Genomic DNA, 72,089 nt, shown 5'->3' with positions numbered 1-72,089 from the left:
AATTCTAAACAAATCTTTTCCCCTCAATGGGCCTCAATTACCAGATATATAAAAAAGAGGTTTGGACTAGAGACAGTTAAAGGTCCTCTGAGGTCTGGTGATTTACAGTAAGGGTTCCTCACCTTCCCACCCCCCCCACCCCCCATGATGATTCACACATTTTTGTTTCTGGTCATTTCATTTCATTTCCTGTTTTTGAAATGCTTCTCCTATCCCCCATTAAATACATGAAGAAATTGTGGCCACTGATCAAGGGGCATCTCAGGGGTAAACTTCTTGGGGCAATCTTCCCTGACCTGGCCTCAGCACCCCAAAGAGATCTCTCACTCCTCTGGGTGCTTCTTCTTGACTCTACAAGATTGTTCACAATGGTGTTAGCATCAACCTTTGTACTCTCTCCCTTAGGACACAACAAGGTGGAATGTGAGACCCCTGAAGAGATGGATTTCATCCCCAGCTCTATTACTTACTCCTCCTTGACCTTGGAGGAAGGTCATGTCCAAAGGCTGTGGGATGATAGGCACAAAGTGGCTTCAATATTTCTATCTGTGTCCTCTATTGACTTTGGACAAGTCAGTCCCCCTCAGTTTCCTCATCTGTGAAATGAATATGGTAATCCTCACACCCTTTACTTCACAGGGTTTTTCTGAAGGAAGAGCTTAAGGATCACTGGCTCATAGAAGTAAAAGTAATCTCAGAAGCCATCTAGTCCAACCCCCTCATTTTACAGATGAAAAAACTGAAGCACAGAGAAGTGATGACCGGCCTGAGGTTACAGAGCTAGCAAATATCAAAGGTTAAAGTTGAACCCAAGCCCTCTGATAATGAAGCCAGTGCTTGATTCTACATTGTCTCCCCTTTTGAAAACCTCAAAGTATTTAAGAAATACATTGCAGTTGTTTCATATCTCTGACTCTGTAAGAGAAGGGTCTGTGCTTTAGTCATCTTGGTATTGCTCCCCCACCCCACTCCTGTCCCTCTGGGTTGCCCAAATCCAAACTAGAAGAACACAGATCTAAAGACCACATCAACAAGAGCTCTCATGTGTCATCACTGTGATCCTGCTCCTCCTAAGTCCCATCTAAGATGGCACATTGTTTAAATCAAGGCAAGGTTCATAATCTTTCTGGTGTCCCATACCCCATTAGAGGTTAGTCAACACCCATGAATCCCATGCCAGAATCATATTTGCAATGACACAAAATGAAATGCAGAGGATTGCAAAGGCAACCTTATATTGAAATATGATTATCAAAATTTTTTTTAAGTTCATGGACCCTGGATGAAGAAGTCTCATTTTAAAGTTGGCATTACATGATAGCCCAGTCAGAGATCCTAAACAGTAAATAGCTTCTAAGATAAATTCTACTCAGGCTGTTCATATCCCACTCAATTACCAAAACCTAGCACAGAAAAAAATACCAGTATTGGACTTAGTGGACCTAGGCTCAAACGTCCATTCTGTTCCTCACAGGCTTTATGTGACCATGAATAAATAAGTCATTTCCCTTGTATGGTTTGAAGTTTCCTCCTCTGTGAAATGAAGGAGTGAGGCTAGGAAACCCTAAGATCCCATCCAGTTCAAAAATTTAGTATCCAAATGAGTAGCCTGGGATCTTCCACAGAACACATGTTCAGTAGATGTTTGTGAAACTCGTGAAGGGCCAAGGGAGTGACTTTTTCATGAAACTCACTCTGGGGTTGACCCTCTTGCTTGACTAGGAGACTAGAAAGGGAGCCTCAAGGGTTAGGGTCCCAGTTGACTAGTGGAAAGGATCAGTCAAACCCTTTTTCTAAACTCATTGTCTCACTTATTCATTATTTTTTTCCATTCAGGTATAGATTTGTATTTCACAAGATTCATAGCCCCCAATATAAATGGGAACTGATGTTTCTTCTACCAATACTGCTTAAAGAGTATACAAATTAAATATCTCAGGTACTTCCTTTTATTGAAAGAAATTACTCTCATCAAAGACCCCAGTGGAAACAAACATTTCTTTTTTTAAAAAATTGTGAATTATTAAAAACCCATAGGAAAAATGATTCCTATCACTGAAAATAAAAGGAATAAAAATCAAGGAGCTGTGAGGTATCATCTCATACTTAGCAAATTCATGGATAATTCTCCATGTTGAAATGGGCACACAGGGGCTTCCATCTTCCCATCAGTGCCCATGGCACCCTGAGATCAATTGAGAGCCCAAGACAAACTGGACTCCAGCTCCATAAGGGGCCCAGCTCAAAAATTGAACTCTGCCTACAGAAAGCTTCTTGAGCACCCCCACAAATGGGAGGAAAAGACTTCCAGCACCCAGGAACCAGGACATTGCCCCTTAGTCACCTGCTTTCTGAGATTGAATACTTTTCCTCTAGGAGGAAATAGCCTGGTTCTGAATAGGGGATTTGGATTCATAAATAAGGAAGAGGGTATCACAGACAGGACAGAGTGGAGAGGATGTTTTACATATCAAATATCATTAGTGCACTTAGTAAATTTATCTTTCTTAATAAAGCTAGTTAAGTCTGCTGACTAAATAATTCTCAGTCTGTCAGCTTCAGAGTGGAAGCACACCAGTGGCCATTCAATTCAAACTAAGAAAAAGTCACTCCCTTGCCCCTTTCAGCTACTCCTAGAACCCTGAGGAGATGGAGCCAGTCTAGCTCCAGGAAGTCTAGTCATCTGTGAGAGTGGGGGTTGGGATAAGGATGCTTTCCGAGTAATCACAGGCTACTGGATGCCAATTGGTTTAATCGAAAATAAATCTTCCTTCCCAATCTTTTAAGGTTTTAGTGGATCTGTGATCCCATCAGTGGGAACCCTCCTCAGTCACAACCCGACATCCCATCTAACCCTGGCTGATTCTTCACATGGCTTGTAGACCAGAACCAGCTGAGGAACATCTGGGTGTACTCAAGTCTGGGAGCAGAGGATTTCCATTACACATTATGCCTTTCTGGACATTGACTCCCCAGCCTCTTCCATGTGGGGTTCCCTCCTTAAGCTAATTTATAATAGAACCACAGAACAGGACAGAATAGAACATTAGTTTAATACCTTTGATTGTGTGACTTAAAAAGAGATACTCTCTTCTAACAAAATTATCAGAACTGAAGTATATTGACACAGTACTTAAAGTGGGATAGGGTAATTGAAGGATTGACTCAATGAAGTCCCATTATATTCTGATATATAATCCCCTGAATATGAAGTCAGATCAAACTGTCCTTTCATGGACAGAGGTCCAGAGAAGGGAGATGATTTGCCCTAGTCAGAGAGACAGAATTCAAACCCACGTCTCTTATATGGTCATCTTTGAGCTAGCCAGCTGAGGTTCTAGGTGACCATATTAATTGACTTCTCAGAAGAGCATGAGATATGGGGAAGAGCTGGTTTGGTTGGGGCGGGGGAGAGAGAGGAAGGGAATCAGTGGTTAGGAAGACAAAGTAGCACACCACATCACTTGTGGTCACAAGCCTCAAACTTGTTTATTCCTGTTGTGGGTTTACAGAGAAAAGAATGTGTAAAGAAGGCCCCCTTAAGAACCCAAACCTCCCCCCATACTCAGAGGCCGGGCCATTCTCCCAACAAAATGTTGAAATCTCACCTAACCCCCCTTCCTCATCCCAACCATGATCTGTCACATATTAACAGAAACCCCTTCACCTTCTGTCTGTCCCTCCCTTCTTAGCAGCTCATATGACCATGCAACCCCTCCCCATTTCCATGGATACTTTGAGGTTTACAAAACATTCTTCCAACAACTCTATGGAGTAGACACAACATAGATTATTGTTCAAATTCTAGAAGTGAGAGGACAGTATGAGGATATGCAGCTACTGAGGGTCAGCCTAGGAACTGCAACCCAAACTGCCTCACTCCAAATCCAATGCTCATTCCATCATGTCACCTATATCTGCCCCACCCAAACTCCAAGTCTGAACTTCAATCAGTCCATCATTTGACCTCTGCTTAAAGACCTCCAAGAAGAGAAAACTTCCTAGCTCCAGGATATCTTTGATGATTGGGAATTCTTTCCTGATATCATGCTTTCTTTGATCTTTCTTCTTCATCCTCTCCCTACTCCAGCTTCTGACCTCAGGGGTACCAAAAGGACAAATCTAACCCCATATCTACATGACAACTCTTCAAACATTTGGAGACAGCCATCATGCCACCCTCTAAGTCTTCTCCAAGATAAAAATCTCTAGATCCTTCAACTGATAAGTCATAACATGGACTCAAGGTCCTTCTCCATCTGGGCTGCTCTTCCCTGGACTTTAATGTCCTTTTTAAACTGTTGACAAGGAATACACACAATATTCCCAATTCCCGGGACAGGTAACAAAGGGACTGTCATCTCCCTAAAGAGCTACAATTCTCATTACATTCCTTTAGCTATTTTTTTTGCTCTCCTATCGAACTACTCATTCCTACTAAGTTTACCACCCACTAATATAGGCCATTTTCGGACAAATGGCTGCCTAAGGACACTCCCCATCTGATATTTGAAAAGTCGATATTTTTAAACTCAAATGACAGTTAAGACTTTACACTTCTATTGGATTTCATCTTCTGAGATTCAAGGCTCTATCAAACCAATAACCTTCTGGATCCTAAGTCTGCTCTCCTGTATGTTGGTCAGCCTTCCCAGCTTAGCTTCATCAGCAAATGTGATTATTATGCCATCTCTGCCTTTGATAAAAGGCCATCCTGGCCATTGATTTTAAAAAAAAACTATTAAATAACAGGGTCAAAAAGAAAAGGAGGGCCTAGTTCAAAGTTTAAAAACCTTGGTCCTTATAACTTTGTGATTTTAAGAGTTAGATTCTTTTTCCAGTTGGTTATTTTTACTTTTAAAGGAGTTGATGTCTTTGATCAGATTTTCATAATTTTCCTGCACGGTTCTCATTTCTTTTTTTTATTTTTCTTTGTCTTTTCTTTGGTTTTTAAATTCTTTTTTTAAGCTCTTCTATGAGGCCTTGGATTTTATTCCAATTCATAGACTCCTTTGAAACTTCCCATATAGATAATTTTTCCTGTCTTCTTCCTCTGAGGTGGCATTTTAAACGTCTTTATCTGCATAGTAGCTTTCTATGGTTAGTTTTTTTTAGCTTTTAGCTTTTTTGCTCATTTTGATTGCTACACCCTGCTCCTGGGGTATAAAGAATATAGACCCAAACATTTTTTGGTAGGGTTGGGGTCTGATCCCTGGCTAATCATTGACCAAGATATTGCCTTTGCAGCCCAGGCATTGTCTTTGCAGACGTTTGTTTTTCTCCTTTATGTCCAGGCTCTGTCTATGTAGTGATTTGTTCCCAAACAGTTCTGTCTTTTGCCCCAGTGTTCCCAGGATTCAGACTTTGTTTGGCGTTGGGACCATTCTTGCTGGCTTGCTATCTAGCTGTCCGGACCTATGCTGTTGTCAAGTTGTCGGGACCTGGACTGCACTGTGGTTAAAAGCCTCCCACTGGCTTTCCCCCTCTCCTACCTAACTGGACTTTACTTCCCCTTTTCCCCCAAAGAGACAAGACCTTCATTAAAGATCCTCCATGATGTCTACAGTTGAAAACATGTTTCAATCTAGGTTTTTTTGGTGGGATCTGTAGTTTTAATGTCAATTAGTGTTGTGTAGAGTAAAAGCTTTGTAATTTTAAACAGGTCACTTCTCTGATGTGATCCTCAGTTTTCTCATCTGTAAAATGGGGCTCAGACTATCAATGCTGAACTGGAAATCTCAGAATGTTAGAACTGGAATGGACTTGAGATCCTCTAGAAGTTCTCAAAATTTGATCTGAGGATCAAATGATGTGGAGAATAGAATGGAACATCCTTTCAAGAGGGTTTGTGAGGTCACAATTATTTTCATAATAATAAGACATTTTAACTTCTAACATACTATATATTATAGATAAAACCTACATGATTAAAAGTTCTGTGAGGGTCTCAATTATTTTTATTAATGCTGAGACCAGAGGGATGGCTAGGTGGTACAGTGGTTAGAGCACCTGGAATAAGAAAGAATAAGAAAGAATTCAAGACAAACCTCTTGATACTACTTCCTATGTGATCCTGGGCAAGTCATTTAACCTTGATTGCCTAAAAAATAAAAGAATGTTGGAACCAGGAGCCAAGATGGATGATGTGAGGTGATCATTCAGCTGAACTCTTCCAAGATTCCCCTCCATACAACTTTAAAATAGCTCCTCAAAAAAATGAATGAGTGACAAAGCCAGCAGAAGGTTAGAGGGAGACATTTTTCTAGGCTAAGACAACTTAGGAGGCCAACAGAAAGATCTGTGGCATAGGAAATGGGAGTTGGCCCAGAGTACATTAACAGCAATTTGGAGAGCTCTCAGCCCAGATACAGTAAGGAAATCAGAAGACTGATTGGAAAACAATTACAGGGGACCTTTTTCCAACACTGAGTACAACTGGTAGTGACTGGAAACATTATTACCCATATGCAGCTTCAGGTCACAGTTCCAGGGTGGAGAGGGGTCCTAGTGCTTGTGGCTAAAGATAAAAAGATCATAGCTCCAGAGCCAAGCAGAGCAATAATACTTTCAGCTACAGAGAACCAGGAGTTCTTCTTGGGTAAAAACCAGATCTCAGACCAGGAGATCACTGTCTATATCTCTCCTGATATCAAACCACCTTGGAAGTACTGAAAACTTGAAGATCTCCAAAACTAGTTCTGAAAATAGCACAAAAAAGCCTGAAGTTTGGAACAATGCTTCCACTCTCCCAGGTGAATAGAGTCCAATTTTAATATAACACTCACAATCAAAAGGTAAGTTGGAAAAAATGGGCAAACAGCATAAAGAAATTGACCATAAAATAATACTATAGAGAGAGGGAAGACCAAGACATAATTTCTCAGAAGAAAACAGGGGTGTGATAATATTTGCATGCAAAGTCTCAAAGAAAAGAAGTTATTGGACCCAAACCCATCAAGATTTCCTGGAAGAATTAAAGAAAGGAATAAGAATTGCAGAAAGAAAACTGGGAAAATGAAAATGATGTAAGAAAATTATGAAAAGAGAATTACAGTAAAAAAAGACCAAAAAAACCCTGAACAAAATAATGCCTTAAAAAACAGAATTGTCTTAATGGCAAAAGAGAAACAAAAATTCCCTGAAGAAAATAACTCCTTAAAAAGTAAAATATGCCAAATGGAAGAGCTCACTGAAAAAAGTAATTCCTTAAAATTAAAATTGGTCAGGTAAAAGTTAATGACTCCATGATACATCAAGAAAAGTTAAAACAAAGTCAAAAGAATAAAAAATAGGGCAAAATGTGGAATATCTCAGTGGAAAAAAACAATTGACCCAGAAAACAGATTGAGGAAAGATATTTTTAAGAATTATTGAACTGCTTTAAAAATTATTGGACTACCTGAAAGCCATGATAAAAAAAGAGCACAGACATCATATACCAAGATATTATTAAGGAAAACTGTACCAATATCTTAGATACAGAAGGTAAAATAGAAATGGATACCTCCCAAAAGAGATCCCAAAATGAAAACTCCTAGGAATATTATAGCAAAATTCCAGAACTCCAAAGTCAAGGATACAGAAAGGAACAATTATGGAGCCACAGTCAGGATCACACAAGATTTAGTGGCTTCCACATTAAAAGAGGGAAGAGCTTGAAACTGGTATTCTGTAAGGCAAAGGAGCTAAGATTACAAGGAAGAATAATCTACCTAACAAAACCAAGTATGATCCTTCAGGTAGGAAAATGGATTTTTAATGAAATAAGGGATTTCCAAGCACTAGTGATGAAAAGATCAGTGCTAAAAAGAAAATTGACATTAAAACATAAAGAGAGAAACATAAAAAGAATAATTTTAAGGGACTCAATAAAGTTAAACTGTTTATATTCCTATATGGGAAGATGATACATGTAACTCTTTTTTTTTAGGTTTTTGCAAGACAAATGGGGTTAAGTGGCTTGCCCAAGGCCACACAGCTAGGGAATTATTAAGTGTCTGAGACCAGATTTCAACCCAGGTACTCCTGACTCCAGGGCCGGTGCTTTATCCACTATGCCACCTAGCTGCCCCTGATACATGTAACTCTTAATAACTTTAAGTGGGGCAATTAGAAGAAATATACATAAACAGAGGGCACAGAGTCAGTCTTGTTGGGATGATCTCTTTTAAAAAGGGGTAGATAAGAAAGAGGGGTGCACAGGAAGAAACAGAAAGGAGAGATAGGATGAGGTAATTTCTCACATAAAAGAGGAGTAAAAAGAAGAATTTTTAAAACAAAGGGAAAAATGAGGGGGGAGAGCAAAGAGGCAATACTTAAACTTCTCTCTAATTGAAATTGGTTCAGAGAGGGAAGAATACGTGTGTGCACACACACACAGAAATACATAATACTTATCTACATACTTAAATTTATGTGCATATGCATAAATACAGACACCCTCAGTTGGGTATAAAAAATCTATCTTAGTCAATAGGGAAATAGAAGGGGGGAGGGATAAGGGATAAGAAATATGAAGGATGAGAATATTAAAAGGGAGGGGGGGATTAAGTGAAGCAATGGTCAGAAGCAAAACAGACTTTGGAAGAGGGACAGGATAAAAAGAGAGAAAGAAAAATGATTTTCAGAAAATATGATGGAAGGAAATACACAGTAATCATAAGCAAATATGAATGGGATAAACTTACCCTTTCAACAGAAACAGCAGAGTGGATTAAAAATCAAAATGCAACAATATGTTGTTTTACAACTTGAAACACTTGAAACAGAAAGACATGCACAGAGCTAAAATAAAGGACTGGAGTAGAATATATTATGCTTCAGTTGTAAAGTAGAAAGAAGTAAAAAAAGACAGAAGAAGAAATGATCTCAGACAAAGCAAAAGCAAAAATAGATCTCATTAAGAAATTTCAAAGAAACTATATTTTACTAAAAGTTACAAAAGACAATGAAGTCGTGTCAAAAATTTTAAGAGTAAATTTCTCTGATAAAAAATCTCATTTTTCAAATATATAGGAAATGAGTCAAATTTATAAAAAGCAGAACCATTCCTCAACTGATAAATGGTCAAGAGATATGAACAGTTTTCAGAAGAAACTATCGATAGTCATAAGAATAAATGCTCCAGATCTCTCTTTATTAGAGAAACACAAATTATAACAACTCTGAGATACCACCTCACACCTATCAGAAATGACAAATACTGGAAAGGATGAAGGAAAATTAGTGCATTAATAAACTTCTGGTGGACTTGTGGACTGATCCAGTCATCCTGGAGAACAACTTGGAACTATGCCCAAAGAATCATAAAACTTTTAATATTCTAGCACTAAATATCCAAGCACTAAAAAGTCTATACCCAAAGAGATCAAAGAAAAAGAAAAAAAGACACATGTATAGAACTATTTCTAGCTACTCTTTTTGTGCTGGCCAAAATTGGAAATTGAACGGATGTTCATAAAGTGGGGAATGACTGAATAGTTGGGGTATGTAATTGTAACAGCATACTATAGTGCTGTAAGAAATGATGAGGGGGGGCGGTTTTAGGGGAAAAAATGGCAATACCTATATGAATTGTTGCAAAATAAAGTAAGAAGAACCAAGAAATCATTGTGCATAGTAACAGTAATATTGTAATGATGATCAACTCTGAATGATTTGACTTCTCAGATTAATAAAATGATCCAAGACAATTCCAAAGGATTCATGATGGAATAATGCATTCCATCTCTAGAGAAAGCTGCTGAACTTTGGGTGCAAATTAAAAATATATTTTTCTTGCATTTTGTGATATGACTAATATGGAAATGTTTACATGATTTCTCATGTATAATTGATACCATTTTGCTTGCCTTCTTCAGGAAGAAAGGGAGAGAATTTGGAACTCAAATTTTTTTTTTACCAAATATTTTATTTATTTGAAGTTTTACAATTTTTCCCCTAACCCCACTTCCCTCCCCCCACCCACCCCCACAGAAAGCAATTTGTCAGTCTTTACATTGTTTCCATGGTATACATTGATCCAAATTGAGTGTGATGAGAGAGAAATCATATCCTCAAAGAAGAAACATAAAGTATAAGAGATAACAAGATCAGACAGTAAGATAGCAGTTTTTTTTCTAAATTCAAGGGAATAGTCCTTGAACTTTGTTCAAGCTCCAGAGTTCTTTATCTGGATACAGAAGGTATTCTCCATTGTAGACAGCCCCAAATTGTCCCCGACTGTTGCCCTGATGAAATAAGTATGTCCATCAAGATTAATCATCACCCCATGTTGCTGTTAGGGTGTACAGTGTTTTTCTGGTTCTGCTCATCTCACTCAGCATCAGTTCATTCAAATCCCTCTAGGCTTCCCTGAATTCCTGTCCCTCCTGATTTCTAATAGAACAATAGTTGGAACTCAAATTTTTAAAAGAAAATAATGCTAAAAAATAGTAATTTTAAAAAATACTGATATCAAAAAAATTTGAGAACCATTGCTTTAGTCTAAACACTCATTCTACAGATGAGGAAAGGGAAGGTCACAGAGGTTAAGTTAATAGTTATGAGGGCTAGAATTCAAGTCCAAGTCTCCCAGTTTCAAGGTCAACTCTTATTCCATCTATTGCCACTAGAACAAAAATGGCTATTATCATTTTATTTGTCACTGCTTCCCCTTCCCCAAAGTTGTAGTAAAATGGAGATAATTTACTACAATTCCTGGGTAGTCATGATGCTCCTGTCTCTATCCCTTCCTCAGAACTAAGATGACATCATTCCCTAAGTAGAGTCAGATGCCAGTGGCATCCACATTAGAGGAAACTGCACTTTAAAAAAATGGAAGCAGCTGATAATTCTTAGTTTATTTTCTCTTGGACTATCCAAACAGGAGATAGGTTGTAAAAGAAGAAAGGCGAGAGGAAAGGGAGAACCAACCACAGACCCTAGGGGAGGAGAAGAATGAGAAATGATGGGTCTGGTTACCTGGGTGACAGAGTATGTGGTAAGCCTCTCTACAGGGATGGGAAGGGTGACGTCACTGAAGGACCATTAGAAAAGGCCCTGTCAGAGAGAGGTGGTGACCCTGCAGGTCAGGATCAGCAGCTGGTTCAGGTAAGGCCACCAGGAGACAGAAGCCTAAGGTATGAAGGGGATGGGATGTGGGAACTGGTCCTTGAGCTTCATGGTGTCCCATTGAGATCCAACTCCTACTAAAAAGGCAAAGTATCAGATCTAGAGATCCAGCTCTGCTTTTTACTGACCATCTGGGGCACCTTGGGCAAGTCTTTCACTTCCCTGGGTTTCAGATGAAAACATCTGTAAAAGGAGAGGACTGAACTGGATATTCTCTGGAATTCTCATATCAGTTCTGGAGCCTGTGATCCTTGGGGCAACCCAAAAAGACTCCCAAGGGGCTGACCTCCAGCTCCCTCCATAGAGTGACTTTAAGAGCTCAGTCACCACCCTCACCATAACTTCCACAAATCCCTTCCCTTCAGAATCAGCACTATATTAATTCCCCTATCCAATTGCCCGGCAAAAGAGACTCCTTTTTCTATTTATAAAATGAAAACAATTGCCCTCAGCCTCCTAGGGCTGAGAGAAAGGAGATTTTGTGAAATAAATTTCCAAACCTGAAGAAATGAGAATGATCTGGATTCATTCTTTCTAATGGAGTTACTACCATGGCAGCTGCCACCACTAACATGGAAGCATCCTCATGGTTTCTATCACCCAGCAGAGCCCCGAGGGGATGACTCCAGGATAAATCAGGAGAAAAGTCAGGTGCCCAGTGGGGTAAGACAGGTGAAGATACCAGGGACAGCCCAGACATAGGAGGGCTATGGGCACCCTAAGGGAAGGCATGTGCTCATAGACAAACCTCACTTATCTCATATTCCTGCCCTCCTTGAACTCTATGGATCTTGCTCTGGGATCAAATATGAAGTCTGGCACCCAGGTTTCCTCACAATCTGTGTCCTTCCTACCTGCCCCATCTTCTCATTCTTATCCCCTCTGTGTGTATTGTTATCCAGCTCCACTTACAGACACTCCATCTCTCCTCCCCTAGTTTGTCCCACATACCTGGGATTCTCTTCCTACTCAAGCTCTAATTCTTTAATTCCCTTTTGTGGGAGATCCTGCCAGTTCTGTTGTCTGGTCTCTGTCATGACCTTCCACAAACTCTGGAAATATCCACACATTGTCTTCCCTATTCAATTGTAAGCTTCTTGAGGCCAGGGACAGTGATAGTTCATTTTTGGTATGGGGGGGGGCGGTATTTTGGTTTGCCTTTCCTAGTATTCCTAAGCTCAGAACAATTCCTGATTACATAAAACAATAGGTGTTGATCCACTGACTTCATCTCTAAATGGTACCAACTCATTCTCTAAGGCTAGAGATTTAGAGCAAGTCTGTCCAAAATATAGCCCACCAGCCGATGCGGCCCGCAGTACAAGTTTATGTAGCCCACCTGTGGCTTCAATTTTCAGAGCAAAAAAATAAAACAATAATTTACATGGAATATATATTAGATGTTTTTAATACTATCACTAATAGACAATTTCACTGATGTTAATTTTCTTTGGTGGTTTTAAGCAATATTAGGGATGGAACATATCACCCAGAATTTTCAGTCAATCCATAGGATGCATTTCATCTGTATGATGCAAACTAGTTGGTATGCATCTACCCTTATGCTGTTCTGTTGTCATTTTGTTGTTTTGTGTGTTTTTGTGCCTGTCCTATTGATGATGCAAGTTTCCCCCACTTTCTAAGAAGTTAAAAGTCCCGTGGACTTTTCATAGCTCTTGCCAAACCTAACTAAGGTAAGACTACAAATGAACAATTATAATAGCGTACTGTATTTCTTGTTCTGGGTGCGACCCTCCAATAATTATTTCATTTTAATGCAGCCCTAAGATAACCTAAGGTTGGACAGCCCTGGTTTAGAGCATCCTTAAGTTCTCTAAAATTGTATTACAGGATATTTGCTGATGGGTCTAGTTAAGGGGAGTTTACTCACTAGGCCAGTAATAGAAAGGATTTTCTTACCAGTCCCTACACTTAGAAAACCACAGACTCAGTGCCCCCAAAAAATACTTATCATAAGATATGTTTCAATGTTGTGATCTGTGCTTGAACCTTATACTCCTGATAAACTCTTTGAGAACAGGAAATTGTGTCTTGACTAAACCTTCTTAGAATCATAAGCTTTAGAGATGAAAGCAACCTTTGAGATCATCTGGGCCAATCTCATCATTTATAGAAAAGGAAAGAAAGTAAGGCCTAGTGGCCCTTAGTGATTTGGCTAAGATCATTCAGGTCAGCATCAGACCCCCTTCACTTGAACCCAGAAAAGTAATCAGCATATATTAACTACCTATATTTTGCTGAATTAATGAACTGGGTCATAAATTTCCTTGAGGATGGCCCCACATGTGACATCCATGAATTGCTGCTGTCTTACTCAAATGGATGTGTTAGCCCAGATGCCCTTTGTGGCTCCTTCCTGCTCTGAGATTCTAGAATTCTCTAAATAGGCTTTTATCCAGTCCTGGATTCTCAAGTTGAGGCATTTCCTTATCTGTCACTTCCATAAGCCTCTGCCCCATCCCTGAGCCATGCCTAGGGTGGGACAAGTACGACTTCATATTAAAGTGTTAACCGAATTTTTACTGAGCCAGTCTCTAACCTCTGTGTGACAGAGCTGGCAGAGAAAAAGTGCCAATAAATAGGTAGTGGCTTACTAATTCCTTTTGTTGCAAGGAACTGATTTGCAAATTGTGAGATTTCTCCTGGTAGGAGTTCCCCCTTTCTGTTGTGCAGTCAGATAAGATAGAGAGATATAGATATGTGATCATCATGGGAAATAGATAGATAGATAGATAGATAGATAGATAGATAGATAGATAGATAGATAGATAGATAGATGATCATCAGGGGAAAGGGAGAAGGTTAGTGGATCATAGAACAATCATTTGGGGGGGGGGTATTAAGTAATCTTCCCAGGACAAGCCCAATTTACAGGACAATACAACAATCATACCAGCTGTGTCCATTCAAGCACAACCCAGGTGTCCTTAAGTCCTGTGGGAATGGCTAAGTTGATTGTATCGTCTTGGAGATATCTCATTATTTTTCTTTATACCTTCTTTATATCTCATTATTCTTCTTTATACCCATTCCCTTCACCCAATGCAGGCAAAAGAATGCAGACCTTGTCAGGATTAAAACAATTGATTCTGGCTGCTTTGTTTTCATGGCTTCCCAGAACCAGAGTCTGCCTGTGAAAAGGATCTCTGAAATTAAATTATTTTCAATATTAAATTCATTATTCTTACCAAATTTCTCCATATGAACATAATAATTCTCTTCCCAAGAGCATTACAATTTAGAGTTTGAAAACTAACATGCTCACCTTGAATAGCTGGAAGTCTCTATAGGAACTAATTCCACACATAAACACTTCCCTCAATTTGTCTTAGTTATTTCTTATGTTATTTTCACTTCATGAATTGCAAAATGGACCAGATGGCTCAATTCATGCTTTTGGCCCAGCTAGTTTATGTTTTGAACTACTTGTCTTGGCTGCCAAAAAAGACTATTTAAGATTATTCCCTTTCCAAACCATTAGTTCCCCTCATAAGCTCAGGTCCCTTCCCAGAACAAAGTCCCTTCTCATAGAATCATGAAAACTCAGCATTGAATCTTGAAGATTTCCACTCACTTCACCAAACAATCCATTGAGGGACAACCCCAACTGCTAGAAATCTAACCCTTCCTTATTATGGAGCTGAATTAGATTTCATCTTTCCTTCTGTTGGGACCAAGCAGAACAAGTCACAGAATCATGGAATAATCAATGATAAAGACTTTCGAGTCCATCTAGAGTCCATCTAGGTCTTTTGTCAGAGAAGGGAAACTGAGACTGACTAAGAAAGGACATAAGAGGGGCAGCTAGGTGGTACAGTAGATAGAGCTCTGGAATCAGAAAGATCTTAGTTCAAATCTAGCCTCAGATAATATTTGCAGTGTGACCTGGAGCAATTCACTAAATCCCATAGCCTGGTCAAAAACTACAAAAAGAAAAAAAAATAGAAAGGTCATAAGAAGGGCCAGAATTAGAATCTGAACCCAAATCTTTTGATTCCAAATCTGGGGTTCTTTCTAATCACTCTTCTACATGAATACCTCCCACATATAGAATTAAGCTCCATGTTCTAATGCCCTAGGCTCAAGACCATGGCCCCAACACTCCATCTGCTTTAAAGAATGAGAGACAAAAAGAATAAGAGTCAAAGCTGAGTCCTCAGGCTGCTGTTAGTTCTGTTGAGCTATGAGAATGAGATAGGGGTTTTTTGGGGGGGGGAGGAACAGAGACAAAAAAACTGATGGTCAAACATCATAGTCATACATGGGCATCTTTACTGGTCTCTAGTTTCAGACTTTTGTACCCATTGCAAACATAAAGTTACAAGATCATGATGTTAATCATCATCATCACCAGTGCTGGCATCTAGAAGTTTCCCCTTCATTTCCAAATATGTCCCTCCCCCAATCCCTTACCCTGGAAGACATTCCCTATAACAAATAACAAAAAAATAGTAGGGACAAAAAGCAAGTCAATTAAACTAAGCAGCATATCCTCAGCCAAGTTTGACAGTAGAGGCACTGTGCCACACCTATAATGTCCCTCCTCGGTAAAGAAGGGAGGGAGGGAGTTTTTGCATGTCTTCTTTGGGACCAAGGTTGGTCATTACAATCACACAGGTCCATTTATAAGACTAATGCTTAAACAAACATGCCAGATGTTCCCACTGAAGTGGGTGCTCCCTGGAGGGTGTTTTGGAGTCAGTTGTTAAATTTTCAGTGTGAGCATTTAGACCTTGGAAATCCACAAACAGTACAATCAGGGCATGGCTCATTGGATTTTTTTATTATTATTTTTGTTTAGATTTAAGAAAGTGATGGAGAAAAAGTTAATAATGCAGCAAACACTTTTTTTTTGGTCCAGAGAGCTGATTTATAAACACTTACATGTCTGTTGCTATCTCTCAGTGAGATAGATCCTAAACTGTCCATAGACTTTTGTCCTGGGCTCCTCTGGTCCATGTCCTCCCATAAATTCTCCACAGGAGAATCACTCAACATGCTGGGGTGGGGGGAAGTTCTCCAATTCTCTTGATATTTTGGGTACCATCAAGGCTGTCCATTTTTACTCCTCACTCTCATTAGAAATAATCAGGGCTCCCATTTCTCTACCATTCAAGGGAAAGTTGAGTGGCACCATAGTGCATAGATCACTAGGAGACCAGAGTTCAAATCTGACCTCAGACACTTCTAGCTGTATGATCCTGGACAAGTTACTTAGCTCTGATTGTCTCAGTTTTCTCATCTGTACAATAAGCTGGAGAAGGAAATGACGTAGTAGTCCTCTACCCTTGCCAGGAAAACCACAAATAAAGTCACAAAGAGTCAGAAAAAAAATTGAAAAATAACAAAGCAACAACAAGAAAGCTTACAAAGTACCTTCCTTACCCAGTGAGGTAGGTTGTGCCATTCTTTGGATAAGGAAACCACCAGGAAATCAATTTGTCCTAGTTAGCAACACAGCCAACTGAATGTTATCGGGCCAAATATCTATTCTACCAGAAATGACACTGCTCAAAAGCCTTTTGTGGGATTTTCTTCTGAATTCCTACTGTTCCAGATCTTTAAAATTACATCACTTACAGCAGAGGTAGACCAGATTAAAGTATTTGGGAAATCGTTTATGAAATCAATAGAACGTAGCCCCCAGTTCCTATTTAAATCGGACAGCTGTGACTTGGAGGTATAAAACCTGTCCCTATCCCCTTCTAGCTCTCACCAGCTACAAAATGACTTTGTTTCCAGATAGTATATCTACCTTCAAAATCTCTCAATCTCTCAGTAAAACTTTTTTTAAAGCATCTATCTTTGGCTGGCCATTACGGGAGGTGATAGGGAATCAAAGACAATGAGGCTCGAAATTATATATTGCATAGTTTGAGGGAATTTCCTTACTCATGAATTCCCTCCATAATGAAATCACAGCTCAGTCGCCATCCCTATCCTATTACTTTTATTGGTTATTATATGATACAATATGAAGGCAGTTCCCAAAGAGAGTCTCTCAAAATGTTTTGAGTAATGGAAGGAGAAAAGACTCAACTGAATTTGAAAGTTCTACTGTGGGTGTTCAAAAAGAGAGAGCTTTCTTACTTCATATTGTTGTTCAGTCATTTCAGTCATGTCTGACTCTTTGGGACACCATTTGGAGTTTTCACGGCAAAGACACTGGAGGGCTTTGCCATTTACTTCTCCAATTCATTTTCAGCTGAGGAACCAGAGACAAACAGAATTAAGTCACTTGGCCAGGTTCACCCAGCCAGTAAGTATCTCAGATTAGATTTGACTCAGAAAAAATGAGTCTTCCTGACTTCAGGCCCAGTGCCCCATCCATGGTCCACCTAACTGCCCTACAGTCTCACTTCATTCTCAGATCTCATTCTTGGAGGTCATTTGATGTGGAGAAGTCAGATCATCTGTATTCCAAATTCAAGTTTTTTTACCCAAATTGGTGTTCTCAGGTTCTTGCAGCTCTGACATATGTACCCCTGTCTCTGAAATTCTAGTTTTGAAGGAATCTCCCAGGACTGATAGTTTTTGTTCCTTGATCTAAGAACCATTCCATTTTTGACATTCTATATTCTCCCAGTTCTGATGGGCATTTTGTATTCTTAAAGGTCCCTCCCACCTCTGATACACTAAGTTTTATGTTCTAGAGTTCCATGATCTAAGAACCATTCCATCTTTGACATTCTCTCCAGCTATGACACTGAATGTTCTCTTCTAGAGTCCCATAATCAAAAACCCATTAAATCTTTGATATTGTATATTTTCAAAGATCTCTCCAACTCTGACTCTTTAAGTTTTATGTTCTAGAGTCCCATGATCTAAGTATCATCCCATCTTTGGCATTCTGTATTCACAAAGTCTCTCCAGCTCTGACATTATACTTTATGTTCTAAAGTCCCTCCTATCTCTAAAAGTTCTAAGGGCCTTCTGAGCTCTAATTTTCTCTTCTGAGGTACCTTCCCTCTCTATCGATGCTCAATGTTCTATAGAAACTTCTAGCTAAACATTCTTTATTATGTGTCCTAAGATAGACATTCTATGCATAAGAATGACATGGATTTGCCATCTTCCTACAGCAGGTTCCCTTGCAATTGGCCAAATAATTCATTCCTTCAAATGAAAGCTCTGATAATGAGCTAACTGTCCTCAGTCAGCAGACAGAAGAACCTGTCTGACTATACCCATTCCTCAGTGGCTCTGAGCTTCTTCACAGCCTCCTTCCTCTCTCTGCAGGCAAGATGATGTGGCCCTCCTCCGCCTCCCTTCTCATCTTCTTCATCTTTCACATGGTCCTCCAGTTGTCCAGGCCCACAGCTGCCCACTGCCAAACAGCCACTCAGGAGGAATGTCACCACCAAAAGGGCTTTGTGCCCGGCTGGGATCTGGCAGGGGAGGGCATGGATGTCACCACTCTCCGCCGGACAGGCTACTTCCCTGTGGATACCCACAAATTTCAGCATCCAGATGGCACCTGTACCCTGTGCTACAATGATCTACAGGAGGGCCAGCTCCAACGCCTTCCCTTGGCCATCACTGATTGGCACACTCAGGGTACCATGTGTGAGAGAAACATAGTCAAGACAGAAGCTTCCTCTGTTGTAGAAGTGGCCACTGAGATGTCCAAGAAGATCCAGAATGACTGGAAGCAGGGCCTGAAAATCCGGCCCAAGCCTGGAATCAATATCAAAATGTCTGTGGCTGCGTCCCACTCTAAGGAAGTCGATTTTGCAGCTGGAAAGGCCAAACAGGACAAGTACAGTTTTACCATCGACACGGTGCAGTGTGGTCACTACAGGTAGGAGGAGGGGAAGGTGGGGTGGGCTACACAGAGGCCAGACCATAGGATAGAAGGAACAAAGACCATTGGGCACAGGGGAAAGAGTGTCATCTGAATGAGAGTTGACAGCTGCCTCTTATACAGATAACCATTGGATGCTAGGAAGGGAGAAAGGAAGGAAGGAAGGAAGGAAGGAAGGAAGGAAGGAAGGAAGGAAGGAAGGAAGGAAGGAAGGAAGGAAGGAAGGAAGGAAGGAAGGAAGGAAGGAAGGAAGGAAGGAGGGAAGGAGGGAGGGAGGGAGGGAGGGAGAAGGAAGATTTAGGAAACACCGTGTACCAAGCAGTGTTAAGCCAGGCATTTATTAAGTGCCTACTCTATGCCAGACTGTGACAGTCTAAGTAAAGGTAAAGGCCATCCCAATCTCTAGGAGCTCACAGTCTACTGGGGGAGACAAAATATAAGCAGTTCTGCACAAACAAGCCAAATACTAGAACTGTCCAGGTACAAGATATAGAGATGTCACTCCAGTAAAATTGGCAGCTTTTGACAACAGATTAGATGTGGAAGGTAAGGGAGAGGGAGGAGCAGGCTTGGATGATGACTTGGGAGGAGGATGATGGTGTCTTGACAGTAATAAGGTCATTCAGAAGTGGGGATGGTGGGGGGGGGGGAGTTCTGTTCTGAATATGTAGAGTTTAAGAAGCCAATGGACTGACCATTTTGAGATAAGCAGTTAGAAGTCTGAGTCTAGAGTTGAGGGCAGAGATTAGGGCTTGCTACATAGATCTGGATATGGAAACCATAGAGCTGCCAAGCAAAGGGTAACAAATCCCAAAACGAAGGCATTCCTTGCTTTCAAAGGGCAGACATTCTACCCACTGAGCCAGGGGGACATAAAACTACAGAGAAGAGAATGAGAATAGAAGGAATATTTGGATTTCAGAAGTTACAAGGCCTCAAAGTGGAGCCAGAATTGGATAGAAGGGCATAAATTTTCTAGAAACACTGACTGAGGTGACTAGATTCCAGTTTCTGTAAATGAAAGGGGGCTGGGAATGGGGAGAATTAAAACAACAGGAGCTACTGCCACAGGCTGTCAGCAGATTATAAAGTCTGGGGAGGGAAGAGAATTGGGCCTGAACTGGAGACCATGATGTGGCAGTGAACAAAGAACTACTCATTGGGACCTTCAGGGCACAAGGTGGAAGTTCCAGGCAAGAAGATTATTCTTTTGGTCATCATAACAACCCCAGGAAGTAAGTGCTATCATTAAACCCATTTTACAGCGCTGGAGAAGGAGTATGAAAGGAGTGAAATCATTTGTCTAGGGCCACACAGAGAAAGTATAAGATTTGACTCAGACAAATGAGTCTTTCTGACTCCAGGCCCAGCGCTCCATCCATGGGCCACCCAGCTGCCCTGCAGTCTTACTTCATTCTCAGATCTCATTCTTGGAGGTCATTTGATGTGGGGAAGTCAGATCATCTATATTCCAAATTCAAGTTTTTTTACCCAAATTGGTGTTCTCAGTTTCCTGTGGTTTTAATTTTCCTGAATTCAGTGCTCTATCTACTCTACCACCTACTATAAGCAGGGACTCATTCTTGACTAAGAGGCAGAAGCAAGTGATAATGATAATAATCAAAATCAGGAAGAGAATACATAAAAGTATTTAGAAAAATGGAAGTGATAATCCCACTGTCCTCTGTCCTGGTCAGACCACATCTAGTGCTGTTCTAGGTAGCACATCTTAGAGAAGATGTTAACAAACTGAAGCATACCCAGAAAAAGACAACCAGGATAGGAGACAGTTGAAGGACACTAAGTGGTGCCATATTGGATGGGAGTCAGGAAAACCCCAATTCATCTCTGACCCCAGACATGTTACACTTTCAATCTATACGATCCTGAGCAAGTCACTTTAAATGCACAAAAAAGAAAGAAGAAGGAAGATGGTGAAGAAGGAAGAAGAAGAAGAAAGAAGAATAGAAAGAAAGAGAAAGAAAGAAGAGAGAGAGAGAGAGAGAGAGAGAGAGAGAGAGAGAAAAGAGAGAAATTTTCTTTTTTTTATCAGGAGATTTTTCATTGTCACCATCATCAAGTATTTGCAGATTCATATGAAAATCATAAAAAAAGAGAAAATAGGTTTGTTCAACTTTAAGCCACATGAAAAACCTTGAAAAGTAGAGTCAGACAAGTAATAGGAAAGTGGTGTCATCTCAATATACAACCAAAACAAAAACAAAACCCTCCTAACAACTAGAACTACTCAAAAGTGGGGTAAGTTACATGAAGAAATCATGAGTTCCCCAACACTTAACATGACCCAACAGGAGCCAAATGACCATTTGGGGGCAGAGTTGTAAGGAGGCTTAGAGATGATCTAGTACAGTCTCATTCTTTAATAAATGAGGAAAGGGAGGCTCAGAGGGAAAGAAATAACTTTCCCGATGTCTGCTCTAAATCCAGTGCTATTTGGTCCATATCAGAGGAGAATAAAGATCGTGGGAATAGAAGACACCTAAGCATGGAACTAGTAGAAAGACATCTGAAGCTGGAATTGAAGACCCAAGTTTGAATCTTGACTTTTTCAATTATCACATAATTAAACATTTCTCCACTCTGCATCTCAATTTCCTCATCTTTAAAAAAGGAACCAAAATTATATTTGATGACTATTAAGATCCCTTTTTGGTTCTAGATCTATAAGATTATATTTAAACAATCCACAGCTCATGTCTATCTCTAAGAGTCTATGATGGCTTTCCTTTTCACTCACAGATTTCATCTAGTACGGCGACCCCCCTTGACTCAAGAGTTCCTTCAAGCTCTCAAGTCTCTGCCCCACAAATTCAACACCTCCACTAGTGCTGACTATTATCAGTTCATCAACAATTATGGCACCCACTTTCTCAAGTCAGTGGAGTTGGGGGGTCGGGCCACAGATATTACTGCCCTTCGTACATGTGAGTTGGCTCTAGATGGGCTCAAGTCCAATGAGGTGAGTGCCTGCCTCCAAGTGGAGGCAGCCGTGACTGTGGGTGTTGCTGTTCCCACATCAGAAATCAAGAAATGTGAGGAAGATAAGAAGAAACACAACATCAAGGTCTCCTTCCACAACACCTACAGTGAGCGCAAAGTGGAGGTAGAGGGAGGGGTCTTGAAAGGGGGATCATCTGAACTGCTTTTCTCAGATCAAGATGGGTCTACAAAGTTCTCAGAATGGACAAAATCACTTTCTAGTAAGCCTGGACTGGTGTCCTATGCCCTGGAGCCCCTACATTTTCTACTGGAATCTAAGAATCCCTGGAGAGAGGAATTAAAACAGGCTGTGAGCCATTATGTGAACAGCAGAGCCCGGTGGCAGGATTGTAACAAACCCTGCCCACCAGGGCAGAAGAAAAACTCCAGAGACCTATGCCAATGTGTGTGCCAGGCATCCATCTTCACCAATGGTGACTGCTGTCCCAGGGAGAGGGGACTGGCCCATCTGGAGGTGAGCAGCTTCAGTGCCATCCAACTGCGGGGAGATATCTTCACCCCAACTGATGCCTATATCAAGGCCTTCTTTGGAAACAAGGAGCTGAGGACACCTGTGATATGGAACAGCAACAATCCTAAGTGGGACACAAAGATGGACTTTGGGACTGTACAGCTGGTGATGGATGCACCCTTGAGAGTACAGGTATGGGATAAAGACCTCTTTAATGATGAGTTTCTGGGCTCTTGTGACTATCAGCCAATGGTAGGAGGACAGTGGGAGCAATGCCACTTCCAACGTGGTGCCCTAAAGTTCCATTACCAAGTGACATGTGGCCCCCAACTCACAGGGGTCAACTGTCTGGAGTATGCCCCTCGTGGAGCTCTTGGGGAACCAGTTGGAAACCGAAGTGGAGCTGTGTGGTAAAAGTCCCCAAAAGAGGGGTAAATATGGGGAGGATTGTTTTCAAATCTTAGTAGACTAAAAAGTTGTGCGGTACAATGGGAGAAGCAGTGAATTTGTAGTGAGAAGAGATTTGTGTTCAAATATCACTTCTTTTCCTTACTACTTGAGTTATTTTGAACAAATCACTTAACTTCGCTGTGCTTCAGTTTCTTCATTTTTAAAAATTAGTGAGTAGGACCAGATGATTCCAAAAGTCCAGACTTACGTTCAGTATTCTGCTTAGTTGGTAATCATGATCATCTATTTTAACATCAAACTGTCCTCCAATGAGTTCTCATCCAATCCTGATACTGGTAGGATAGGAATGGACTCTTCCTTTGAGAGGTGTGGGCAATCCCCCTTGGAAAGAGCTGTTATCCCATTCTAGGGATGAGTAAGCCTATGCATATTTGGGTTACTGAAAAAGTGTAAATTGAACTGAATGTCTTTTGAAGACAGAGGAACCTGACAAACTGACAAAAGTCAATCAAAATGATGAAAATCCAATGCTTATTCAGAGCCATGCCTAGGAATTTTTGTTCCCAGAACAAGAACCAAAAAGCATGACCTCATTTTATTGGGGGAATAGGGGCACTGCATTCCCGTGGAGCAGAGTGGGGATCGGGGAGAGCAGGGGCTCATCTCAGACCACCATCTTGTCATTTCCTATCCTGGTGAATTATTCTTGCTAACTAGCTTCTAAGCTCTAGGTATAGATGATATTATCTATTTAGCTCACTGCTTTCTTGACCATCAATTGCCATCCTCAAAGACAGGGACTGTTTTTTATTTATCTCTGCATACCTATCCCCTAAAACAATGTCTCACACATAGTAGGTGCTTCAAAATGCCTTTTGAGCCAATCGAATAACTTTTGTCATGGTTTGTCAGATTTCTCTGCCTTCAAGAGACATTCATTCAATCAATTTTTCCAGTACTTCCTATATAAATCAAAACAGTACCTGTTCTAAAGGAGCATCTACATTGGGAGGTCCTAAATGCAATCCCCCTGCCTCCAATCCTAACCATCTGAAGTGATTCCATAACAAAGATTACCAGCACCAGGGATGGTCTCCTAGACCATCTAATCCAAAGAATACCTGAAGAAGAATGTCCCCTACAACATTCCTGAAAATTGAGCATTCAAATTAAAGACCTCTAATAAGGCAGCCATGAGAATCTAAACAAGAGTAAACTAGCTTCATATTTTAATATGAAAAGGTGATCCTTGTGTCCCTTCTAGACCTGCTAATCATCAGAGGTCATAAAGCAAGTCCAGCTAGTCAGAAAGACTAGGGAAGGTTCTGCTATGGATCCATGAACTTAAAAGAAGACTGTAAGGGGAGAGAAAAGAAAAAGATTAGGGGAATCCCACTGTCATTTAAACTGACTAAAAGAGAAAAGGTTGATAGGTTGTCCTTTTGTTAAACCATTCCTGATTCCTTGGTACAAATCCCACTTAGACCATATGTATAATCTTTGTGCTACATTGCTGTCATCTCCTGTCATCCATGTTCATTAAAGAAATTGATCCATAATTTTCTTTCTCTCTTTTTCTTCTTTTTTGGTTTGGGTATCAGTCCCATACTTGTCTCATAAAAGGAGTTTATTAGAACCCCTTCTTTTGCTATTATTCTAAATAATATAATAATAGTATCAGTTGATCTTTAAATGTTTGGGACAATTCACTTGTAAATCCATCTAGTTCTGATTCTTTTTTTTTAATACTTTTTTTTTGCAAGGCAAATGGGGTTAAGTGGCTTGCCCAAGGCCACACAGCTAGGTAATTATTAAGTGTCTGAGACCGGATTTGAACCCAGGTACTCCTGACTCCAGAGCCAGTGCTTTATCCACTGCACCACCTAGCCGCCCCCGATTCTTTTTTTTTTTTGAGAAAGCTCATTTATGTCCAATTCAATTTCTTTTTTGTTAAAAATAGATTCATTTAGTTTATTTCTTCTATCAATTTAGGTAACATATTTTAGTAAACATTCTTCCATTTAATTTCAATTGTTACATTTATTGGCATATAATTGAGCAAAATACCTCCCAAATTTGCTTTGATTTCATCTTCCTTAGTGACATAGTCACTGTTTTCATTTTTTGATACCACTAACTTGGTTTCTTTCTTTTTTAAAGCATACTAACTAATAGTTTGTCTACTTTGATGATTTTTTTCATAAAAGCTAGTTTCATTTATTAACTCAATGGTTTTCATATATTCAGTTGTATTAATCTCACCTTTAATTTTTAGGATTTCTAATTTGTTGTTTAAATGGGGAATTTTAATTTGTTCTTTTTCTAGTGTTTTTTAATTGTGTAATCAATTCATTGATGTGCTCTTTTTCTGTTTTATTGATGTAAGCACTGTTAACATTTAGAATTAAATTGTCTCTGATTACATTTTTTCTGCATTATGTGGGTTTTGATAGTTTCATTATTATCATTCTTTTTAATAAAACTATTTGTCCTTCTATAATTTGTTCTTTAACCTCATTCTTTAAGATTAAGTCATTTGGTCTCCAATTAATTTTTAATCTATATCCAGGGTTCCTTATTAAATATCATTTGATTGCATTATCATCTGAAAAGGATACATTTAACACTTCTCCTTTGCTGCATTTAACTATAAAGTTTTTATGTTCTACTAGATGGTCAGTTTTTGTAGAGATACAATGTACTGTTGAGAAAAAGACATTCCTTTTTCTTCTTATTCAATTCTCTTCAGATATCTATTCTCTCTACCTTATCTAAAATTCTATCCATCTTAATTTCTTTTTTTTATTAGTTTTATCTAATCCTGAAAGGAGAAAGTTGAAACCCCTCACTATTATAGTTTTGCCAGCCTAGAAAGACTTTAGATACCTACTCAGCATTAGGGAGAGGATAAGATGGGGAATCTAATGTCATCCAAGGACAAACCTAAAAGTAGGAAGGCTGATGTCTAGAAGACAAGGTGATTCAGCCATAGGCAGTCATGGAAATGGCCCCTACTCATGTAGAGAATAGTGAGGTAGTGCCCAGCTCAATGAAAAGTTAGAAAGACTTAGATTCAAGTGAGGCCCCTGCCCCACTCTAGATGCTCAACCCTGTTATCTCCCAAGTGCCCCCGGGGCAAAGAAGACTAAGTTACAGGCAAATTTCTGACCTATATCTGTGGAGTTAATTTCCTCTCCCCGCACCCTCTGAAATCACAGATTCAAGACAAAGAAATGGAAATAACAATGACAATAAGTCATAATAACAGCAACTATCATTCCTATAGTGATTATTACTCATGAGGCGCCACACTAAGCACTTCACAATTATCTCATTTGAGCCTTAGTACAACACTGGGAGGTCAACTGAGGCAAACAGCAAAGGTTAAGTAACTTCCTCAAGATCATACAGCTAGAAAGTAAGTATCTGAGGCTGCTGTAATGATAATAATAGCAACCACACACACACACACACACACACACACACACACAAAATCACGGAACTTTCTAGTTCACAAAGTATCTTCCAGACACAATTTAACTTTTAGTCTCATCACAACCCTGGAAAGTATGAGCTAAGAGTAATGAAAACAATAGAGAAGCAGTCAGAACATTTTAGATTCAAATTGAATCTCTGACATATCCTTCCTGGGTAGCCTTAAAGAAGTCACTTAATCCCAGCTCTGCCCCGATTGGGGGGAATTTCCTATACCAGGGAGATCATAGATCTTGTCCAAAAATAACCCAAAAAAATTCATCCCTGTGAGACAATTATTATTACTTTTTATTATCACTATTTTACAGATACTTTCCTCTACATTTGTTTCTTACAACTCTGGGAAGTAGTGACTATTATTATGCCTCTTTTACAGATGACAGAAACTGAGGCTCAGAGAGGAGAAGAGACTTGCCCAGTTTTACACAGCTAGCCAATGTTAGTCCAACCCAGGACTTTTCAATCTAAACCTCTCATCCCCCTGCCATGAGTTCTTGTTTCCTTAAAAACACAAAGAAATGTGCGCGCACACACACACACACACACACACACACACACACACACACACACACGCATATCCCTCCCTGTTGTTTCTTTCAAACTTCTGGGAAGTGGTGGCAACTGGGCACTGGTCCAACTTTTTCAGGGGCTCCCTCTCTCATCAGACACCCCAATGGGACTCTGAGTCACCACCTAGGGGGTCACACATACTCCCTCTACTGAGGTTAGACCAGATGATCATTGTGGTGTCTTTGAAGTTCTTAAAGCAAATGGTTCCCCCATCTTATACATCTGAGCATTTGTGGCCACAATAACAAACCACTGGTCTCCCTGCCTCTCATCTTTCCCCTTTCCAATTCATCCTCCTCTAAGATGCTCAATGAATATTCCTAAAATGGAACTCTGCCAAAACTTCCATGCTCAAGAAGCTCCCTCTTGCCCCCCAAAATATCAGTTCCTCTGTTTGACGTTTAAATCCCTTTCTAGCCTTGTACCCAGCAACCCTTCCAGGCTGCCTACACACTGAGCTCCTTCACAAACTCCAGATTCCATCCCTATCTGCTGCTTCTTACATATACAATCTATTTCCCCACCCACTTTGGAATCCCTAGATCCATTGGTCCCCTACAGTCCATGATCCTATAACCCTCCATCTTGATTGGGTTCAAACCTCTCCTCCCAAATGTTCTCCCCCATGATCTCACAGGAATTAGAACTTGGAAGAGCCAGAGATAGGAGGAACCGCAGAGGGTGTCTCATCCAATCCACTCATTTAATCGAGGAGAAAGGGAAGTGATGTCTCCTTTCTCTTGTCAAGTAGTAACTGAATGTGAGCTTTGCCTTTCTGGAAACAATCACCCTGGTTCCCCAATCACCCTGGAATGCGGGTGATTGTCTCTGGAGACTGAAGTCTACCCGTCAGGTAGGCCTCACTCCCTGAGCCAAGTCCATTCAATGACAGGGGAAGGGGGACGGGCCCTCAGGGTCCTGTCCTGATTACAGAACTTGGATGTTTTGTGTGGACATCTGTCTACTAATAGCAACTCAGAGCCAGCCCTTATCTTCAAAGCTGTTCTGGCACCACCCATCAAGACTGTTGGGACCAGAGAAGTCAGGTGAAGTCTGAATTAAAGGAGATAAAGGTTCTATAGTGGAGGCCTGCTCCAGTCCTGGCAGTTTCCTTGCCCAGTCAAGAGTGGAGAGGGATCTACAAAGCTCTAGCTCTGTCCCTTCCAGGCAATACTCACATTGAGAAGCACCTGTGTCTTACCATCTTTCCTGCATGTAAACTTTCTTGTATTCCAATTAGAATGTGAGCCTTTGACCCACATAGGTGGGTCAAGGTGTCACAAGACATAGAGTTGGCATGTAGTTAAGAGAAAGACTCAAGTTCAAATCTGGTCTCAGATGCTTATTAGTTGTGTGAACCTGGCAAGTTATTTAATCGCTGTCTGCCTCAGTTTCCTCATCTATAAATTGGGAATCCTCATAGCATCTACCTTTTAACATTGTTGTGAGGATCAAATGCGACAATATTTGCAAAGCACTCTGCAAGCTTCCAATTGCTATATAAATGTTAGCTGCTACAATTATTTTTTAATGTTTTATTTATTTATTTTCCCAATTGCATGCAATGGTAGTTTTCAACAATCATATGTTTTGCAAGTTTTACATATTTTTTTCATATTTTACATTTTTTTTACATATTTACATTTTTTGCAAGTTTTACATAGTTTTCCCTCCCTCTTCCCCTGACAGAAAGCAGTCTACTAAAGGCTACACATAACCATACTAAATATAGATCCACATTAATCATATGTGAAAGAATCAAATCAAAACAAAAAAATATTAGAGAGAAAAAATAATATTTAAGACAACTTTTAAAAATTGAAGATAGTAAGCTTTGGTCTGTATTTAAACTCCACAGTTCCTTCTCTGAATATGGATGGCATTTTCCATCACAAGTTTTTTAAAATTGTTTTTGATTATTGTACTGCTGAAATGAACAAGTCCATCAGGGTTGATCATCACTCCATGCTGTTGTTAATGTGTACAATGTTTTTCTGGCTCTGCTCAATTCACTCAGCATCAGTTCATGCAAGTCTTTCCAGGCTATTCTGAGTCTCTCATGATTTTCTTATAGAACAATAGAATTCTATCACATTCATATATCACAATTTGTTCAGTCATTACCCAGTTGATGGGCATCCCCTCAATTTCCAGTTCTTTGCCATAATCAAAAGAGATGCTATAAATATTTTTGTACATGTGGATCTTTTCCACTTTTTTGTGATCTCTTTGAGATACAAACTTAGTAGTGGTATTACTGAATCAAAGGGTATGCACAGATTTATTGCCCTTGGATTCTAAATTGTTCTCCAAAGTGGATGGCTCCTTTTTAATTATATTGGACAATCAGATAAGTGTGAGATGGTATCTGAGTTGTTTTAACTTGCATTTTCTGATCAAAAATGATTTAGAGTATTTTTTCATATGACTATAAATAGCTTCAATTTCTTCATTTAAGAATTGCCTTCTCATATCCTTTTGACATTTATCAATTGGGGGGACTTGTATTCTTATAAATTTGATTCAATTCTCTATATACTTAAGAATTGAGTCCTCTCTCAGAAACAATAATTGTAAAAATTGTCTCCCAACTTACTGGCTTCCTTTTAATCTTGGTTGCATTGATTTTATTTGTGCAAAATCTTTTCAATGTAATGTAATCAAAATTATCCATTTTGTATTTTATAATGTTCTGTATCTCTTCCTTGATCATTAACTGATAATAAACTAATAGGTAAATTATTCTTTGTTCTCTTAATTGGCTTATGATTGACTTTATGTCTAACTTCTGCATTTATTTCAACCTTATCTTGGTATGGGTGTACAATGCTGGTGTATGCCTAGTTTCTAGTTTCTACCAAGTTTCCAAATCAGTTTTTAATCAAAGAATGAATTCTTATTCCAGAAGTTGGAATCTTTAGGTTTATCAAGCCACAGATTACTATGTTCTTTAGCAATATAGTCCACTGATCCACCACTCTATTTCTTAGCCAGTACCAAACAGTTTTGATGACTCATGCTTTATATTTTAATTTTAGATCTGGTGTAACTAGGCAACTTTCATTTGCATTTTTCATTCATTTTCTTGATATTATTGACCTTTTGTTCCTCCATTTGAATTTAACTACATTTTTCCTAGTTCAATAAGGTAATTTTTTGGAAGTTTGATTGATATGACATTGAATAAATAACTTAGGTAGAATTTTCATTTTTATTATATTAGCTCAGCCTACCCATGAGCAATTAACATTTGCTAAGTTATTTAGATCTGATTTTATTTGTGTGAAAATAGTTTTATAGTTGCTTTCAGCTGTTATTATTTGTAAGAACAGGGAATGTCTCACTTTCCTTTTTGTTTCCTGAGAGCTTAGGAGAGGTCTAAGAGTAGGGTCTTTTCGTAAGTACTTCTCCATTCATACATTCATTTATACCTGGGACTGAGGGGAATTTTCTCCCCATTCCCCATCTTGCTAAGAACAGTTTGCTTTAGGATCTGGATTGCAAAGCAGGAAAGATTTGGATAAAGGGAATAAAGGTAGGGAGAGGAAACAGAAAAAAAAAAGACAGAAATTAGGCCTTGGTTGTAGTTCTTTCGGTTTGAGTTGAGATCACCTATATTATCAGTCCTTCTTGAAAGCATATATTAAGATTTTCGAAGGATTTTTAACCTACCTTTAACTCATTTGGTCTTTATAATAAACCTAAGGGTAGACTTTATTATTACATCCATTTTGCAGATGAAACATTGAGGCTGGGAAGTTGATAATGATGATGATATTTGTCCTTCATTCTTGAAGACCATGACATGAACTGGATTTGAATGAGGTGGTGCTGTGCTAAGTCACTTTCTCTTCCAGAGCCACCTGGGTTCAGTGGCCAATTATGAATGAGGTTGCCTGGAGATGGCCCTGGATGTAAGGCAATCAGGGTTAAATGACCTGCTAGTAAGTAGTAAATGTCTGTGGCTGGATTCAAACTCCCATCCTTCTGACTCCAAGGCCAGTGTTCTATCCACTGCACCACCTAGCTAAAGTTAAAAGGCTAAGAGGAGCTTTGAGTACTGATTCCAAGATCTTTCTTGACTTCCCCTCCCTGACCTAGCCTGTTCATGACTTTCTGGATACAAAACCAGGCCTCAGTTGCTCTCTCCTTCTGGTACTTCTGTCAGTGCCTAGGTCCTCCTTGCCCTAGACGGGTCGATATAGATCTATGATCCTGGACTATCACCACCACCCCCTTTTCTTATTGTTGAGTCCTTTGAGAAGGCTCCTTCTGATAGAGGGTCCAGGACTGATAGATCTTCATTGCCCTCCCTAATCTGGTCCTGACTTTCTAGATTTCAAAATTTTCCCCCATCTCAGAGTCCCAACTTTTCTGCTCCCTTGTGTGTGTGTGTGTGTGTTTGATATGATACTGAATAAATAACTTAGGTAGAATTTTCATTTTTATTATATTGTGAGTGTGTGTGTATGTATGTATGTATGTTTGCAAGCTCCTTGAGGTCAGGGTCTGTCTTTCTTTTTGCTTGCACACAGTTCATGCTTAATAATTGTTTACTTCCCTTCTTCCAAAACCAATGTTTTACCCAAAGTTGCTGCCCCCAATCCCATGCAGAATGAGATGGCTCCCTCTCCTCCACAGAACAGGCCTCAGAACCCTGGGAATGTTCCCCTTTTCCCTCCACTGAAGCCTTATCTTCCCCAGTCTTCCAACATTCCTGTGGCTTCAGACATTCTTCTAAGGCATATTGGTGAAGCCATGATGGTCCTACCCCTCTGGATGCTCTCCAGTTTATTAACATTCTTCCTAAAATGGGAAGTTCATGACTGAACCCAAGTATCCAGTTGTGGTCTGACCCCCAGAACACTGGGCCCATCACCTCCTCCTCATTCCTGGCCTCTCTTCAAGGCAAGCCATGATGACAGCAACTTCTGCTTAGCCAGGTCACACTGGTGGATCACAGTGAGATAAAGCAGTTCACGTCAAATCTCTAAGCTAAGTCAGATAAGCTGATGTCCAGCTCTACTTCTCCACCTCCTCCTTTTGAAGCCAGAGAGTATTAATGAATGAACAAACAAAATCTTGATTAAGTGCCTTCTATTGCCTGGGCAGATCATGAGAATACAAAAGGTCAAATAATCCCTGTTCTCAAGAAGCTCGTGCTCTAAGGAAGAAGGTTTCTGTTACGAGTCAGATGGAAAATTCCCATGGTCCTTAGGAATGAGAGCAAAACCAAACACAAAATAAATTTAAAAAGACGAATCTTTGTGGCCGGGAGTCACTATTATCAAAATAATCTTAATGAGAAATGGTAAAAATGATGTATTCTCTGAGTTCAATTCAGTTCAAGACAGTAGTTCTGAACCCTATGTCCTCATGGGGAGGGTGAATTTTCTTTAAGATATAATCAAAATAAAATAAAATTTTATAATTTACAACATAAAATAGAAAATGTGACTTGGGACTTCCAGGATGGGGCCAAGATGGCAGCATGAAGCTAGCTTTTCCCCACACAACATTTAAATGCAGCCTCTGCACAGACATTAAAGCTACATATTCCACCAAAAAAAGACAAAAATCAAAGTTTTCAATTTTAGACATCGTGGAGGAGCTCTAGTGAAGGTCTGTCTCTTTGGGGGAAAGGGGAAATAAAGTCCAACTAGGCAGGAGTAGGGAAAGCCAGCAGGAGGCTTTTAGACACAGTGCAGATCCCGACAGCTTAACAACAGCACAGGTCCCAACAGCTAAATAGCAAGCCAATAGGGATTGTCCATCTCAAAGAAAGTCTGAACCCTGGGAACATTGGGGAAAAATAAAAGACTAGGTTGGAAACAAACCACTGCATAGGCAGAGCCTGGACATAAAAGTAGAAAAGAAACCTCTACAATGGAAATGCCTGGATTGCATAGGCAACATATTGTCCAATAACAAGCCAGGGATCAGACTCCAATCACAGCATAAAAACTTGGGTCTATAATCCCTATACCCCAGGAGCAGAGTTCAAACAATTAAGATGAACAAAAAACTAAAAGAGCACTCACTATAGAAAGCTAATATACATATAAAGATGATAACAATGCCTACTCAGAAAAAGAAAGCAGTGAAAAATTACCTACAGGGAAAGTCTCAAAAGACTCTATGAATTGAACTCAAATCCAAAAGTACAAAGAAGAGCTTAAAAAGGAATTTAAAAACCAAAGAAGAGAGGAAAAAGAAAAAGGGAAAAAAATAAATGAGAATCATGCAAGAAAATTGTGAAAAACTGACCAAAGAAATTAACTCCTTTAAAAGTAAAAATAATTATCTGGGAAATAAATATAACTCTTCAAAAATGAAACCAACCAATTGGAAAAGGAATGCAACTCATCTAAAACTCAAATTGAAAAACTGGAAAAGAAATGCAGCTCAGCAAAGAGTAAAATTAACCAACTGGAAAAGGAAACACAAAAACTAAATGAAGAAAATAAAATAAATTAGAACCGGACAAATATTTGGTTGGTTGGTTGGTTGTTTGGTTGGTTGGTTCTTGTTCTTCATTATGGAAGAAGACCAAAATGACATCACCATGTTTGAGACAAATTAGTGTGCCCAACTGTGACTCGGAATTCTCTACCACAGGCCGGGCACAAATAGTCTATCTGAACACCTGGGCTGGGGACTCTAAACTTATGGATGTCACATTTCCTTTGATCTGCTTCCACTCTACCTTCCTCATAGAAGGCAGCAACCTTACTGATGAGGGCATGCCATGCCCGTGTCTTCCATGCCATACAATTAATTCTAAAGGTCTTTAATGAGACCTTCAGGGTGTCTCAGTATCTCATCTTCTGATCCTCTTGTGAGCACTTGCCCTGTGTGAGTTCTCTATAAAATATTTTTTGGCAAGTTTTCATAGAGCTAGAATGCCAATGTGTCCAGCCCATCATAGTTATACTCTCTGAAGTAATGTTGGAATGCTAGACAGTTTAGTTCAAGAAAGGACCTCAGTGTCTGGTATCATCCAGGGATTTTCAGAATCTTCCTAAGACAATTTAATTGGAAGTGATTCAATTTCCTGACCTGGAGTTGGTAGACTGTCCAGGTTTCACAAGCAGACAGCCATGAAGTCAGCATAATGGCTCTGTAGACCTTCAGGTTGGTACTTAGTCTAACACCTCTTCTCTCGCACTCTTTCTTTCAGAGTCTCCCAAATACTGAGCTAGCTCTGGCAATGTGTATGTCTACATCATTATCAATGTGCACCTCCCTGGAAAGAACATTTCCAAGGTAAGTGAATTTGTCCACAGTAATCAAAACTTCTCCATTTGCTGTAATTGATGATTCTATATGTAGATGGTGTGGTGCTGACTGATGGAGCACTTGTGTTAGATCTTGTTAGATCAAAGTTAGCACAAGTAGCAAAGAATCAATCTATCCTCTGTTGCATCTCAGCTTCAGAGGCTGCTTTGATGCACCATCACCTGCAAACAGAAGATCTTACACCAACACTCCCTCCACTTTGGTCTTGGTTTGTAGCCTTTTCAGGTTAAAGAATTTGCCTTCTGTGCAGTAACTGACCTTGACGCCATGTTCATCCTCAGTTAAGGCATTTGATAACATGAAAACATCATGCTAAAAAGTTTGGGAGCAAGGACACAGCCTTGTTTCACTCCATTGGTGACTGGGAAAGCTTTAGAGTATCATCTACTACCCAGAACCCGGGCATGCACTTCATCCTGGAACTGACATACAGCACTGATGAACTTCTTGGGGAACCAAATTTTGATATAATTTTCCATAAACCCTCACAACTGACAGTATCAAAGGCCTTGGTCAGCTCTACAAAGCTGAATATAGAATTTTCCCTGGAATCAGGCAGCAATCACCACATCGATTGTTTGACCCTTTCTGAAGTCACACTGGCTCTCAGGGAGGTAACACCTTACAGGTGAAGGATAAATCTATGGGAAAGGACTCTGGCAAGGATCTTACCAGCAATGACTAAAAGAGAAATACACCTGTGATTGCCATAGTACACTCTATTCCCTTTACTTTTATAAAGATGGACAATGGAGGCAAACTTGAATTCTTGAGGGATAATCCCTTCATGCCATACAATCCAGAAAATTTCAATCAGTTTTTGGATGAACAATAGACCCCCCACCTTGTAGATCTCAGCTGGAATAATATCAGCACCAGGTGTTTTGCCACTTGAAAGGGGTCAAATGGCATTCAAAAATCTCTTCTTCAGTTAGAACTTCAGCTAGGAATTGACTTCAATTTGTGGTAAATGGTTAGTGGCTTCTACATTGATTGATTGATGATGGATGGTCTGTTAAGAATACTAAAGAAGTGTTCAGCCCATCTCCCTAGGATCATGTCCCTATCTTTAATCAATGTGGATTCATCAGTACTAAAAAGTTGAGATGTTCCATATGTCTTTGGCCTGTAAATAGCCTTCAGGACATCATAAAAGCATTTTAGTTTGTTACTCTATGCATAAAATTGAATTTCAACTGCCTTGCTACTGAGCCAAGAGTACTGCATCTCTCTAAGCTTTGCTTGCACTTCACTTTTGATAGAATTAAATGCTGCCTTCTAAGAAACTGATAAACCCTATGGAGTTCTCATTTTTCATTTAGCATCATTTTCATCAAAGCAGTCTTGGTTTATTGTTTGCTGCAAATGTTCTGGCCCAGGTGAACAAATGCAGTGCTGAACACCAGATCTCTGAAAGCTTCCCAATCCTTTTATGCTCCTCAACTATGTGTTGACTCAGTTTCCCCTCCACATTAGCAACAAACTGTTCCCACTCAGAGAGACACTTTAATCTCTTGACATTGATTCTTCTAGTAGTCATTTTGACTTGGGGAAGCTCCTTTGGTTGAATGTGAATATTTAATTTAGAGACCATGAGTCTGTGATCAGTCCAACACTCTGTACCACACATTGCCTTTGTCACTCACATCCTGTCTGTCTCTCCTCCTTACAATCACATAGTCTAATAGATGCCAATGTTTGCTACGAGGGTGCATCCAGGAAGTTTTATTGCATTTAGGTAAATTGAAGACAGTATTTGTGATGAGATATGCAAGACTTCAGTAGAAGGTGACCATTGCTGTTGGCTGTTTCCAACTCCATTCCTCCCAAGGACTCCCTGCCATGTCTGCTAATCTGAGCCTACTCTAGCATTAAAGTCACCTGGAATTATAAGCTTTTCCTCTTTGAGTTCATTGATGATAAGGGTCTCCAGGTCTTCATAAAATTTTCTTTAACTTCATCAGTGTTTGTCATGATGTGAAAGATGATGGGGGCATGGTATTTTCCTGGAAGTGGCAATCTCATTGTCATGATCCTGTTGTTCACTCCTTTTGGTAGGTATTCAAGAATTTTGACTAGATTAGTTTTGATTGCAAATCCCCCCCCCAACTTCATGGCATTCTCCTTCACTGTGGTCATTCCAGAGAAACATGTATCCAGGCTTTTTTCATTCAGGACTGCTATTTGGATATGATAGCTGCCAAGTTCTCTTACACCAAGAGCTGTTCACCTTTCAGGTCTATTGGATCTTGTGTTGTCTAAGAGTGTGCACATGCTCCAAGCACTGATGGTGAGTGGAATCTTCTCTGAAGAAGTTTTTGTAGATTTTTTTGTGTCTCAACCACACTGTGGAATCCCCACCTGCCACAGTAATCAGGTCAGCATTGGGTAAGCAGACAATTTTTAGGGCACCTTTTCTAGCCCCTTCCTCACAACAGGAGATGAGCAGTGTAATCCTTAAAAGGGTTGCTCAATCACCCAAGGGGTTGCCAAATCTCACTGCTGCTTTCAGTAGGGAAATGACCCTATGGCCTGAGTCACTTGTGTGCAGGGTGGTGGCTACGGCTCTGAGTATATCCAAACCTGTTGCTTCATTACTTCCCTGTTCACATAGGACTTTGAGGAATGGTTTTGAGTGATGTCTTTTGTTGTATGTGTAAATTGGATTTAAGTGAAGTAGAGTTGCATGATGTCATTCACCTCATTCTCTCTTCCAAAGTCATCATGATCTAGCATAGCAAGATAGAGTCAAGAGAACTGATGACGGCTGTAGATGCAGTTGATGGCCTTGGCATCTTTGATATCTAACCAAGTTCTAAAAGTTCCACAGCAACTGCTGGCTTTATTAGTTGTTGGAACAAATTATTCTCCTTCACCCATTCCACCAGTAGAAGACTTCACATGCTTGGGATAGAGACTCTTCACTACTCACCAATGAGTTTGAGACTTCTTCAGTTACCCTCAACCTGATTTAGCCCACCTGCTGAAATGATTTGCCAGGATGTGGCCACTGTGCATGCTACAGCTTCTTGGAACCACAGGTGAGAGTTCAGTGGCTCAGGTGGATGGACATCAAAGGTGGAAAGCAGCCCTGAAAAAGACACGGAAGCCCTCACACCAAGGGACTATTCTTCCATGAATGCACCCTATACCCCAGAATTGGACAAAAAGAAACCAATGAATCTATGAGACTACAAGATTCCATCAAACAAAATAAAAAAGCTGAAAAAATTGAAGAAAACATAAAATACGTTTTAGGAAAAACAAATGATCTGGAAAATAGATCTAGGAGAAATAATTTACAAATTATTGGACTAGTAGAAAGCCAAGATAAAAAAGAACCTGGAAAATATCTTTCAGGAAATTATCAAGGAAAACTGTTCAAATTTGCTAGAGTAAGAAGACAAAATAGTCACTGAAAGAATACACAGAATTCCTCCAGAAAGAGACCCCAGGATAAAAACTCCAAGGGCTATCAAATCAAATTCCAGAATTCTCAAAAAAAAAAGAAAAAAGAAAATAGCAAGCAGCAAAAAAAAAAAACAATTTAAATACAAAGGATACAGAATCAGACTTAAAAAGGACTTATCAGCTTCAACCTCAAAAGACCAGAGAACCTGGAATACCATATTTTGAAGGGGAAAGGACCTTAGATTACACCAAGAATTTACTACCCCCCTAAATTTTGGCCAGAGTCATCTTTGCTTTTTTGGAGGTTGGGGGGAAGGAGTTCCCGGAAATACTGTCTTCACGCTGCCATCTCGGCTCCACCTCCATCTATGTGTTCTAAAGTCCCTTCTGGCTCTCTTCTATCTGAAGGAAGTCATTGAATGTTGTCAACTATGCACTTGGCTGGCCATGGTCCAGCTGCCAGTCACAATAATGGACCCTTGGGATGCCTGGGCCATTGACAACCTCCCTAAGAAGCATGAGAAGCCATTTCAAGTCTGAATCCCTATTTCTAGGGTAGTTCTGAGCTGGAGCACCTGTTAATATGACTCTTAACTGATTTTCAGGAGAACTGTGACTAATAGTAAACACTTGTCAAGCCATACAATAAGGGGGCTGTGCAAGGCCTGGCACACTGACAGGTGTGTCCTCAGCTATTTATGGTGCCAAACAGGTGCACCAAATAGGCATCTCTGCCTGTTTTTTTTCCCCACATACTCAGAAGATGTTTACATTTCAAAGAATCTCAGAACTTAGAATGCTAGAGTTAGAGAGAATCTTAGAATGCAGATGTCAGAGCTGAAAAGAGCACTTGAATATAGAATGCTATAACTGGAGAGAACCTTAGAACATAGAATATTATAGCAAGAAGAAATCTTAGAACATATATAAAATGTCAGAACTGGAGAAATCTCAGACATGAAATATAAGGGCTATAAAGGACCTTAAAATATAGAATACAGAACACTAAAGCTGAAATAGAGAAAAAGAAAGCCAGAAGGGACTTTAGAACACATAGACAGGGGGTGGGGGGTGGAGCCGAGATGGCAGCGTGAAGGCAGCATTTCCGGGAATTCCTTCCCCCCAGCCTCCAAAAAAGCAAAGATGACTCTAGCCAAAATTTAGAGGGGCAGAACCCACAGAAAGACTGAGTGATACATTTTCCCAGTCCAAGATAACATAGAAGTTATACAGGAAAGATGTGTTTCACCAGGACTGGGGGGTTGGAAAAAAAAAGCCATGACTGCAGCACAGCCCAGCACAGTACAGCCCAGAGACCACCGGCAACAGCTTGAAGGGGCAGTAAGAGAACTCTGCTGCACCTGGGTGAGCATGGAGTGAGGAGCATGGCCACAGAATGTGCAGTGAGAATCTGAAGAAAACAGTAAGGGAAGTCTGCAAAGATTTCTTTGCTCTCTCTCTCTTGGGGTAGGACTCTGCTGTTTGCCTACACTCAGATATTTGTTTGGGCTTCCATAATAAATAACCAAGCTGGATGCCTCCTCATAGCCCCAGGGCAGAGGGAAGTCCACGGGCCATCTACATATCAAAGCTATAAAGCATAAGACCTTGAAGGAATAAAGGTCACAGTGGGGTGCCCCCCCAAAAAAACAACCCCAAAGCCTTGGAATGCTGTAAATTAGTCTTGGGCTGTGGAAATGAGTAAACAACAGAAAAAAAACGAATCTGACCATAGAGAATTATTTTAGTCCCATGGAAGATCAAAACACATACTCAGATGATGACAAAATCGAAGCTTCCATATCCAAAACCTCCAAGAGAAATAGAAAATGGGCTCAGACTATGGATGAACTCAGAAAAGACTTTGAAAAGCAATTAAGGGAGGTGGAGGAAAAATTGGGAGGAGAAATGAGAGCGATGCAGAAAAATCATGAAAACCAAATCAAAAGCTTGGTGAAAGACATACAAAAAATACTGAAGACAATAAAATGTTAAAAATCAGTTGAGGCCTAATGGACAAAGTAAAACAAAAGGCAAATGAGGAGAAGAAGGCCTTAAAAAAGCAAAATTGGCCAGCTAGAAAAGGAGATAAAAAAGCTCTCTGAAGAAAATAACTCCTTCAAATTCAGAATGGAACTAAAGGAAGCTGATGACTTTGTAAGAAATCAGGAAGAAATAAAACTCTTCCAAAAAAGCCAAAAATTAGAAGAAAATGTGAAATATCTCATTGGAAAAACAACCAACCTCAAAAACAGATCCAGAAGAAATAATTTAAAAATTATTGGGCTATCTGATAGCCGCAACCAGGAGAAGAGCCTAGCCTTCATTTTTCAAGAAATAATACAGCAAAATTGCCCTGAGATTCTAGAAGCTGAGGGTAAACTAGAAATCGAGAGAATTCACTGGTCACCCCCTGAGATCCCAAAAGAAAAACTTCCAGGAATATTATAGCCAAATTCCAAAACTCCCAAATCAAAGATAAAATTCTAAAAGCTGCCAGAAACAAATAACTCAACTACTGAGGCTCTATAGTCAGGATTACACAGGATCTGGCAGCATCTACATTAAGGGCTCAAAGGGATTGGAATATGATATTCTGGAAGTTGAAAGATCTTGGTTTACAACCAAGAATCAACTACTCAACAAAACTGAACATCCTCTTTCAGGGGAAAAGATGGCCTCTCAAATGAAACAGGGGACTTTCAAACTTTCCTATTGAGACAACCAGAGCTGAACAGAAAGTTTGATCTCCAAGTACAGGACTCTGGTGAACCATAAAGAGAGTGGAAGAGAGGGACTAACTATGAGGAACTTGATGATGTTGAACTGTTTGTATTCCTGCACAGAAAGAAGATATTGATAACTCATGAAATTTCTCATTTATAAGAGCTGTTAGAAGAAGCATATATAGACTGGACATAGGAAGGAGCAGAATATAATGGTATGATGTGGTAAATGGATGGAGTCAATGGATGATGAGGGAAAGTACTGGGAGGAAGGGAAATGAGATGAAGAAGAAGCTGAGAGATTTCACATAAGAGTCAAGAAAAAGCTTTTTCAATGGAGTAGAGGAGTAGGGAAGGCAAGGGGCAATGAGTGAGCCTTCTTCATTCTCATCAGAAATGGCTCAGAGAAGAAATGACATGCACATTTAATAGGATGAGGAAATCCATCTTGCCCTGGAGAAGGATGGGAAGAAAGGGACGAGGGGCGGCTAGGTGGTGTAGTGGATAGAGCACTGGCCTTGGAGTCAGGAGTACCTGAGTTCAAATCTGGCCTCAGACACTTAATAATTACCTATCTGTGTGGCCTTGGGAAAGCCACTTAACCCCACTTGCCTTGCAAAAACCAAAAAAAAAAAAGGAGGAAAGGGATGGGATGAGGGGGAATGGGGGGAGGGAAGGGGGGAATAAGTGATAGAAGAGAGGGAAGATCAAGGAGAAGGTATTCAGATGCAACACACCTTTGGACAGGGCCAGGATGAAAGGAGAGAGAGAGAGAATAGAATAAATGAGAGTGGGGAGGAATAGAGTGGAGGTACAGCTAGTAATAGCAACTGTGGGAAAAATATTGAAGCAACTTCTCTGGTGGATTTATGATAAAGAAAGCAAATCTCACTCCAGAGACAGAGCCATTGAAATCTGAACACAAAATGAAGTACAATTTTTTTCTCTCTCTATTCTTGAGGTTTCTCATCTTCTTGGGGGGCGGGGGAAGAGGTTTATGTTTATTCTTATGTTTACTCATATAACACATTTAATTTAATGTATGGCATGGAAACAATGTAGAGACTTTCAAACAGATTTCTGTGGTGGGGAGGAGGGAAGGGGGGGATTGTAGAATTCAGAGCCTTGTATAGAATTTGAAAACAAATAAAATATTAAAATGAAAAAAAAGAGAAATGAAAACAAGACAAAACAAACAAAAGCTACACTCTGTTACTCCTTTTTGAGGCGTGAAGTCGTTCTCCATTTAGAGAAATTAGAGGGTAGCTACTTATTGGATGATGAAAAACTGACTATAGTCCTAATGATTCTTTAACTAGAGCACACAGGAGTCTGGATGCGGCTTAAAGCATACTATTTCTACTTTTTAGATTCTTTTATTTTTATTTTTTCTTTCTCCTAGTTTTCTCCCTTTTGCTGATTCTTCTGTTACACATTAATTAATGTGGAAATATGTTTAACATAATTGTATATAATAACCCCTATAGATTACTTGTTTTGGAGATGGGGGAGAGAGGGAAAAAAATGTGGAACTCAGAACCTTACAAAAATAAATGTTGAAAACTAAAAATAATACCAAGGCACGCTTTCTAGAGGAGGTATTTTTAACCTGGAGTATGGGAATGATTAAAAAATGATAACTGCATTTAAATATAATTGATTTTTCTTATGATTCTATGCATTTTATTGTTTCCATTTGAAAACATTATTCTGAAGCAGACTTCATCAGACTGCCAGAAATATCTGTAACACTAAAAAAAGGTTAAAAATGCCTGTTCCAGAGAGTCAGTTGAAGCAGAAAATCAGCTCTGAGGAGTATGACCTCTAGAGTCAAGAAGAGAATTTGTTATGGAATAACCCAGTTTTTGAGGAGGAATCACTTATCTTGTTTCATGGGAAATCACTTGACTTATAGGAAAGTAAATGATACTTTGCTCAATGGGCATGTCTAGCAGAGATGCTACCTCCAGAAAGGATAGCATGAGGACACAAAGTGGGCAGAGAGGGTTTTGGGGGGTATAGCATCAACAACATGAGTCACTTTAGCCAAATGCCTCTGCTAAGTGCCTGCTTCTCTGTTAATCACCTTCCACTGATGCTGTGTGTATCTGTGGAGGAGTTTATACAAAGTTTTCAGAGGAAATGTTTTGTAGTTACTGCTTTCACAATGCCATCTCTGTAAGTATCTTTGTTTTGAGTTGTGGTCTTTGAATGATTATTAAAAATAGCAAGTACCAAAAAAAAGAACACATAGACTATTATTAATGTGAGAAAGGACCTTGGAGACCACCTAGTCCAGGGTTCTTATCCTGGCTTCTGTGTATCCACATCAGGGGGTCTTGCAAACACATATTGGAAAGACAGTTTGATAATTGTCCCTCAATTCAATTGGCTTCTTTTTATAGTTCCAAGAGTTTTATGTTGTACATTTAAAAACTCGATTCTGTAAAGGGACCCATGGCTCCAACAGGCTCCCAAAGGGGTCCAGGACATGTACAAAAGGCCCTTTGGCTAGTCCAACCCCTTATTTCTCCTTTTACATCTTGAATCCATCACATCTCTCTCATCAGTTGGGTAACGTACTTCATCACCTTCATCACCGCTCTTCAGAATGTGTGCTCACTCCCTCCCTTAATAGCTAGGGAAACAGAATCAGTCAATTGAAGGGCCTTGTCCAGGGTCAGGCCACTGGGTAAGAAGCCTGACTGAGAGTTAAACCCATGTCCTCTGATTTAAACCTCATGCTCATTCTACTCTAAAGAAAAAAATCCTAGAATCACTCAATAAATAGAAAGAGACCCTTTCCCTCACTTCACTCAAATTCTCCAATTGACTTTCATCAAGTCCAGATCCTCACTTCCATTACCAGAAGGGCTAGAGATAGAAGTAAGATTGGCATGGAATGCATCTGTGAGGATTCCTAAACTCTCTAGCCCACTCCCAGAGAGTTTGTCAGAGACAAGAATCACCCCAGAGCCCATGGGATTGTGGGGAACTGGGTAGTTGTCTTAAATTATGCCAAGGACTCTCTATTCAGCCATTCCTGCCTCTCCATCCCCAAAACCACTACCAACCATTAACTTCTACCCAGGAGAACAGAGAAAGTCAGTATCTACTATGAGAAGGGAAGATGTAAAACAGAACTAACACCTCTGATCTGAAGGGTTCAAAGAATTTGTTTTTGTTGTTGTTTCAGTCTTTTCTGACCCTTTATTATCCCATTTGAATTTTCTTGGCAAAGATACTGGAGTAGTTCACCATTCTTTCTCCAAGCCATTTTACAGATGAGGAAACAAAAGTTGAACAGTTAATGACATGCCCAGCATCACACAACTAAAAAATGTCTGAGGTCATACTTGAATTCAAGTCCTCCTGACACTAGGTGGGGTTCTATCCACTCCTTCGCCCAACTGCCTTATTTTCATAAAATATGGCAGAGCTGGGATTTGAACCCAATTTTTATGACTCAAATCTAGGGCTACATCAGTAAACATAGGTGAGACTGGAGCTGTTTGCACTGGCTCAGAAAGTTAAAGTCTTGCTTTCTCTTACTCTGATCTCATGGGCTGACTCAACATTAGTTGTTTCATAAGGACAGGGTCCCTTTGTGCTTTTATTTCAATCTTTTGAGTTTCCCTGTCATCAAAATTGGTGAGAAGATATTCAGAACACCCTAGATATTGAACTGAGAAGGACCTTGGAGAGTCATTATTCCAGGTCACTCACTTTGCAGATGTGGAAACTGGGGTACAAAAGATAAAAGGACTTCATGGCTAGTTACAAATCTCAAGGGTCTTATCATTACCTCTTCATAGAATACAATTGATCTTTCTGCTCTTCCTAGGTTTAAGTCTGACCATGCTAAGTTTCCTTGGGCTGATTCCTCCCTCTCTCATAACCAGTCAGCCACCAAATCCTACTGATTCTTCCATTGCATTATCTCCTGGTATTAGTTTCTTCCTATCATTTTTTACAGCCATTGCACCCTTTTTTCAGTTCTTGTGTCCTCATGCCAGTGTGCTAACCCTGTTTGAGGGAGAAGGAGGTATCATCATCAGTTGGTTGCTGAATTTGAGACAAATTTGTTCCCTCGGGCCTCCACTGCCAGATATGTAAAATGGAGGCTTGAACTAGATAGGATTAAAGGTCCTCTGAGGTCTGGTGATTTACAGTAAAGGTTCTTCACCTTCCCTCCACCACCACCCCAATAATTCACACTTTTTTGTTTCTGGCATTTCATTTTCTATTTTTGAAATGCTCTTCCTATCCCCCAATCTTTATATGGAGAAATTCTGACCACTGATCAAGGGGCATCTCAGGGGTATCTTTCTTGGGGCAACCTTCCCTGACATGTTCTCAACCCCTGAAGAGATCTCTCTCCCTCTTCTGGGCTTCTCTCCTTGACCATACAAGTCTCTTTACAACGATGTTGCCATCAACCTCTGTACTCTCTCCCTTGGGACACAACAAGGTGGAATGTGAGACTCCTGAAGGGATGGTTTCATCCCCAGCTCTATCACTTACTGCTATTTGACCTTGGAGGAAGGTCATGTTCAAAGGCTGTGGGATGATGGGCATAAAGTAGCTTCAAATATTCATATTGGTGTCCCATTTAATTTTGGACAAGTCATTTCCCCTCAGCTTTCTCATCTCTGAAATGGATATGATAATCCTCATACCCTTTACTTCACGGGGTTTTTCTTAAGGAAGAGCTTAAGGATCACTGGATCATACAAGCAAAATCTTATTTTACAGATGTAAAAATTGAGGCACAGAGAGAGATGACCTCCCCAAGGTTACAGAACTAGCAAATATCAAAGGTTAAATTTGAACCCGAGTCCTCTGACAATGAAGCCAGTGCTTGATTCTACATTGTCTTCCCTTTTGAAAACCTCAAAGTATTTAAGAAATACATTGCAGTTGTTTCATATCTCTAACTCTGTAAAAGAAGGGTCTGGGCTTTAGTCATCTTGGTATTGCTCCTGCCCCACCGCTGTCCCTCCGGGTTACCAAAATCCAAACTAGAAGAACACAGATCTACAGACCACATCAGCAAGAGCTCTCACGTGTCATCACTGCGATCCCATTCCTCCTAAGTCCCAATCTAAGGTGGTGCATTGTTTAAAACAAGGCAGGGTTCATAACATTTCTGGTGTCCCATACCTCATTAGCAGTTGGCCAACACCCATGAATCCCATGTCAGAATCATACTTTCAATGACACAAATGAAATTCATAGAATTGCAAAGGAAACCGATTATATTGAAATATGATTATCAAAAATGTTAAGTACATGGACCATGGGTGAAGAAGCTAGCTTTTAAAGATGGCATTTTATGATAACCCAATCAGAGATCTTAAACAATAAATAATTTCTAAGACAAATTCTACTCAGGCTATTCACATCCCACTCAATTGGCAAAACCTACCTTGGAAAAGTTATCAGAATTTCAAAAGAGATATTATCTTCTAATAAAGTTATCAGGACTAAAGTATATTGACACAGTACTTGAAGTGGGGTAGGGTTATTGATGGATTAATTTAATCAAGCCCCATCATATACCTTAAACTCGAATGTCTGTTCAGTTTCTCACAGGCTTTGTGTGACCATGAATAAGTCATTCCCCTTATATGGGGTTGTTTCCTCCTCTGTGAAATGAGGGGGTGAGGCTAGATGGCCCTAAAGTTCCATCCAGTTCTAAAATTTAATATCCAAATGAGTAGCCTGGGTCTACCACAGAACACATGTTCAGTAGGTGTTTGTGAAACTCATGAATAATTTTTGTCTCCCAGTCTGGGGTTGACCCTCTTGCTTGTCCATGAGACTAGAAAGGGAGCCTCAAGGATGAGGGTGAGGGTTGACCAGTGGAAAGGATCAGTCAGACTGTTTTTCTAGTCTCCCTTCTTCACTGTCTTTTTTTCCATTAGGTATAGGCTTGTATTCACAAGACTCATAGCTCTAATATAAATGGGAGCTGATGTCACCTCTACCAATACTGCTTAAGGAGGATGAAAATTCATCTCAAGTACTTCATTTTATTGAAAGAAATTATTGTCATCAAAGACCCCAGTGGAAATGTGGGCAAAGGATGGAAACAAGCATTTCTTTTAAAAAATTGTAAATTATTAACAACCCACAAAAAAAAGTTTCCAATCACTAAAAATAAAAGAAATAATAATCAAAAAGCTGCGGGGCATCATCTCATATTTAGCCATTTCAGGGAGAATTCTCCATATTGAAATGGGCACACAGAGGCTTCCATCTTCCCATCAGTGCTCATGGCACCCTGAGATCAACTGAGAGCCCAAGACAAAATGAACTCCCAGCTCTGTAAGGGGCCCAGCAAAAAAATTAAACTCTGCCTAAAGAAAGCTTCTTGAGAACCCCACAAATGGGAGGAAAAGACTTCCAGCACCCAGGAACCAGGACATTGCCCCTTAGTCACCTGCTTTCTGAGATTGAATACTTTTCCTCTAGGAGGGAATAGCCTGGTTTTGAATAGGGGATTTGGATTTATAAGGAAGAGGGTATCACAGACAGGACAGGGTGGACAGGATGTTTTATGGATTAAATATCATTAGTGCACTATCTTAGTAAATGTATTTTTTAATAAAGCTAATTAAGGCTGGCTGACTAAATAATTCTCAGTTGCTCATCTTCAGAGGGGAAGCACACCAGTGACCATTCAATTCAAACTATAAGAAAAAGTCACTCCCTTGCCCCTTTCAGCTACTCCTAGAACCCTGAGGAGATGGAGCCAGTCTAGCTCCAGGAAGTCTAGTCATCTGTGAGAGTGGGGGTTGGGATAAGGATGCTTTCTGAGTAGCCATAGGCTAGTGGACACCAATTGGTTTAATTGAAAACAAATATTCCTTTCAGGTGACTCCCAATCATTTAGGGTATTAGTGGATTTATGATCCCATTAGTGGGAACCCTCCTCAGTCACAACCAGCCATCCCATCTAACCCTGGCTGATTCTCCACATAGTTTGTAGAGCAGAACCAGCTGGAGAACATCTGGGTGTGCTCCAAATCTAGGAGCAGGGGGTTTCCATTACACATCATGCCTTTCTGAACATTGGCTCTGCAGCCTCTTGCATGTAGAGGATTACATTAGGTCCCCTCCTTAAGCCAATTTAGAATAGAACCACAAAAACAGGACAGAATAGAATATTAGTTCAATCTCTTGACTGTGAGTTTCAAAAGAGATATTATCTTCTAATAAAGTTATCAGGACTAAAGTATATTGACACAGTACTTGAAGTGGGGCAGGGTTATTGATGGATTAATTTAATCAAGCCCCATTATATCCCGTTATATAATCCTATGAATATGAAGCCAAATCAATCTGTCCTTTCACTGACCCAGGTCCAGAGAAGGAAGGTGATTTGCCCCAAGTTACAATGCTAGTCAGAGATGCAAGATTCAAACCCATGTCTCTTGAATGCTTATCTTTGAGTTGGTCAACTGAGGTTCAAGGTGAACCCCATAATTGGCTTCTAGGAAGAGCATAAGGCATGGGAGAGGGCTGGTTTATTTGGGATGGGGGGAGAGAGAATCAGTGGTTAGGAGGACAAAATAGTCCACCACATCACTTGTTGTTTATTCCTTCTGTGGATTCACAGAGAATAGAATACATGAAGAAGATCCCCTTAAGAACCCAAACCCCACCCCACTTGGAACCAGGCCCATTCTCCCAGGGAGATGATAAAGGTAAATTATTCTTCACACATGTCATTCACCTAACCCCTTCCTCACCCCAACCATGATCTCAGGAGAATATTAACAAACACCCCTTCACCATCTATCCTTCCCTTCCTAAGTAGTCCATATGACCACTCAACTCATTTATAAAACATTCTTTCAACAACTCTATGAAGTAAACACAACATAACAAAAATTATTATTTAAATTCTGGAGATGAGAAGACAGCCTGACAATATGCAGCTAGTGAGGGTCAGTCCATGAATTCTAACCCAAACTGCCTCACTCTAAAACCAATGCTCATTCTGTTATGTCACCTTTATCTTCTCCACCCAAACTCCAAGCCTGCACCTCAATCAATCCATCATTTGATCTCTGCTTGAAGACTTCTAAGGAAAGAAAACTTCCTAGATCCTGAGGTAACCCCTTCTCTACTTCAGGACATCTTTGATGATCCCTTTCAAGGGGGTTTGTGAGGTCAAAATTATGTTCATCATAATAAGACTTTTTAAATTTCTAATACAACAAATATTATAGATATAATCTATATGAACAAAAGTTCTATGAGGGTCTCAATTATTTTTAAGAATTATGGGACCAGAGGGACAGTAGGTGGTACAATGGATAGAGGACCAGTCCTGGAATAAGGACCTAAATTCATTTATTTTTATTTTTGTACAAATGATTTTTTTATACATTACTAAAATTTTCTTGTTTAAGAGTAAACATACTACCCCTCCCCCCAAAAAATATAGACCCTCATGAGCAATAAAGGAAAGAGAAAAAATAAAATAATAATGATGATGATGATGATGATGATGATGATGATGATGGCAGTCAGGTGGCACAGTGGATGGACCACTGGCCCTGGATCCAGGAGCACTTGGGTCCAAATCCAGCTTCAGACATCTAACAATTACCCAGCTGTGCAACCCCAGGCAAGTCACCCAACCCCATTTGCCCTGCAAACCCCACCCCAAAATAATAATAATAATAATAATAATAAATTGCTTCAGCTCTGTCATGGGTGGATCACATTCTTTATGATAAGTCCATCACAAAAGCTACTTCCATATTTTTCCACCATTGCCATTGCTGATCGTAAGTCCCTCCATTCGTACCTCCCCACTACCATATACTGTATTTTCTCTCTCCTTTCACTCTGTCCCTCTTCTTAAATGTGCTGTAGGGTAGCTGACAGCAGACAGATCACTGGCCCTGAGGCCAAGAGGCCCCAAGCCCCATACCACCCCTTAGGCCCAGCAACCACCTGGACCCGTGATCCTGGACAGGTCATCCAATCCCAGCCCCTTGCAAGAAGTAAAAAAGAAAATGTGTTATATCTGACTACTCTCCCCCATGGTCCACCCTCTCCTCCATCACTCACATCCCCCCTTCCCTCATCCCCCTTCTTTCCTTCTTACTCTAGATGTCTATACCCCATTGGTACACATGTTGTTTCCTCTCCTAGCCACCTCTGATCTGAGCAAAGGTCCCCTCATTCCCCCTTGCCTCCCCCACTTCCATATCATTGCAATAAAAAAAATCTTATTATATGAAATATCTTAGCCTATTCTACCTCTCCTTTCTCTTACTCCCACTACATTTTCCTTTTAGCTATTGACTCCATTTTTACAATATATTATATCTTCAAATTCAGCTCTCTCCTGTGCTTCATCTATAAAAGCTCCTTCTACCTGCTCTATTTAATGAGAAGTTTCTCATGAGTATTATCAGTATCATTTTTCTATGCAGCAATACATGCAGTTCATCATCATTAAGTCCCTCATATTTTCCCCTTCTCCTCCAATCTACATGCTTCACCTGAGTCCTGTATTTGAAGATCAAAGTTTCTGTTCAGCTCTGGCTATTCCAACAGGAACATTTGAAATTCCCCTGTTTCATTGAAAGTCCATCTTTTTCCCTGGAAGAGGACATTCAGTTTTGCTGGGTAGCTGATTCTTGGTTGCATTCTGAGTTCTTTTGCCTTCCGGAATATTATATACCAAGCCCTATGAACCCTTAATGTAGTTACTGCTAAGTCCTGTGTGATCCTGACTGCAGCTCCACGATATTTGAATTGTGTCCTTCTGGCTGCTTGTAATATTTTCTTAGGAGTTCTAGAACTTGGGTACAATATTCCTGAGGGGTGGTTTTTTTTGGATCTCTTTCCAGGTGAGATCAGTAGATTCTCTCCATTTCTATTTTGCCCTCTGCTTCTAGGATATCATGGCAATTTTCCTGTAAGAATTCTTTAAAAATGATGTCAAGGTTCTTTTCCTGATCATGACTTTCAGGTATCCCAATAATTTTTAAATTATCTTTCCTGAATCCGTTTTACAGATCAGTTGTTTTTTCAATGAGATGTTTCACATTTTCTTCTAATTTTTCATTCTTTTGGTTTTGAAGTATTGTGTTTTGATTTCTCATAGAGTCAGTAATTACAAAGGACCTAAATTCAAACCAAGCCCCAGCCCCTTAATACTATTAGTTGTGTGATCCTGACCAAGTTAGTCAATCTTGATTGCCTAAAACAAAAAATATTGGAACCAGGAACCAAGATGAAAGATTAGAGACAGCCACCCAGCTGGAATCTCCCAAGATTCCCCTCCAAACAACTTTAAAATAACTCTCCAAAAAAAGTTGAAGTGGCAGAGCCAGCAAAAGGTTAGAGTGAGACATTTTGCTAGACTAAGACAACTTAAAAGGTCAACAGAAAAGATCTGTGGCACAGGGAGTAGGAGTTAGCCCAAAGTCATATTTACAGTAGTTTGGAGAACTCTCAGCCCAGATATAGTAAGGGAATCAGAAAACTGGTCAGAGAACAATTACAGGGGACCTTTTACCAACACTGGATATAGCTGATACTGATTCAAAATATCATTGCCCATATGCAGCTCCAGGTCACAGTTCCAGGATAGGGAGGGACCCTAGTGCTTGTAGCTGAAAAAAAAAGTCATGGTTCCAGAGCCAAGCAAAGATTAATACTTTCAGCTATAGAGAACAAGGAGTCCTTCTTGGGTAAAGACCAGAGCGTAGTTCAGGAGATCAATGCCTACATATCTCCTGAGATCAAACCACCTTGGAAGCATTGAAAACTTGAAGACCTCCAGAACTAGTTCTGAAAATAGCAGCAAAAAGTCTGAAGGTTGAAACAATGCTTCTACTCTCCCAGGTGAACATTCAAATATAATATAACATTCAAAATCAAAAGGTAGATTGGAAAATGGGCAAACAGCAGCAACAACATAAAGAACTTGACCATAAAATGCTACCAAGGGGGCAGGGAGAACCAAGACATAATAAACTCAGAAAAAACAATAATGTGATAACATTCACAAGCAAAGTCTCAAAGAAAAGAGATTACTGGGCCCAAGTTCAATATACATTCCTGGAAGAATTAGAGAAAGGAATAAAATTACAGAGAGAAAACTGGGAAAAGAAATGAAAGTGATATAAGAAAATTATGAAAAGAGAATTAATGGCAAAAAACATCAAAAATACTGAAGAAAACAATCCTAACGGTAAAAGAGGAACAAAAATTCACTGAAGAAAAGAACCTCCTAAAAAGAAGAATATGCCAAATGGAAAAAGAAGTATAAAAGCTTACTGGAGAAAAAATACTTAAAAATTAGAATTAGTCCAATAAAAGTTAATGATTCCATAATACATAAAGAAAAGATAAAACAAAGTCAAAAGAATAAAAAAATAGAGGTAAATGCGAAATACCTCATTGAAAAAACAACTGACCTAGAAAACAGATTGAGAAAAGATAATTTAAGAATTATTGAACTACCTTAAGAATTAATAAAAGCCATATTCAAAAAAGAAGAGAGCATAGATATCATATTCCAAGAAATTATCAATGAAAACTGAGCCAATATCTTAGCTACAGAAAGTAAAATAGAAATTGAATGAATACACCAAACACCTCATGAAAGAGATCCCAAAATGAAAACTCCTAGGAATATTATAGACAAATTCCAGAACTCAGAAGTCAAGGAATCAGAAAAAAGAATTGTGGATCCACAATCAGAATCACACAAAATTTAATGGATTCCACATTAAAGGAGGGGAGGGCTTGAAAACTGATATTCTGTAAGTCAAAGGAGCCAAGATTACAAGCAAAAATAACTTATCCAACAAAACTGAGTATGATCCTTCAGGAGCAAATGGATATTTAATGAAATAGGGGACTTCCAAGCAATACTAATGAAAAGATCAATGCTAAAAAAGAAAATTGGACAATCAAACACAAGACTCAAGAAAAACATAAAAAGAATAATCATAAGGATCTCAATAAAGTTAAACTGTTTACATTCCTATATGGGAGGATGATAGATGTAACTTTACTCTTAGTAGGGCAATTAGAAGGTGTCTACATAAACAGAAGCCAGATACAAGACAACCACGATGGGATGATCTCATTTAAAAAGGGGTGGATTAAGAAAGAGGAGTGCACAAGAAGAAAGGGAAAAGGATAAGTCTTAAAAAACAGTAATTAAAAAAAGAAATGCTGAGATCAAAAAAGTTTGAAAATCATTGCTTTAGTCTAAACATTCATTTTACAGATGAGGAAAGAGAAGATCATAGAGGTTAGGCTAATAATTCTGAGAGATGGGATTCCAGTCCAAGTCTCTCAGGGTCAAGGCCAACTCTCATTCCATCTACTGTCCCTGGACAAAAAGTGGCAATTATCATGTCATTTGTCACTGCTTGTGCATTCTCCTTCCCAAAGATGCAGTAAAATTCCTGTGTAGTCATGGTTCCCCTGTCTCTCTACCCTCCTCAGAACTGAGGTCATCACCTATTAGAATCAAATACCAGTGAACTCCACAGTAGAGGAAACTGCACTAGCGAAAATGGAAACAGTTAATAATTTTGGTTCATTTTCTCTCATGCTATATAGGCAGACCCAGATGACAAGGTTTTGGACAGGAGGTGGGGTTGTGAAAAAAAGAAAGATGGGGAGGTAAGAGAAGACCAATCATAGCGCTTGGGGAGGAGAAGAATGAGAAATGATGGGTCTGGTTACCTGGGTGACAGAGTATGTGGTAAGCCTCTCTACCGGGTGAGGTGGGAAGGGTGATGTCACTGAAGCACCATTTGAAGAGGCCCTGTCAGAGAGAGAGAGGGGGAGACTGCAGTTAGGATCAGCAGCTGTTCAGGTAAGGCTACTGGAAGCAGAAGCCTGAGGTATGGGGGTGGGGGGGTGGGAACTGGTCCCTGAGGCTCATGGTGTCCCATTGGAGACCCAACTCCTGCTGAGAAAGCAAAGTATCAGATCTAGAGCTCCAGTTCCACTTTCTACTTACCAATTGGGGCATTTGGGGCAAGTTTCTTTATTTCCCTGGGTTTCAGATGAAAATATCTGTAAAAGGAGAGGATTGTACTGGCTAATCTCTCAGGTCCCTTCAGAATCTGGAATTCTCATGTCAGTTCTGGAGCCTGTGATCCTTGGGGCAACCCAACAAGACTCCCAAGGGACTGACCCCCAGTTCCCTCCATAGAGTGACTTTAAGAGGTCAGTCGCCACCCCACACCAAACCCCATCTCCATAACTTCCACAAATCCCTTCCCTATTATATTAGCCAGACATGGGAATGGCAAGTCCATCACCATGGTGTAGGATACCTCTGGGCTTAGACTCTAAGATCCCTTTTAGAATATAAGTTACTGCTATAGTTAATTCTTGTTATTGTAGCAAGCAGTGTTTGAACTCAGAAACTTGAAATCACACTTGAAATTAGAAGCACTGGGTTCAAACTCTAGAGGTTACTAGTTGTTTGCTCCTGTGTAGTAATAGCAGTAGGAGTAGGTAGTAATGGTAATAGGTAATAGTAGTGGTGGTAGTAGTGGTAGTGGTAGTAGTGGTAGTAGTGGTAGTAGTGGTAGTAGTGGTAGTGGTAGTGGTGGTAGTAGTTGTAGTGGTAGTAGTAGTAATGGCAATAGTGGTAATAGGAGTGATAAGAGTATGGGTAGGAGTAGTGGTGGTAGTGGTAGTGGAAGTAGTGGTGATAGCAGTAGTAGTAGCAGCAGCAGCAGCAGCTGCTGCCACACCTGTAACAGCAGCAACCACAAAATGCAGCAGCTTCCATAGCAATAATCAATAATATTTATATAGTGCTTTAGGGTTTACAAAGATCTTTTACATGTTTTCTCATTGATCCTCATGAAAATCCTGTGAGGTAGCTATTATTAGATCTATTATTATTATTATATTGAGACTGAGAGAAGTTAAGTGATTTGTCCAGGGCCACACAGCCTGGTAAGTATCTAAGGCAGGATTTAAATTCAGTTCTTCCTGACCTCTAAATCAGCACTCTATTAACTACCCTATCCAGTTGCCTGGGACAAGTCTCCTTTTTCTAATTATAAAATGAAAATTATTGTCCTCGGTCTCATAGGACTTATGGAGGAAGAAGATACTATAAAACCTGCAGAAATGGGAGTGATCTGGATTCACTATTTCTAATGAGCTTAGTACCATGGAAGTCACCATGGCCTTGGCATTCTTGTGGTTTCTATTTCCCAGGAGAGTTCCAAGGGGTCAGCTCCAGGATACATCTGGAGAAAAGTCAGGTGCCGGTGGGGAAGGCCAGTGGGGAAGGCAGGGGAGGACGCTAGGGCCAGCCCAGACATATGAGAGCTGTGGGCACCTAAGGGAAGATGGCATATACTCATAGACAACCCTAACATCTCATATTCCCACCCTCCTTGAATTCTCTGAATTTGCCTCTAGGCTCTTTTCTTTGGTGGGCACCCAGGCTTTCTGACAACCTGCCACCTTCCTAGTTTCCCCATCTTCTTATACTTAGTCCCTCGGTGGGTACTATGATCTAGCTCCTCTTACCAACACTCCTCCTGGCTTCTCCCAGCCTGTCCCACAAACCTGGAAATCTCTCCCTCCTCATCTCTGATTCCTAAATTGATTTTTGTAGATCTTGCCCAGTGCCCCAGCTTTGACTTGGCCTTGCACAAATTCTCTAAATAGCTTGTTCCTGTGCTGCTACCTGAATGGTGTCTTTCCCATTCAAGTGGAAGCTTCCTGAAAGCCGTGACTGTGATAGCTCATTTTGGGATTACGGGTGGGGGTTGTTCTTGTTATTTATGTTTACCTTTCCTTGTATCCCTAAGCTTAAAACAATTCCTGGTTTAAAAAAAAAATGCTGATCGGTTTACTATATATCTCAGGGGTACCAGGCCATTCACTAAGACTAAAGATTTACAGCATTCATGGCCTTCTCTAAGATTGTATATTCTCTGATGAGGATTCCCTTACCAGTGCCCTCCAAAATACTTATAAAATATGTTTTGATGTTGTGATCTGTGCTTGAATCTTGTTCCTCTTTTGAACTATAAACTGAGAACAGGAAATTGTGTCTTGACTAAACCTTCTTAGGATCATCAGCTTTAGAGATGAAAGGGACCTTTGAGATCATCTGAGCCAATCTCATAATTTATAGAAAAGGAAAGAAATTAAAGCCTGGTAGCCCTTAGTGATTTGGCTAAGATCATTCAGGTAACATGGAGCACAGTCAGAATCAGACGCCCTTCGTTTGGACCCAGAAAAGAAGTCAGCATACATTAACTACCTATAGTTTGCTGAATTAATGAATTTCCTTGAGGATGGCCCCCATGTGACATCCATGAATTGCTGCTGTCTTACTCAAATGGATGTGTTAGCCCAGATGCCCTCTGCAGCCTCTTCCTGCTCTGAGATTCTAGAATTCTCTAAATAAGCTTCTATCCAGTCTGGGATTCTCAAGTTGAGGCATTTCCTTATCTGTCACTTCCACAAGCCTCTGCCCCATCCCTGAGTCATGCCTAGGGTGGGACAAGTATGACTTTGTATTAAAGTGTTAACCGAATTTTTACTGAGCCAGTCTCTAACCTCCACGTGACAGAGTTGGCAGAGAAAAAGGTGCCAATAAACAAGTAGTGGTTTATTCATTCCTTTTGTTGCAAGGAACTGATGGGCAAATTGTGAGATTTCTCCTGGTAGGAGTTCCCCCTTTCTGTTGTGCAGTCAGATATGATAGAGAGATAGAGAGATAGATAGAAAGGTAGATAGATAGATAAATGTTTGGATGTACAGATGTATGGATGTATGGATGGATGGATGGATGGATGGATGGATGGATGGATGGATGGATAGACAGATATAGATATAGATAGATATAGATAAGATATATATATACATATATATATATGATCATCATGGGAAAGGGAGAGGGTAAGTGGATCACAGAACAATCATTTGGGGGGGACTTAAGTGATCTTCCCAGGACAAGCCCAACTTACAGGACAATACAACATTCATATCAGCTGTGTCCATTCAAGTACAACCCAGGTGTCCTTAAGTCCTGTGGGAATGGCTAAGTGGATAGTCTTGGAGGTATCTCATTATTCTGCTTAGGTACAGTATAGTTTATACTCATTCCCTTCACTTAATGGAGGCAAAAGAATGCAGGCCTTGTCTGGATCAAAACAATTGACTCTGGCTGCTTTGTTTTCATGGCTTCCCAGGACCAGAGTCTGCCTGTGAAAAGGATCTCTGAAATTAAATTATTTTAAATATTAAATTCATTATTCCTCCCATATTGCTCCAAATGAACATAATAATTCTCTTCCCAAGAGCATCAAAATTTAAAGAGGTTGCAAACTTCAACATGCTCACCCTGAACAGCTGGAAGTCTCTATAGGAACTAATTCCTCACATACACACTTCCTTCAATTTGTCTTAGTTATTTATTATATTATTTTCACTTCATAATTACAAATCAGGCCAGATGACACAATCCATGCTGTTTGGTCCACAGCGAGGGTATGTTTTGATCTACTTGGCCTTGCTGCCAAAATGACTATTTAAGATTATTCCCAGAGACAACTGGATGGTGCAGTGGATAGAGCACTGGCCCCTGGAGTCAGGAGGACCTGAGTTCACATTAGCCTCAGACTGAGCTGTGTGACCTTGGGCACATCACTTAACCCCATTGCCTTGCTAAAAAAAGACAAAGATTATTCTCTTTCCAAAGCATTAGTTCCCCTCATAAGCTCAGGTCCCTTCCCAGAACAAAGTCCCTTTTCATAGCATCAAAGAAACTCATATTGAATCTTGGAGATTTCTACTCACTCCACCAGACAATCTGATCCATTCAGGGACAACTCCAGCTGTTAGAAATTGAATGCTTCCTTATATGGAGCTGAAATATATTTCATCATTCCTTTTATGCATGCCTGCTGGAACCAAGAAGAATAAGTCACAGAATCATGGAATAACCAATGATAAAGACCTTAGAGTCCTCCAAGGTCAATCTTACATTTGACAGAGGAAGGAAACTGAGGCTGAGAAAAGTCACAAGAAGAGCAGTTAGGTGATGCAGTGCATACAGCACTGGCCCTGATTCCTCAGACACTTGATGCTTGTTGTGTAACCTTGAGCAAAAGCCTTGCCAAAAACAGCAATAACAAAAAAAGAAAAATAAAGTCATAAGAAGGGACAGAATTAGAATCTGAACCCAAATCTTTTGACTCCAAATTTTTTTAGAAAGATTTTATTTATTTTGAATTTTACAAATTTTTTCCCAATCTTGCTTCCCTACCCCCCACAGAAGGCAGTCTGTTAGTCTTTACATTGTTTCCATGATATACATTGATCCAAATTGAATGTAATGAGAGAGAACTCATATCCTTAAGGAAGAAACATAAAGTATAAGAGATAGCAAAATTACATAATAAGATAACAGTTTTTTTCTAAGTTAAAGGTAATAGTCCTTGGTCTTTGTTCAAACCCCAGTTCTTTCTCTGGATACAGATGGTATTCTCCATCACAGACAGCCCCAGAGTGTCCCTTGTTGCACTGATGGAATGAGCGAGTCCATCAAGGTTGATCATCACCCCCATGTTGCTGTTAGGGTGTACAATGTTCTTCTGGTTCTGCTCATCTCCCTCAGCAACAGTTCATACAAATCCCTCCAGGCTTCCCTGAATTCCCGTCCCCCCTGGTTTCTAATAGAACAATAGTGTTCCATAACATACATACACCACAGTTTGTTAAAGCCATCCCCCAATTGAAGGACATTTACTTAATTTCAATTCTTTGCCACCACAAAGAGGGCTGCTATGAATATTTTTGTTTTTATCCCTTTTCTAATCTCTTCAGGGTATAGACCCGGTAGTGGTATTGCTGGATCAAAAGGTATGCACATTTTTGTTGCCCTTTGGGTATAATTCCAAAATGCTCTCCAGAAAGGCTGGATGAGTTCACAGCTCCAACAACAATGTGTTAGTGTCCCAGATTTACCACATCCCTTCCAACATTGATCATTGTCCTTTCTGGTCATATTAGTCAGTCTGTGAGGTGTGAGATGGTATCTCAGAGATGTTTTAATTTGCATTTCTCTAATCAGTAATGATTTAGAGCAATTTTTCGCTGGGCTTCTTTCTAATCACTCTTCCACATGGCAACCTCCCCATGTATAGAACTCATGCTCCTTGTTTTAATCTTCAAGGGCCAAAGCCATGACCCCAGCACTCCATCTGCTTTAAAGAAAGAGAGGTCAAAGCCATCAGATTGAATCACCAGGTTGCTGTCAGTTCTGTTGAGCTATGAGAATGAGACCAGATTGGGCCTGGGGGGGGGGGGGGGAAGAGAGGGTTGGTGTTGAGTTGGGGAAACAGGGACAAAAACCACTGATGACCAAATGTCATCTACATACAGGGGCATCAGTACTAGTCTCTAGTTTCAGACTTTTGTACCCATTGCAAACACAAAGTTACAAGATCATCATCATCACCAGTGTTGGCATCTTCATTTCCAAATATATCCCTCCCCCCAATCCCTTACCCTGGAAATCATTCCCTATAACAAATAACAAAAATCAGGTCAGTTAAACTAAGCAGTGCATCCTCAACCAAGTTTGACAGTAGAGGCATGTACCCATAATGGCCCTCCTCTGTTAAGAGGGGAGGGAGGAAGCTTTCTCATGTCTTCTTTCGGACCAAGGTTGGTCATTACAATCACACAGAGGTCCATTTATAAGACTAATGCTTAAAGAAACATGCCAGGTGTTCCCACTGAGGTAGGTGGTCCCTAAAGGGTGTGTTGGAACCAGTTCAAATGAGCTGCTTCCCAGAGCCAAGTGTTAAATTTTCAGAGTGAGCCTTTAGACCTTGGAAATCCAAAAACAGTACAATCAGGGCACGGCTCATTGGTTTTTATTGTTATTTTTATTTAGACTTAAGAAAGTGATGGAGAAAAAGTTAATAATACAGCGAACACTTTTTTTTTGGTCCAAAGAGCTGATTGATAAGCATTTGCCAGCATGCATCTGATGCTATCTCTCAGTGACATTGATCCTAAACTGTTCAATAGGCTTTTATTCTGAGTCCTTCTGGTCCATGTCCTCCCATAAATTCTCCACAGGTAATCCACCCAACATACTGGGAGAATTCTCTAGTTCTCTTGATATTTTGGGTACCAGCAAGGCTGCCCATTTTTAACTCCTCACTCTCATTAGAAATTATCAAGGCTCCCATTTCTCTAGCAACCAAGGTAGGCAGTGCCATTCTTTAGGTAAGGAAACCAACAGGAACTTGATTTGTTCTAGTTACCAACACAACCAACTGAATGTTATCAGGCCAAATATCTATTGTACCAGAGATGTCACTGCTCAGAAAGCTTTGTGGGATTTTCTTCTGAACCACTACAGTCCCGGCTATTTAAGGTTATGTCACTTAAAGAAGAGGTGGAGCAGATTAATGTATATTTAGGAAATGTTTTACAAAATCAATAGAACATAGATAATGTTAACATGCCATTTTCTAAGTCCGCACACAGCCCTTATGTGTGGTTTAGTAACTCCAATTCCTTTTTAAATTGGACACCAGTGACTCAGAGTCATAAAAGCTGTACCCATCCCCTTCCAGTTCTATCACCAGTTACAAAATGACTTTGTTTCCAAATAGCAAATCTACCCTCAAAAGATGTCCATCATAGGGGCAGCTAGGTGGTGCAGTGGATAGAGCACCAGCCTGGAGTCAAGAGGACCTGAGTTCAAATCCAGCCTCAGACACTTAATAATTGCCTTGGGCAAGTCACTTAACTCCATTGCCTTAAATAAAAAAAAAATTTAAGTATTTGTAAAAGATGTCCACTGTGTGGTCTTGGGGAAATCTCCTAACCTCTCAGCAAAGCATTATGACAGGCTCCATGGGAAGTAACTGGGATCCAAAGACAATGAGGTTCTAAATTACATAGAAGGGATCAATTTGCATATGTGTAGAGAGAATTTCCTTACTCATGAATGCCCTCCATAATGAAATCATAGGCTCAGTCTATCTCCCTGTGTTATCATATGATACAATATGAAGGCTGTTCCCAAAGAGAGACTTTTAAAGTGTTTTGAGTAATGGAAGGAGAAAAGACTCAACTGAATTTAAAGGTTCTAGTGTGGGTGTTTAAAAAAGTTTCCTTACTTCATGGTATTGTTCTGTCACTTCAATCATGTCTGACTCTTTGTGACCCATTTGGAATTTTCTTGGCAAAGATACTGGAATGGTTTGTTACTTTCTTCTCTAATTCATTTTCAAATGAAGAAGAAGAGGTAGAGTTAAGTGACTAGGTCAGGATCATACAGTCAATAAGAATATAGGGTCAGATTTGACTCAGAAAGATGAGTCTTCCAGACTCCAGGCCCAGTGCTCCATCCATGGGCCACCCAGCTGCCCTGCAGCCTTACTTCATTCTCAGATCTCATTCTTGGAGACTGTTTGATGTGGGGAAGTCAGATCATCTGTATTCCAAATTCAAGCTCATTTTACTACCTCTTTGCCCAATTTGGGGTTCTCAGGTTCTTGAGACTCTGACATGCTGTGGTCTATTTTCTAATATCCCCCTTTATTGACATCTTACGTTCCATGATCTAAGAACCATCCTATCTTTGACATTCTTTTTTTTTTAGATTTTTTTGTTTTGTTTTTATCTTTGACATTCTTTATTCTCAAAGTCTCTCTAGCTCTGCTTTATATTCTAAAGTCCCTCCTATCTCTACAAGTCCATGTTCTAAGGGCCTCTGAGTTTCAATTTTCTCTTTTGAGGTCCCTCTCCTCTGACTTTCTATGTCTAATGTTCTATAGAAACTTCTAGCCTGAACATCTTTTAAGATCTCTCTCAGTTTGAGGGCGGCTAGGTGGCGTAGTGGATAAAGCACCGGCCTTGGAGTCAGGAGTACCTGGGTTCAAATCTGGTCTCAGACACTTAATAATTACCTAGCTGTGTGACCTTGGGCAAGACACTTAACCCCATTTGCCTTGCAAAAAAACCCCAAAAAATAAAAATAAAAAATAAAAAGATCTCTCTCAGTTTGGACATTCCTTACATAGGAATGACATGGAATTGCCATCTTCCTACAGCAGGTTCCCTCGTAATTGGCCAAATAATTTATCTCTCCAGATGGAACCTTTGACAATAATAAATAAACTAGCTGTCCTCAGACAGCAGACAGGAGAGCCTGTCACCTACTCCCATACCTTACTGGGCTCCGAGCTTCTTCATCATCTCCTTCCTCTCTCTGCAGGCAAGATGACCTCCTCCTCCTCCCTCTTTGTCTTCTTCTTCATTCACATGATCCTTCAGTTGCCCAGGCCCACAGCTGCCCGCTGCCGAACAGCCAACCGAGCAGAATGTCGCCGCCATCAGGACTTTGTACCCGGCTGGGATCTAGCAGGGGAGGGCATAGATGTTACCACCCTCCGCCAGACGGGCTATTTCCCTGTGGACACCCAGAAATTTGAGCGTCCGGATGGCACCTGTACCCTGTGCCGAAATGATCTACAAGAAGGCCAGTACCAGCGTCTTCCCTTGGCCATCACTGACTGGCGCACTAAAGGTACCAATTGTGAGAGAAATGTATTCAAAACTGAGGCCAACTCCATAATGGAAGTGGCCGCTGAGACGTCCAAGAAGATCCAGAATGACTGGAAGCAGGGCCTGGAGGTTCAGCCCAAGCCTGGCATTGATATCAGAATGTCTGTGGCTGCGTCTCACTCTAAAGCAGCTGATTTTGCAGCTGGAAAGACCCACCAGGACGAGTACAGTTTCACCATCGACACGGCGCAGTGTAGTCGTTACAGGTAGGAGAGGAAGGTGGAGTGGGCTACACAGAGGCCAGGACACAGGAAAGAAGGAACAAAGACCATTGGGCACAGGGGCAAAAAGTGTCATCTGAATGAGAGTTGACAGAAATCACTTATACAGCTAGTCCCTGGATGCTTGAAAAGAGAAAGGAAGGAAAGGAGAAAGGGACAGAGGAAGGAAGGAAGGAAGGAAGGAAGGAAGGAAGGAAGGAAGGAAGGAAGGAAGGAAGGAAGGAAGGAAGGAAGGAAGGAGTGGAAGGAAGGGAGGGAGGAGGGAAGGAAGGGAGGAAGGGAGGGAGGGAGAGAGAGAGAGAGAGAGAGAGAGAGAGAGAGAGAGAGAGAGAGAGAGAGAGAGAGAGAGAGAGAGAAAGAAGGAAAGAAAGAAAGAAAGAAAGAAAGAAAGAAAGAAAGAAAGAAAGAAAGAAAGAAAGAAAGAAAGAAAGAAAGAAAAATTTTCTTTTTAATCTGGAGAGTATTTCTCATGGCCACCATCTTCAAATATTTGAAAACTGATAAGAAAATCATGAGAAAAGAGAAAATAGGTTTGTTCTATTTAGACCCACAAGAAAATCCAAGAAAAATAAAGAGGCAGACAAGTTATAGGATAGAGATATTATCTTAATATACAACCAAACCAAAAGCAAAACCCTCCTAACAGCTGGAGATGTTCAAAAGTGAAATAAGTTACATGGATAAACTGTGACTTCCCCAATACTAGAGATGGCCCAGCAGGTGAATGAATGTTGAAAAATGTTCCTAATATGTCATTGGAAAAAAATAAAATAAAATATCAATTGGAGAAAAAAAAATAAAAGACCATTTGGGGGAATCCTAGGGTCACAAGGTGATTCAGAGCTGAAAGGAGGCTTAGAGATGATCTAATCCAGTCTCATCCCTTAATAAATGAGAAAGGAGAGGTTCAGAAGGGGAAAAATAACATTGCCAATGACTCACAGGTATCAAAATAGCCTAGTTGGAATTTGAACCCAGGAATGTTTGCTCCAAGTGCTGAGCTAGTTGACCCACCAGAGGAGACTATAGAGAATGGGAATAGAAGATCCCTAAGCATGGATTGGTAGTAGGATAGATCTGAACCTGGAATGGAAGTCACAAGTCTGGATCCTGGTTTTATCAGTTATTACAAAATTAAACAATTTCTCTACTCCACATCTCAATTTCCTCATCTATAAAAGAGGAAAGCAAAAATAGATATGATGATAAATGAGGCCCCTTCTTGGGACCTATAAGATTATGTTAAACAATCCACTCATCTCTCTCTCTGAGAATCTATGATGGTTTTCTTTCCACTCACAGATTTCATCTAGTACAGCGACCCCCCTTGACTCAAGAGTTCCTTCAAGCTCTCAAGTCTCTGCCCCACAAATTCAACACCTCCACTATTACTGACTACTATCGGTTCATCACCAATTATGGCACCCACTTTCTCAAGTCAGTGGAGTTGGGGGGTCGGACCACAGACATTACTGCCCTTCGTACATGTAAGTTGGCTCTAGATGGGCTCAAATCCAATGAGGTGAGTGCCTGCCTCCAAGTGGAGGCAGCCGTGAGTGTGGGTGCTGCTGTTGCCACATCAGAACTCAAGAAATGTGAGGAAGATAAGAAGAAACACAACATCAAGGTCTCCTTCCACAACACCTACAGTGAGCGCAAAGTGGAGGTGGAGGGAGGGGACTTGAACGGGGGCTCATTGGAACTGCTTTTCTCAGATCAAGATGGGTCTACAAAGTTCTCAGAATGGACAAAATCACTTTCTAGTAAGCCTGGACTGGTGTCCTATAACCTGGAATCCCTGCATTTTCTACTGAGATCTAAGAATCCCTGGAGGGAGGAGTTAAGACGTGCTGTGAGCCACTATGTGAACAGCAGAGCCCGGTGGCAGAATTGTAGCAAACCCTGCCCACCAGGGCAAAAGAAAAACCCCAGAGACTCATGCCAATGTGTTTGCCAGGCATCCACCTTCACCAATGGTGACTGCTGTCCCAAGGAGAACGGGTTGGCTCATCTGGAGGTGAGCAACTTCAGCGCCAGCCACCTGTGGGGAGATTACTCCACACCAACTGATGCCTATATCAAGGCCTTCTTTGGAAACAAGGAGCTAAGGACACCTGTGATATGGAACAGCAACAATCCCAAATGGAATACTAAACTGGACTTTGGGACTGTGCAGCTGGTTGTAGGTGCACCCTTGAGGCTACAGGTGTGGGATGCAGATCATGGCTGGGATGATGACCTTCTGGGCTCTTGTGACCATCAGCCAGTGGCAGGAGGACAGTGGGAGCATTGCCACTTCCAACATGGTGCCCTAAAGTTCCATTACCAAGTGACGTGTAAGCCCCATCTCAAGGGAACCAAGTGTCTAGACTATGCCCCTCATGGAACCCTTGGGGAGCCAGTAGGAAACCGGAGTGGAGCTGTGTGGTAAAAGTTCCAACAAGAGGGGTAAATGTCAGCAGAGGATTGTTTTCAAATCTTAGTAGACTAAAAAGCTATGTGGTACAATGGGAGAAGCAGCAAATTTGGAGAGGAGACCTGGATTCAAATTTCACTTCTTTTCCTTACTACATGAGATACTTTGAACAAATCACTTAATTTCCCTGTGCCTCAGTTTCCTTATTTTTAAATTGAATGGGTTGAACCAAATGGCTTCAAAAGTCCTGTCCAGACTTACACATCCAATCTTGAAACTGGTAGGATGGTAATGGGGCTCTTGTTTGAGAGCTGGGTAATCCTCACTGAAGAGTTGTCATTTAGCCCTAGGGGTGAGTGAGTCTGTGAATATTTGGGTTAGAAAACAGGATGGAGTTCAAATGCTTATTCAGAACCATGCCTAGGAATTTTTGTGTCCAGAGCAAGAACCAAAAAAGGATGACCTCTGATTAGGGGAAGAGGAGCACTGCATCCCCATGGAACAGAATGGGGAGCAGGGAGGGTGGGGGCTCACCTCAGCCCACCATCTGGTAGCTTCCTACTTTAGTGAATTATTCAGGTTACTAAAAACCATTGCTTATATGCCTAAAGGACTTCAAATGCTAGAGAAGCCTTTTGTGTGACAGCAAAGAATTAGAAACTGAGGAAACGCCTATCAGTTGAACAAGTTATGGGATGTAAATGTTATGGAGTACTACTGTTCTATAGGAGACCATGAATGGTTGAACTCTAGAGAAGCATGGAATGAATTACAGGAACTGATGTTGAGTGAAGGGCGCAGAACCAAAATAACTCTGTATACACTGACAACAGCATTGTGAGCTGATCAACCTTGAAGTACGCCGCTCCTCTCAGCAGTTCAGAGAGCTAGGATAACCCTGTGAGACCTGTTATGGACAATGCCATCCATATCCACGGGAAGAAAAACAAAACAAACAAAAACTACAGAATCTGAAAGAACACTATGTTCATTTTTTAAAAATTTCTCTTAGATTTTCTTTCCTTTCTCATGGCTTTCTTTTCCCTTAGTCCTAATTCCTCATACAAAAAATGACTAATCTACAAACATGTTAAACACATGTATATGTACAATGTTTACCAGTTAACTGCTGAGGAGAGAGGGGTGGGAAAGAAGGGTGGAAGGATATTATGTAACTATTAAATATGTATATACATGTGGATGAATATCGAAAAACTTTCATAATATGAAATTGAGAAAACAAAATAAAATATCAATTGGGGAAAGAAAAGAATAATTGCTAGCTCCAGAAAAATGAATAAGTAAATTTACTGCCCTGGGTCAATGCTCCAGTTTCCCTGCTTTTTTTTATAACTTATATCTCTTTGGTTCACTGCTTTCTTGTCCATGGTCAATTAATTGCTATTCTGCTGAATGTAAATTCCTCAAAAACATAAACTGTTTTATATTTATCTCTGTGTCTCACACATTGTAGGTGCTTCAAAATGCTTTGTGATCTATTCATTGATTCTTGTCATGGTTTGTCAGATTCCTCTGCCTTCAAAGACATTCGTTCAATCAACACTTTTTCAGTACTTACCATGTGAACCAAGAAAGTGCCTGCTCTAAAGGAATTCACTGGCATTGGGAGGTCATAAATGCAATCCCCCTGCCTCCATCCCTAACCATCTCAAGTGATTCCATAACAAAGATTACCAGCACCAGGGATGGTCTCCTAGACCATCTAATCCAAAGAACACTTGAAGAAGAATGTCCCCTACAGCATTCCTGAAAATTGGGCCTTCCACCTGTGCTTAAAGACCTCTAGTGAGGCAATCATGAGAATCTAAACAACAATAAATTAACTGTTTATATTTTAATATGGAAAGGTGATCCTTGTGTCCCTTCTAGAATCTTTAATCATCAAAGGTCACAAAGCAAGTCCACTTAGTCAGAAAGACTAGGAATGGTTCTGCTATGGCTCCATAAGCTTAAAAGAAGAATGTAAAGGGAGAGAAAGGAAAAAGCAAGTTAGGGGAAATTGTCTTCCATAATCAAGAGTGAGGAGTCTACATAAACAAGCTGGAGGAAAGGCTGGTATTTCAATCTCACTGTCATTTAAACTGATTAAAAGAGAAAAAATTGATAAGTTTTCTTTATGTTAAATCATTCCTGACTTCCTGGTCCTCATGTATAATCTTTGTGCTGTATCGTTATAGTCTCCTGGATAGTGTTTTCTTTTGAATTTTTTCATCCATGTTCATTAATGAAATTGATCTATAACTTTCTCTCTTTTTCTTCTTTTTGGTTTGGGTTTCAGTCCCATATTTGTTTCACAAAAGGAATTTGTTAGGACCCCTTCTTTACCAATTATTCCAAATAATGTAATATTGGAATCAGTTGATCCTTAAATGTTTGGGAGAATTGACTTGTAAATCCATCTGGTCTTGATTCTTTTTTCTTAGGAAGCTCATTTATGCCCTATTTAACTTCTTTTTTTTGTAAAACAGGTTCATTTAGCTATTTTAGTTCTTCTATCAATATGGACAGTATATTTTTGTAAATATTCTTCCATTTCACTTAAATTCTTATATTTATTGACATATAATTGATCAAAGTATTTCCCAAATAATTGCTTTGATTTCATCTTCCTTAGCATCATAATCACCCTTTTCATTCCTGATAATAATTTGATTTTCTTCTTTCTTTTTTAAACCACATTAACCAAAGGTTTGTCTATTTTATTGAATTTTTTCATAAAACCAATTTCTAGTTTTATTTATTAACTCAATGGTTTTCATACATTCAATTGTATTAATCTCACCTTTAATTTTTAGGATTTCTAATTCGGTATTTTGGAGATTTTTAATTTGTTCTTTTTTCTAGTTTTTTTTAATTTCATACTCAATTTATTGGTCTGGCTCTTTTTATGTTTTATTGATGTAAGCATTTAGAGATATAAATTGTCCTCTGATTACTGTTTTTCCTGTTTGATGCATTGTTTCATTATCATTCTTTTTTTAATAAAACTTTGTCATTCTGTGACTTGTTCTTTGACCCACTCATTCTTTAAGATTGAATTATTTAGTCTTCAATTGATTTTGATGTTTCCTTAGTTCTGTATTAAATAAAATTTTATTGCATTATCATCTGAAAAGGATACATTTAATATTTCTCCTTTTTTGCATTAACTATAAAGTTTCTAAGCTTTATGATCGATTTTTGTAAGGATGCAATATACTGCAGAGAAAAAGGCATATTCTTTTCTTTTTCCTTTTTTTGGTTTTTGCAAGGCAATGGGGTTAAGTGACTTGCCCAAGGTCACACAGCTAGGTAATTATTACACGTCTGAAGTTGGATTTGAACTCAGGTCCTCCTGACTCCATGGTTGATGCTCTATCCACAGGACCACCTAACTGCCCCACATAATTCTTTTCTATTTTCATTCAGTTCTCTTCAGATATCCATTATCTCTAGCTTATCTAAAATTCTGTACATCTCTTTAACTTCATCCTTACTTTTTGGTTAGATTTATCTAGTCACGAGAGGGGGAGGTTGAAGTCCTTCACTACTATAGTTTTGCCAGCCTAAAAAGACTTCAGTCATATACTCAGTTTTAGGGAGAGGATAAGGTGAGGAATCTGGTTGTATAATCCAGGGATAAACCTGAGGTTTAGAAAGGTTGATCTCCCAGAAGAAAAGGTGATTCAGCCACAGTCAATCATGGAACTGTCTCCTAAGGTATGTAGGGGATAGTGAGGCTCAATGCAAAAAAAAAAAATAGATCCTGGCATTATTAAAGAAATACCTAAAATAACAAAGAAACAACAGGGACTAGTAAGCAGAGGGCTGGACTTGCAGTCGGTAAGACCTAAGTTCAAGTGACCCACACTAGCTGTCCAACCCTGATATGTCCCAAGTGCCCCCAGGCAAAGAAGACTAACAGGCAAGTCTCTGACCTGTATTTATGGAGTGAGTTTCCCCTCGGAAAGTTAGATCCCCACATTCTCAGAAGTCACAGATCCAAGATGGAGAAGCAGGAAAAACAATGATAAGACAACAGCTATCATTCCGCTAGTAATTGCTGTGCATGAGGCACCACACTAAGCACTTTACACTTATCTCATTTGAGCCTTACTACAAGCCTGGGAGGTAAAGGCTACATGGTCTCCATTTTACAGATGAAGAAACTGAGGCAAAATAGCAAAGGTTAAGTAACTTACCCAGGGTCCCACAATTAGGAAGTGTCTGAGGCTGAAGTAATGATATCAATAGTCACAACACATAAATATGACACTTTCAGACACAATTTAATTTTTAGTCTCATCACAACCCTGGGCAGTATAAGCTAAGAGTAATGAGAACAATAGAGAAGCAGTCAGAACATTTTTGGATTCAGATTGAATCTCTGACACATCCTGCCTGGGTAGCCTTAAAGAAGTCACTTAATCACAAGATACTAAGCTACAGAGCAGTCTTTACTCTGCCGTGCTTGGGGGGGAGGGGGATTTTTTAAACCAGGGAAATCATAGATCTTGTCCAAATATCAAACCAAAAAACTTCATCCCTGTGAGGCAATTATTATTATTATGTGCTATTATCACCATTTTAGAGATGGTTTTCTCTTCATATATTATTTTTTACAACTCTGAGAAGGAGATGCTACTATTATCTATTATGCCTCTTTTATAGATGAAGGAAACTGAAGTTCAGAGAAAGGGGATTGCTCAGGATCACACAATCAGAAAATGTTAGTGCAACCTGGGACTCTTAATCCAAATCTATCCCCGCCCCGCCACAAGCCCCAGTTTTTTGATAGAACACAAAAAAAAATGTGTACACACACACACACACACACACACACACACACACACACACACACACACATATGCATACCCGCCCTGTTGTTTCTTTCAAAACTGCTGGGTAGTGATGACCACTGGGCACTGGACCAACTTTTTCAGGGGCTCCCTCTCTCATCAGACACCCCAATGGGCTCTGGGTCACCACCCAGGGGGCTCACACATGTTCTCTCTACTGAGGTTAGACCAGATGATCATCATGGTGTCTTTAAAGCTCTTGGTGCAAGTGACTCCCCCCCTCTTATACATCTGAGCATTTGTGGCCACAACAATAAACCATTGACCTCCCTGCGGACTCTCATCTTTCCCCTTTCCAATCCATCCTCCTCTAAGATGCCAAATGAATATTCCTAAAGTGGAACTCTACCTCAACTTCCCTGCTCAAGAAGCTCTAGTGGCTTCCTTTTGCCCCCCAAAATATCAGTTCTTCTGTTCGACATTTAAATCCCTTTCTAGTCTTGCACCCAGCAACCCTTCCAGGCTGCCTACACACTGAGCTCCTTCACCAACTCCAGATTCCATCCCTATCTGCTGCTTCTTATATATACAATCTGCTTCCCCACCCACTTTGGAATCCCTGGATCCATTGGTGCCCTACAACCCATGATCCTATAACCCTCCATCTTGGGGTTCAAACCCCTCCCCCCAAATATTCTTCCCTATGATTTCATAGGAATTAGAACTTGGAGGGGCCAGAGTCAGGGGGGACCTCAGAGGTCATCTCATCCAATCCATTCACTTCTCCCTTCCAGTAGTAACTGAATGTGAGCTTTGCCTTTCTGGAAACAATCACCCTGGTTCCCCAATCACCCTGGAATGTGGGTGAAGGGTCCTGGGTGATTGTCTCTGGAGACTGAAGTCTACCTGTCAGATGGGCCTCACTCCCTGAGCCAAATCCACCAATGACAGGAGAAGGGGGACAATCTATTTCCCCACCCACTTTGGAATCCCTGGATCCATTGGTCCCCTACAGTCCATGATCCTATAACCCTCCATCTTGATTGGGTTCAAACCTCTCCTCCCAAATGTTCTCCCCCATGATCTCATAGGAATTAGAACTTGGAAGAGCCAGAGATAGGAGGAACCTCAGAGGGTATCTCATCCAATCCACTCATTTAATCGAGGAGAAAGGGAAGTGATGTCTCCTTTCTCTTGTCAAGTAGTAACTGAATGTGAGCTTTGCCTTTCTGGATCACCCTGGTTCCCCAATCACCCTGGAATGTGGGTGATTGTCTCTGGAGACTGAAGTCTACCTGTCAGGTGGGCCTCACTCCCTGAGCCAAGTCCATTCAATGACAGGGGAAGGGGGACGGACCCTCGGGGTCCTGTCCTGATTACAGAACTTGGATGTTTTGTGTGGACATCTGTCTACTAATAGCAACTCAGAGCCAGCCCTTATCTTCAAAGCTGTTCTGGCACCACCCAACCGACCTGTTGGAACCAGAGGAGCCAGGTAGAGTCTGAATTAAAGGAGATAAAGGTTCTGCTCCAGTCCTAGTAGGATCCATGCCCAACCAAGAACAGAGAGGGGTCTACAAAGCTCTACCTTGGTCCCTTCCAGCTCAGAGACCCAGGCAATACTCACATTGAGAAACAAAAGCCAATCCACCTCAGTCTTACCATATGTCCTACACGTAAACTTTTTTCTCTGTGTTATTTCACCCAATTAGAATGTGAGCCCTTTGACCCAGCTGCCCCAAGACATAGATTTGGCATGTAGTTAGGAGAAAGACTTGAATTCAAATCTGACCCCGGATGCTTATTAGCCATGTGAACCTGGCAAGTCACTTAACCCCTCTGAGTCTCAGTTTCTCCATCTGTAAACTGGGAAACATTGTGGTGAGGATCAAATGAGACAATATTTGTAAACCATTTTGCAAAGTGCCAATTGCTATAAAATGTGAACTGTTATAATTATTTTTTAATATTTCATTTATTTATTTTCCCAATTACATGCAATGGTAGTTTTCAACAATCATTTTTTACAAGGATTTGAGTTCTCTCACTTCTCTCCCTACCCCGACAGAAAGCAATCTAATATAGGCTCTACATGTATCACCATGCTAAACATAGATCCATATTAACCAGGTTGTGAAAAAAGATTCAAATCAAAATGGAAAAAAAATATATTAGAGAGAGAAAATATAACATCTAAGACAATTTTTAAAAATTGAAAATAATGCACTTTGTCTTCATTTACACTCCACAGATCCTTCTTTAGATGTGGAATTGTCTTTGATTATTGTGCTGCTTGAACAAGTCCATCATGATTGATCATCATTCAATATTCTTCTGGTTCTGCTCACTTCACTTAGCATCAGTTCTGGAAACAATCAGTCTGGTTCCCAATCACCCCAGAATGTGGGTGAAGGGTCCCAGGTGATTGGCTCTGGGGCCTGAAGGCCCTGAGCCAAGTCCACCAATGACAGGAGAAGGGGGACGGGTTATTCTGAAGACCATCCCTCATGATTTCTTATGTAGCCATAATGTTCTATCATATTCATATACCCCAATTTGTTCAGTCATTCCCCACTTGACGAGTATTCCCTCAATTTCCAATTCTTTGCCACCACAAAAAAGAGTTGCTCTAGATATTTTTGTGATCTCAAGATACAGTAGTGGTGAGACAATCTCGGCCTCAGTTGAGATAGGATTCC

The 72,089-nt window shown here is 40.2% G+C and overlaps 2 protein-coding genes across 2 annotated transcripts; both read left to right on the top strand.

Moving 5' to 3' along the window:
- The first annotated feature begins 11,067 nt into the window (after positions 1-11,067).
- Positions 11,068-24,886, top strand: LOC141520702 (perforin-1-like). The gene is made up of 3 exons (XM_074232460.1): positions 11,068-11,091; positions 18,373-18,934; positions 21,698-24,886. The coding sequence occupies exons 2-3, from the start codon at positions 18,378-18,380 to the stop codon at positions 22,821-22,823; spliced, it is 1,683 nt and encodes a 560-aa protein (XP_074088561.1). The 5' UTR covers positions 11,068-11,091; positions 18,373-18,377; the 3' UTR covers positions 22,824-24,886.
- A 28,220-nt stretch (positions 24,887-53,106) lies between these two features.
- On the top strand, positions 53,107-67,234 carry LOC141520701 (perforin-1-like). Its single transcript, XM_074232459.1, has 3 exons — positions 53,107-53,192; positions 61,605-62,160; positions 63,478-67,234. The coding sequence occupies exons 2-3, from the start codon at positions 61,610-61,612 to the stop codon at positions 64,604-64,606; spliced, it is 1,680 nt and encodes a 559-aa protein (XP_074088560.1). The 5' UTR covers positions 53,107-53,192; positions 61,605-61,609; the 3' UTR covers positions 64,607-67,234.
- Positions 67,235-72,089: the final 4,855 nt, after the last annotated feature.

The sequence above is a fragment of the Macrotis lagotis genome, chromosome 4, assembly GCF_037893015.1.
Source record: "Macrotis lagotis isolate mMagLag1 chromosome 4, bilby.v1.9.chrom.fasta, whole genome shotgun sequence".
NCBI classification, from domain to species: Eukaryota; Metazoa; Chordata; class Mammalia; order Peramelemorphia; family Peramelidae; genus Macrotis; species Macrotis lagotis.
This window is presented reverse-complemented; position numbering and strand designations above follow the sequence as displayed.

Coding starts and splice junctions, on each gene's coding strand:
- LOC141520702 (XM_074232460.1), top strand. CDS start 18,378: ATGATGTGGCCCTCCTCCGCCTCCCTTCTCATCTTCTTCATCTTTCAC. Junction 18,935..21,697: donor GTGCAGTGTGGTCACTACAG/GTAGGAGGAGGG, acceptor TTTCACTCACAG/ATTTCATCTAGTACGGCGAC.
- LOC141520701 (XM_074232459.1), top strand. CDS start 61,610: ATGACCTCCTCCTCCTCCCTCTTTGTCTTCTTCTTCATTCACATGATC. Junction 62,161..63,477: donor GCGCAGTGTAGTCGTTACAG/GTAGGAGAGGAA, acceptor TTCCACTCACAG/ATTTCATCTAGTACAGCGAC.